Genomic DNA, 72,089 nt, shown 5'->3' on the forward strand with positions numbered 1-72,089 from the left:
TACTTATTGCTCCCACTTTTCCCTTTAGAACATAGCTACTAACATTTGTGTGTTAATGAGAGTCTACCTTTTATATTCAGCTGGACCTGCAAGACATGTCCGCATGATGTCCCACAATGGCTGATATTCTACTTGTAGAATCTGAGTTAGTCAGCATTCCCCAGAAATCTGATCTTTCTCCTTGATTCTACTTTTTTGACCATGACTCCATAATTCAAAAGCTGAGCGGGAAACCTGGAAGCCATCACTGACTTCACCCTCTCCCTCAACCTTGCCAACTTCTAATCAATCACTGGCCCTGCTGATTTTACCTCCTAAATATTTCTGGAATCTGTCACCAACACTCTGTTCTTAAATACAACTCTCCGGGACCAGCTGATATCAACACTTCTGGTAGCCACTGCATCAGCTTCCTGTCTGGTCCTCATGTCTGTACTGTCTTCTCAAGTTCTTCACTCCCCTGCTTTAAATGGTCCAAAGGCACCCATAGCTCAGAATAAATTCCAAGCATGTAGTTTGCAGGCTCTTTCCCATCATGACTTCACATTCTGAGAATTTCATCAGAAGTTCAAACCCACACATGTCCTCACCTCCATTATCTGGCCACTTAGTGTACTTATTTTCATTTCTATCTTCAGATCCGTTTGGCAGCAGATTCCTACTTACCTGTTAGGACTTACCTGTTAAGATCTCACCTTTGCCAGGAAGTGTTACTGACTCATCAGACAACCAGCAGCGTTCTGGCGCCTGCTCTTCTGAGCTCATGAGAAACCACTATTCATCTTTTAGGAATTTTATGAGCCAGCCATTAAACCCAGTCATTCATAAAATTAATAAATGTAAATTTATGATTAAATAAATTTTATTAAAAGCAAAAATAAAATATACTGACCCTCATCACTTCCTAATTAATTCTTGCATTGTATCTTTCTATGTGCTTGAGGTTATTTGTGCCTATTAGATTTTTATGGTCACTGAGAGCATCGCTTACTAATTGCACATTCAACGGCATTCTATTGTAGTGGGAAGTTGGCCACAGGGGAATGGAAGTATTGACACCTCTGAAATCAGCCAAAGCTCAAGATCAGTTTGATTTGTTGTTTTATGGATTGTCTAGGCTTAAAACAGTAGTGGGTAAGATTAAAATAATGCAGATTAAATTTTAAAACTATATCTAAAGGGATCTCATTGTGAATAACACAAAAATTGAGGAAGTACCATTCAAGAATTTTAAAATATATATATTTTCTGAAAAGAAGTCACTGATGCCATTGACCAGAGAAGGAAGAACCAACACACATCTTTCACCTTAGTGAAAATATCAACCACAACTTATGCCAGAAATTTTCTTGTCATCAATTTTACAGAATTTAGACTAAGAAATATTAAATATTTTATGATTTAAAGTATATGAACTGGGGCTGGGGCTGTGGTTCAGTGGTAGAGCACTTGCCTAGCAAGCTTGAGGCACTGGGTTCGATCCCCAACACCACACAAAAAAAATAAATAAAAGTTAAAATATATGAACTGTTCCTCTTTTATTTCACACATATTTATCATAAACTTGTAGATGAACATACACACATTTGTCTCAGAGACCTCACTGGTAAACATTTACCATCACACCATGGTCCAGCATCCAACTGGAGGTGATCCCAGACTGTGTGAGATCTTGGTGTCTACCTCTCGTGTAGACTATGGTCCTTTGGAAATAAGGGTGTGTCTTACTCATCTTTGTCCCCAGTGTTCCATCCAGTGTCTGGCACACAGTTGGTGTTTGGAAATCTGTTCAATGAATACATGACTCATGTAAAAAGTATCCATAGACCAATGTTGGTAGGAAATATATCCTGCATGTAAATACTACTCATTTCTGGATTGAGAGATGATGGCTATTTGCTTCTAAAAATCTCTAGTTTTATAACTTTAAGATTAATAAGAATCCTTACATTGAAACAATCATTAGTTTTATAGTTTAAAACAAAGCAGAAAATATATATTGAAAAGCGCGTCTATTCCTTCAACTTACCTCTTTCCACCTTCTGTCCCTAGAGCCACTTTCTCCCTACAGCCATTTGTTTCATCTGGTATTTAGTCCCATATTTCTGAAAATTAGGCTTACACTGCTATCCTGATGCTATTTCTTAAATTATCTCTATATCTGTGAAGATATGTCTATTTTTAACACTCATCAAACTTCACAATTTTGAAGTAAATCTATAACTGGCATCTGCCATGTTATAACTGAGTAAATATTATCCACTTCTGGGCCACCTAACGTTCTTTGACTTTGTTTCCTTTCCTTTAAAAATTTCTGTTTTCGTTGGATATGCTATTTGTTTCATGTATTTCCACTTGGTCCTGGAGTCAACCCGAGGACAAAAGCCACATACTGAAGAAGATAAATAAAACAATTGACTGGGGTCTTTGATGACCGTGGACTCCCCTGCTGCTATGGTTCTTCTGTGTGGGAGAATGACTTCCTTCACTCTCAAGCCCCTGTCGTTCAGGATTTCTGCTACATAGAATTGAATCTCACTCTAAGGTCCTAATTTGTAATTTTTCCTTAATTATTCTTTGTCTCCCTTTGTTTCTTGCATCTCTCTAGCTTAGCTCTCTGTTCTGATTTACTCTTTGTTTCTAAGAATGTCAGGGCCCGAGGTCAATGAAACCTCAGGTTATTTGTGTGCAAATAGCCATGTTATCATATTTTCTTGAAAAATCAGTTTACTTCTCAAAGCCTGTACTTTTCCATAAATTAAGTAAGGATGCTAATATCTACCTCAAAGTTTTATTCAGAGGTTGAAATGGCAATATACATTAAAATACACTTGCATAGTCATTTATTTATGGTATTAGAGATTGAACACAGGAGTGCTCTTCCACTGAGCTGCATCTCTACTCTTTTCATTTTTATTGTTATTTTTAAAATTTGGACACAGGGTCTTTCTATGTGACCAGAGCTGACCTTGAACTTGCAATCCTCCTGTCTCAGCCTCCTGAGTCACTGGGATTACAGATTTTCCCCACCACACCCAGCAGCAGAGTAAATCTCTTACTGAGCAGAAAGGTAAAGATGGTAGCCGGGTTTAGTTGAACTAGCAGTCACAGTAGTAATGGTCATACAAACAATAATAACACAAGGAAGCCTTCCTTTTCTCTAGGATCATCATCACCCACTGCCCTATGGTTCAACAACCTTGCAGATCTCTTTACCTTGTCATATCCATAAATAATATCTGCCATATACATACTTTTGCATCATTTAATTTTCTCTATTCTCTGTTTCTTCCCCTGATTTTTCAATTTTGAAAGTTTCCAATACCATCCCATGTGTCCAACTACATAATCCTTTATTAAATCCTTTTCTTTAATTTCCTGGGTCCTGAAGATATCTTTTGGCTTCTGAAAATCACATCAAATCAGAATATTCTTATGTGCAAAATGGATTGGAGACTTGAAAATATGACCTTTCTCTGTTCAACTCTGATCATGCATGTCAGAAGAGGAGCCAAGAGAGTTGATATATTTTATTAGTTGACATTAAGGTTTATTTGCAGACAGCCACCTTGTGACTGTAAGTAATGAGCTCAAACACTTTTAAGCAACCTGATCATAATCTAGCAGACAGCTGGTAAGGAAGAATGAAATAAATGTTAAAATATATGAAATTATATTAATATAATAATTGAGGAGATGGTTTTGGACAAGTAAAGAACTGAGTTATTCTAGTCATCATGGGACATTTAAAATTTAATTCCACTTCTACCTTAAAATCAAGCATAGTACACAGGGAGCCAAAAAAAAAAAAAAAAGTGGACTTGTTTTGTTTGGTGGTGTTTGTTTTTTGTTTGTTTCTGGACTAAAAGCCTCTAGAGAGGATGTATTCACTCCTGATGTCAATTTTGTGGGTAGATTCAATTGTAGATCCCCAATTTATATTTCATTTCATGTTGGAGTTCTAGGATTTATCAGCCTGATTTATACAGCCAAAGCCCATCCTAAGTTATTGTAGAGGATACCCAGAGTTAAACCAAAGTAGGAAATAGGGAAATCCATATGGTTTCCTTGTAAGAGAAAATATCCTGGAATAGGTACAGAAGAGTTCGGAGCAAAACTAACATAAGCAACCAGATCTCACTACTTATTAAGCACCTTCTGCTTACCAGTCAACTGAACTAGCTGATACGTGAGTAATATTTTACACAATGCCTCCCCAAAATAAGATGCAGAAATGCTGTTCCCATTTTATTGGTGTGAAAATTGAGTTTCAAAATGGTTAAATAGCCTCCAAGTCACCAAAATGTAGTAGAGCTTTATCTAGAATCTGGATTGGCTAGAAACCATACTAATTATGTCTAAAACATTTCCAAAAGCAACTGAAGTATTATTCAAATCAAACATTGCTACCTGTTATCTCAACAACAATAGAAAAGTGGAAATGTTGAATGAAAAAAGTAATGTTTCCATAGGTAACCATCTAGCACTTTCAGAGAAAACTGGACTTGGGCCTGGGACTAATTACTATCTTCCTTTCCAAAGAAAACAAACAGGACATTCAAAGGCTAGAGGAAAATCACATCTAGGACTTGATTTAAAATAATTGAAGATATTTGTACTCCCATTCCAATCTGTGTCCTTAAGGTTTAGGTGTTCTCTAAACAACATAATTTCCAATTACACTCATTTCCTTAATATCATCAATGGTATTTAACAAAGGGAAAAACATCAGAAACAAAACAACTGTTCAAAGGAGAGAAGCCCTAAAATATTAAGCGTTTATTTGCATGTAACTCAAATTGGAAATATTTTAAGATTTGCCTTTATTTTAAGTGCTGATATTTGCTGTTTGATTTTTCTATAATGTAGAAAAATTCAAAGGCATGTCAGTTTTATTTTATTTCTTACTTCTGGGAAAACTTCGGAGAAAATCTTTGTTACTTATAAAAGCACTTGAGCATCTGATAAAGAGTCTACAACAATTCCAATTCAATCCAGAGCTCAAAAATTTTCTTAAGTAATAGAAAAGATGGAAGTATCTTGGGATTTGAGTTGAAAACTGTGTATTTTAATTTTTGGATCATCGATCCATTGTGATTGAAAACAGAAATCCCATTTTCTCTAGTTCAACAAAAATGGTTTCCCACAAAGATTCTGGGATAATATTAACATCTTCTATCTTATGTAAATCAGAAGTTAATGAACATAAAAACCATTAGTCTTCACTTATGTTCTATAATTGAATCGATGCAATTGATTTTAGAGTTCAGAGACACTCTGTGTTTCGGTAAAGCATAGAGAAGCTTTTAAGATACTGACTTAGCATCATAAACAAGCCCATCAGTTTGATAAGAATTCCCAGAAGAAATGGAAAGACAGATTGTACTGAGGTCAGAATTCTGTATGACCTGGAATCCAGCTTTTCTCTTAACCTCATTCATGACCTACAATGGAAAGTGGTGAATTATGCCAAAGTGAATATAATGAGATTCACATGTTCAAATTACAAAAAGTCTCCATCCTTCCATAAAACCACACACAGAAGCAATCATGCACATGCTAACGCATGCTCAATAACTTGTGTGAAGCAAGTTGGATTTTCATTCAAGTCTGAGGAGAAATAATATGGAGTCATGTTCAGTGGGACTCAGTAACTAAATAATAGCTCTTCCTGCTCCCCCGCTGGGGCTTTTGGGAGCTCTGCACTTCCCTCACAGTGGTAAGAGCCATGTGGTCACATCCTATAAAGTCATCACTTTCCAGGGTCATCAGATATATGGAGGAAAGGCCAAGAAGTCTTCTCACAGCAGTCTTTAACCAGAAAGTCAACAGCAGTGCACCATCAATTTTGTTAGGTAAAGAAGAATGACTCAGTGTCCTTTTCCTGGTCAAAGTTGTCCTATGAATGAAGTTCCACTTTAATTAAAAAAAAAAAAAAACTGCCTAACTTTATTTCTTGTTTCCCTATTTAATGGATACAATTTATTTTCTCACACAGATACCATTTCTCTGAAGTTTAATGATCAAAAAATATTAATTCGCAATTTTAACCATCGCATGATCTCTGGTTCAGATTTCTGGCTCACTCCTTCTCCTAGTTCCTCATTCACATGACTCCTGAAGCACAAAGGGAACACTGAGTTACACTTACAGAGCTTGACCCTCTGACCATCTCAAAACAACTACGAATTCAAAAGGTTTTAATTTCTGTATAGTCTATAATATTGGCAACAAAACTTGATGGAGAAGAAGAATAAAAAATTAAAATATTTCTCTAGAGGGAAAACCTAGACTATCCCATCAATAAAAATGATGTGTGTATATATCTATATTATATTATCTATACAATATCGATTATGTATTTGACATGTATTTATTTTTTTTCCTCCTGTAACTGTTGTACTCAGAGTGAAGTTTCACCAATGCCAATATTGGTTACTTATTTTTCCTTTTTTACTAATTAAAGTCTTATCCTTTAAGCCACAAGCTACAAGGGCACCCTAATGGAAGGTCTCCCTAGAAGAACGGGAAAAATAAAGGAATCAATTATGTCAAATACATATGCTTTGCCAAAAGGTTAACATTTCACCATTTGCCTTCCCATTCATGCACACCAAACTCCCAAGTCAACACTCTGAGCTTGCCTCAGCCGTCCCAAACCATCAGCCTTTGGTGTCTGTAACAGCCAGGCACTCCTCTGCTACTTGGATTCAAACTGTATTCCTTTCATTTCTGGCCAGCACCCCAAACTAAGCAGCAGGTGCTGTCTCTGGCATGTCACCCTCTAATAAAAGTATTGTAACATAACAGAGACAACGGAGTACTCTTTGGATGTACTTTGCTTTTCTTGACAGATTGTATTCCAAATAAGACAGTGTCTCAAAGCTCAAGGCAGAATGTTTCATCATTTAAAAAACCCCGCTCATGTTAGTTTTGCTTGGGCAATGAACCCCAGTGCTGGTAACAGGAGTTAAGACAGCAACTGCCAACAGCTGCACATCCTCAGTGTGTGCAGCCCAGAGGAGGATGGTGCAGGCACGGTTCCCCAAACCCAAACCAGTCGTTTGCGTTCCTTGGCAGTCATAGAATGGCACCTTAATTACCTTCTTAAGTGGGCTATGTGGGAACAATATAAAGCAAACACGGTTCCAAGGCAGTGTGAGAAATTGAACTGATTCAAGTGATTGAAGAGAGTATAAGAGTAGAAAAGTGAAATTATGTGACTAAAGGAATCAGAACCAGGGCAATAACAACTTGGATCTTAGATGCCAATACATCAGGATCTAAAGGATCTGGGTTGAAGGACTAGATGGTGGGTTATCAAAGACATACTTCCCTCAAAACACTAAGAAGTATATGTTGTTTTTATGCTCTCAGGCTTTGACTTGAAAACAAAAAGTGAATGTTGCAAGGGAAGAAAATTAGTTGGATCATTTGTCTTAGATTTCATATTCTAGCAAACTATATGATAGTGTACATATCAGGCGTGAAAAATTCTGAAACCCAAAGACAGGAATGTTATTCTCAATTAAAACATTGGCCCGAATTGTTTTGACTTTTCTTAGTTGCATTTGGAAGAAGATCCTCTTTGGGTCTGGGCCAAGGATGTAACAAGGAATTCAGTAATGCTCGAAAGAGAGATGTATTTTACATAGATTCAGAAATCTCTCAGATCAGATTGTGAATCTCTGAAGGCATTACAATTTCATAATATAAAAGATCTTAAAGCATGAACTGATGGAGTTGAAAAAGTAATATTCCTAATGAAGAGTGCCATCATTACCCCCCAAACTTATGTGAATGATATCCCCAGAGTTATTTATTTTGCTTTAAATGGATAAAAAAGAAATTAAGCAAGAATTGCAATACATGTTTGTAATAGTTAATCTTTTCAGCATCTGCCCTTCAGCTATTATTTTATCATTCTCTTATACAGCTAGCATTGATGAGGAGACTGAGCACCTGCTATACTCCAAGAATTTAGACCCAATAGCTCACTGATTCTTCAACTCAGTAAAATAATTGGCTTGACATTTTTAAATAAAAAAAAACGTTAGGATTAGAACAGATAGTACATAGCCCCAGGTCACAAAAGTGACAGGTATAGAACCAGAATTTATATTTCTGTCTGTCTAACACAAAAGCTTATAACTTTTTGCATTATAGGACACTCATTTTTGCAGAAATATGCATGTTAAGTTTTCCTCACAAATACACTGTCATACAATTCTACTCATTGCTTAAACTCATTCCTTAGAGTTTTTTTTTTTTTTTTAATTGAACTAAATTAAGCTGAATAAAACTTAGAATTGAATCTGAGCTAGTTTGGGGATTGAATGAAAATGAAAAACTTGCCAAATTTAACAGCCTACTCTAAACCTGGGCAGTAAGTTTATAGAACAGATTGAGTCTTTGAAGATTCAAGATGTCTTATATTTGACAAGATGTGATGTCCTGTATAGAAGTAGGAAGATATGTAAAAGAATTCCATGGCCATCAGCAGGATGATAAACAGAACAATGTCAGGCATTTTTGCACATATGTGAAATCCATCCAGACTTTTGAAATTGATGTCACTCATTAAATAGGCTTTCATAATCCCTCTTTCCCTTAATCATTTCCTATCAAAAATTTCATACATTTATTTATTCATAAATAGAATATTATCTTAAAAAATCAGTGCACAGACAGAATATAATAAACAAATCAAGGTATGGAAAGAGAACTTCAGTTTATAAGGAATAGGATACATGAAAGAAGAAGTAGTAAAGAATGTGTGTGTGTGTGTGTGTGTGTGTGTGTGTGTGTGTGTGAGACGTACGCACACATGCATACATGTAAGACTTCTGGTAAGATCCCAACCCATATCATTCTCTTTGTTCGGTATTTAAATTTGGACATTGCTTGATTTTAGCTACATTTCTTAAATTCTTTGGTTTGACAAATTAGGCTTTGTGTCCTATGACAACAGCTTTTCTCAAGAGATTTCTGGTACTTTCTGATTCTGGTTGGACTGGAAATACCACAAAAACAACTTTCCTTATGGTATTTTGGCACTTCGACCATCAGGACCAGATGGTACACAGAAGTGCAGAGGAAGCATTGGATATGAATAATGATACATTTTTTAAAATCATTCAGTCTTCTCTAACTTTATTGCATTTCAGATGAAGGTTCTTGCCAATTTACACTCTGATCTGAACATATTCACCCATTTCCAATGGAAGAAACCTGGATGTCAGAGTAAGATTGGTTTGTATTTTTAAAAAATGTGTCCTGTAAGACTTAATCCCCAGAAATTTTATTTTAATGACAGAGAGGCAGAGCCCTAAAATATGGTCTTCAGAAGAAAGTGTAGAAAAGGTTACAGATGAAGTACAAAATTTGACAATCACGATTGAAATAAAGGAAGGGGCACTATCTTTACCAAAGAGAGCAAAGAGTGAGACTATGGGTGAGCATTCAATTCAATTACAGATGTGATCCCCAAATGCTCCCTGTAGATGATGCAATATATGCTGAAAGAGACAGAGAGAGAGAGATAGAGAGAGAGAGAGCGAGAGAGAGAGAGAGAAAGAGAAATACAGCCTGGGTCTTAAGTATGGTGTGTTATTCTTACACAAAAGAGGTTGATCATTGCATTGTATGTTGCTGTTTATGTTTGTCTGTCAGTACATTTTCCTCATCATGCTATCTCAGGAAATGGGGCAGGAGTAATATGAAAATTTCACCAGTGACTATCCTCACCATTCATAAAAAACCAACAATGAAGAAATAGCTAATTTCTTATTCAATTGGTGCCTGTGATGGAAATGTTGAAAAGATCTTTAAAAAGACAGCCATCAGGAAACAAGATTTAAGATGCAATCAAACCAAACAAAAATAATAAAATAAAAGCATGATTGTAGCTAAATTACTTTTTCCTAAAATTTTTCTTTGGAACTTTAATTAGGAAACATTCTGAGATTAACAAAATCAAGCAAATTCTCTTCATTTTTATTACAGAAGAAGTGTATATTAAGACTATCCAAGAGAATGATAAATTTAGTAGATTTCTCAAATACTACTTGTTCAGGAAACCATTTTTCCAGAAAGTACCTGGCATGAAGTAATTAGGTAAGTTTAAGGATTAGAAGGTTGACTTTTAAGAATTCAAAATCACACGCCTGCTTCATACAACTATATATTACAAAGGCAGCCAGATTTGTAAACTCTTAAATAAGCATTAAGCCAAATTCTTTACTTATGAATTGTGCATGTTGCTTCAGTATGGTTTGTTATAAAAATCACAAGTCAGGATTAAATCTGAAAGATACAACTATTTTGTATTCTCTGACCGAAGTCTGAGTGTAAGAATACACAGGAGATGTCAAAAATTCACCTATTTCTATTTATCAGCAGTAAAACTAAATGGGATAGTCCTGTATGCCATCATTACATTATTTTAGCACAAATGGTCTTTGCCAATTAACTTTAATGTTTGACTTTAAACCTTCTCAGTATTTCAGTTACTTAACACTGTTCCATATGAATGAAAAATGTAGATTCTTGTCTCTCTTTTTTGTAAAATTTTTGGTATGATAAAAAAATATAATTTGCTAATAGAGAATGACTAGGTTTTTCTCTGTCATGATCTTTGTTATGACAAAAGAGATGTTCTATAAACACAGATTATCCAAAGTGAATGAATACCTAAAGCAAAAAACATTGCACTCTAAAATTTTCCTTTTAACTTTGCATTATATAAAAAAATTAACAATGTAAGTATTTCTCATAGTCCAAACTAAAATACAGAAACACATCTGATTACTTAAATATTAACTATTTGCATAATCTTAGTCTCATATAATGAAAATCTAGTTCTATCTCCATTTATGATAAAAGTTTTTAATATAGATATCTATAAATATATTCAGTTGTTTCATATAACCTCTGCTAATTTACCTCAAACATACTTGTTGGAATTATGTTGAAAACAACAATTTTATTTCAAACATAATTTAGTTTAATAAAGCAATTTCACTGAAAATTTTCACTGAAAACTTTCCAAAGATATAAACCTAAAAATAGTCACTAGGACTTTGTATAATCCTTTTGGAGGAAGAAAGCATCATTAGAGGAGAAAGCTGTGTATTTGATGATCTTAACAACAGCTTCAAGGCCTTCCCCCTCATATGTCAATGTCTGTGGTTGGACAAGACAAAACTTTGGGGTCTCATTGTCTTGAGACTGGGACCTAGCATTGAATATTTGAAAAGTCTCTAACAAGGTTCTGCACCTCAGAACTATTGACATCTAAGTCTGGACAATTGTGGGGGCCACCTTGTGTTTGACAGCTTCCGTGGTCTCTACCCTCTAGGTGCCAACAATATTCCCTCAAACTAGTTGTAACCATAAGAATGACCCCCAAACATTGCCAGTGTCACCTGGAGAGAAAAATAGCCCCCAAATTTGGGAACCACTGGTTTAATAAGTTGTCTCCTCTGGACATAAATTTAGAGATAACTCACTTACGGAGCTCCGGAAAGAATTCTTGTGTGCTTCCTGCTTTCTTGGAATTTACAGAAAAGGAAGTTCCTAAGGAGGCCGTAGTAACAATACAGTCTTTGTCTCTCACCAATCTTGTGTTCAAGATTTGGTTGTCTCTGACTTACAAGTTCATCAACAGACAATAAGAATTTTCCACAACAATGCTCCTGCACGTTGTAAAGATCCCTAAGAAAACAGAAATTGTTTTCTTTCTGAATAACAGTGTCTCTCTAATGGGCAATTTCCTTGCCCTTTAGGTCTTTGGACAGATTTATGGATTTTTAAAATGTATTATTTGTACCTATTTTAAAGTTATAAATAGATTAAAGTCAACAGTCAGTAGTCAACTTTGATCACATGTGGGTCAAAGCGCATGTTTTTCATGAGACCTTTAAGATCTTCTGTGTCAAGACCTTGCTAACGCACAGCTTCATCTCTTTCAACGCCTTGTCTTACAAATCACACTTTAAAAAATACTGGAAGGCAGCTCAGGTCATGCCCCACTCTGTCTTACACCTTGGCACCTTTGTTCTATCCATTCCCTTCTCTTTAGGAAATATTCTTTAATCACTTTCCATTGCTTAGCTAAATTCTGAACAAATTCTCAATTAAATAAAATTAAGGGTTTTTTTTGCCCCCCCCCGACAGACTTTTTAGATATATGGTCTCATACATACATGTCTTATGAACAGTGTAGAAAAGAACTCTTGATCAAGAATGCCTATAAACTTCCAAGTGTGATTTTAAGTGCAGGACAATGAACTCAAGCAGAATGTGTGAACGGAAAGTATTTGCTTTAATTGCATAGACTTCAAGCTAAGTACTTTCTCTAGCAGTTCTTTTGGAAGGGGAGTGGGATTATTTGATGGTTTAGTTTGGAAATAGGTAGGTCAAGTTTTCAAAAATTGTTTAGAGTTTTCAGGAAAAAATAGTGGCAGATAATTTCATAGTTGAGTTTAAAAAGCAACAACAAAGGAAGAGACCCACTAAACCACTGGCGTCACTTGACATCACCAAAATGTTCCACAAGAAATGGAGAACGGGTAGATGAGATGTAATTTATAATTTCTTCTGTGTTTACTTAATCTAATTCTGGAATTTAATGGTAAACTGCACATATATAACATCTGTGGTCATTTAAACCATTTGTTGCTTTTGTTTTCTTTGTCTAATTCTAGAATTTGGATGTTTTGTAAACAGTATGATTACCCTGCAGCAATTGGGTGACCAAACCAAGAAGGTTGTTTTCTGCAACAGGGAGGGTAGTGTGGAGGTTTATGAGCTGCTTCTAAGAGGTGAAAGGGGGTATGTAACTATTTTTCCATCTGCTCTTTTGTGATTTACAGATTCCATGCAGATAAAGAGGAGCTATTGATTCTGACAGAATTCCCCAAGCAGCACTATAAACAGCCGGGAAGGCCACCTGCTACTCTCCAACTTGTGTTACATCAAAGAAGCCTTGATCGCTCGCACTATTGGCTGACTTCAGGTCTCCAATGGCAAATGCCTGCGCCCTTCTACAAAAGAAATTAGCAGACCACAAACCACTGAAGAATTGCAAAATGGATTGTGAATTTGGGGTGGAAGGGAAAGATAGTTATCTTGGTCTCGTTCACTTATATTCCATTTTGTTGACTAATATTTCAGAATTTTTATCAAGAATTTCGGCTAAATCTATTCTGTTTTCTTTTGAGAATCTGCATCCTCTCTGCCTTTTACATCTAGGGTCTCATGGAGTACCAAAGGTTATTTGTTGAATGATAATAAGGAATAAAGGAAGAAACAGATGTTATAACTATACCGTGGTAGCAATATATTTCCCTTTCCTCTACCCTTAAAGATATCTGGGTTTTGTTTTGTGTGATATTTTCTTCGTTTTGTTTTTCCATTCTTATTTTAAATTTGGGAGCAGTGATCCTATTTACGAAGAATTACAACAGACAGCTTGGAAGCTGCAGTTATAGGCAACTTCAGGACCTGATAGTCCTTCAAGAAGGGTGCTCAACTCTGCAAAGGTACTGTCTGCACAATTCCTTCAGCCAGGTCCCCATCTACTCAGGCCTGGTCACCAGGGTAGAATCCTCTTAAGAGATTCTTCCTCTCAACAATTCTAAGTCATTTCTTCCTTGACAAATTGGTCAACTATGGCAACTACTACAGAGATTTGAGGTGATTTGCATATTTCATGATGCAGAGCCAATCTGGAACAGTTTTAAAACATAAAAGCTCTGTTAATGCATGCATGACACACGTCTTCCCAGTTATAAGTTTTACAAGGCCCCTTTAAGACAATGGTGGCATATGCCACATGTAATTTAATATTTATAATCATCTTCACTGTGATTGTCCTGTTTGTAAAGTTAATAAACAAATTTCATGCCAATGAAATGCAAGCAGCAGATATACTTTCCAGTGGTAGGTGAGACTCACTAAGTGATAAAGAGCTGCCCCTCTTTATCATGAGTGCCTGATACCCAGCTTGCAGAATATAGGAAATATTTGTGGAAGGAGGGAGTTAATGGATAAATGAATGTATCTACATTGTAATCATCCATAAGGGCATGCTTTGGTGTCTTAATAGCCTATCTGCAATATTCCATGTAAATCTAAACCTTTGCAATTCTCCATGTACTGAGAATTGGAATCCTAACAGAGACATGTCAGCCTGCACATGCTTCTGCCAAGTTCAAATCATCCAGACCCCTAGAAAGAAATACAGCTTTGTCTATGTCACAGACATTCTTCTGAATTCCTGAGCTGCCTCAGAACTGGCAGGGCTTGCCTGAGGCTGTATATCAGCCTGAAGACACTTTGACAGAATTGCGGAGGTAGCTGAAGAGGCAGGAGTGTTGGAGGTTTCCTGGCAGCATGATGTGGGTAAAACTTGCACAGCACCTGCCCGGCAGCCCAGCAAACATGGATCTTTGCAGAGGTGCCTGCATGAGTAGCTGGGAAATAAAATGAGCCTGCATTTAAAGGAAGGGAAGCAGCAACAGCAACAAGAAACTCGAACCCAATAAAGGCAATTAAGGAAACTTCATTTTAAGAGAACTATTAAACACACTAAGTGGACAGTTCATTATTGAACTTGAAAGTGGACTGTGTGTCTGGCAGCCTCTGGGATGATTGTGAAATAGCCCAAGATACACATAGCTAGTAATGGAAAAAGAGGAGGTCAAGGGAGGCTTTTGTAATTCTTGAAAGAAGTCTTCACTTTGCAGTTTTGAAGTTTACAAAGGTGGTCCCAGGAGAGGAAGGAGTGGTCAACTCCTGGAAATTGTTTCACGTGCAGTCAGTGACCAAGGAGCAGAATGAAAAGAGATGAACTGGCAAAGAAATTGGGATCCGATAACCAATAGGGCACTAAATATCAGAAGGAGAGAGAGAAAGAAGAGAGACACAGAGAGAGAGAGGGAATGAGAATAAACTGATTTTGCCAAATGCACTAATTTTTTCCAAGTGCACTAATTCTTGCCCTGTGCATAAAACCAGTCATAAAACTGTATTGTTTCTCAGTATCAAACTCCTCGGATATATTTATTTGTTCTAAGTGATCCACTCTGAACATTCCAAGAAGCCAAGAAATAAATCACATCTTGCCAACGAGTTTTCTTGTCTTTTAGTGTCTTTAATTAAAGGATGTCTAGGGAGAACAAATTCTTCCAGCCTGCTTACAGATCCCCTCTCTCAACACAGTCAGATATTTGAATGTTTAACCCCACACTAAGCTGTGGATTTAAGGTCATGTGTTTCTCTAGCAAGAAAGTGTCCAGTTCCTGAACTAATCTGGGCATTGGCGGCGGTCCCTGCACCCCATGGGGAAGTTCTGGTGTTTGGAATGTCTGCTGACATGAAGGCCTCCTGCACCTGGGACAGCACAGGGGGCACTTGCAAAGGAACAATGAGCACAGGATGACAGGAACTGAGTGGGACTGGGGAGTGATCATCCCCAGCAGCAGCAGTGCTTATCTGCAAACACTCCAAAAACCGTTGTCACCTGAAAATGCCCTCTGTCCTCTTTGAAGAAGGAAATGCTGTCACAACCTATTAGTCACAGAAGCAGTCCCTTGGAATTAGTATGTTTAATACATCAACTGGTAATTAATAGGAAAAAAAAAAAAGTGGAATTACCCTTTGATCCTCCAATGCCACTTATCAAGAAATGATCCTACTGATATGGAAAAAAAAAATGCTCAAAAGTATAGGTCAAGGGTGTTTACTGCAGCTTTGTCCGTGATAGCAAAAGGCTCGAATGCAAAACTGACCATCAGCAGAAGTCTGTCTAATTAAATTATAGCACCTTTGTAGAGGGAAATACTATGAAGTCATTAAAAAAGGCAGACAGCTACTGATAAAGACTGATGTCAGAGATTGTTAGTTTAAAAAATGTGTCAGACAATGTGTATACGTATAGAAAGAGCCAACTTAATTAATTGCTTTGTCCTCTGAGGAAAAAGTGAGTTGGGAGTGAGGATTTCCATTTTAGACCCTTCTGTGTTTGCACTTTGAATATTTTTGTCATGTATATATAAGTTTAAAAAATACAGACTTAGTAATGAGATTGGTCTTCTGAGTATAGAAAAGTAGAGAATGGTTTGGAGCACAGCAGCATGGCACAGTTGGAAGATTCTGGCCTTGAACTCAAGTCTCCCCTTGCAGGATTCTTGGTAATTTACTAAGACTCTCTGGGCTTCAGTTTCCTCATTGACAATGTGCATAGGATGAAAAATACCTATTTTCTCTGTAATTATTGAGGGTGAATTCTCTCACATTATTTGACACTGAGCTAAATTTTTTTCTGGGAGAATTACGAAGACTTAAATTCTCTAAGCTTTAACCTCCTCCTTTCTGAAACAGTCTTTTAATATAACCTAGCTAAAAGAGTTGTTGTCAGGATTAGATGGAATAATATAAAGAGAGCACTCCAGTTTCTGACCCAGGTCAACTTACTACATAAATATTAATGATCATTATCATTTTCAGGGATGGGGACCTACTATAAAGGATTAGAGCTTAGTCAAAATGCACATTTATAGACACTGCTACAAAGGTTTACCTCAGGTAATCATAATTGGTAGCTACAGGGTTACTCCCAACACGGAATCCCTCACTTCTACTTTAGTTTACTAACCTGCATGAAAATTGTATCAGCTGAATTCTCTCTTTTCATTCAAGTCATCTATCATCCTTTTTCTGTGTCTAATTTCTGTTTTTCTACTATTTTCCTTATCTCACTCCCACATATATAAGTATTATATATATATGTGTATAGAATTTTTACATTTATTAAATATTACAACTGACTACATAGTAAATATATTACATTGTCTTAGACTGAAAGCAAGGGATTTACAAAAGCCAAGTTAGTATGAGTGAAGGACATGAGGAGAGAGAGTAGGAAGATGATTGATCAAATTACTTACCGCTGCATAGGACTTTTTTTCCTACTCTCTGAGGTCATCCACCAAGAATAGGCAATCCTTGTACCTTAGTGCCATCTAACAGGGGAGAAAGGAATACGGGGATTGGGGCCTCCATGTCGCACGATGGAAGGTTTCTATATCATGGCTGCTGTGTCCTTCCCATTAGCTTCACATGCAGCCCAGAGTGAAGTCCCACAGTGTCCACATCCAGCATCTACAGGAAAATTCAGGGAAGGGAGGTGAGAAGTTCCTGTGTAGACATGAAGCAAGGAGCCTTCAGGTTACAATTGCGTAGAGGAAGGTTGACTGCTGTGTTGATCTGGCCACCATGACAACAGTTAGACCAAGTCATGCATAAGCCTGAGAGGATCTGAAACAGCTCTACGATATTCTGTAAGAATCTTCACTTTTCTCTCTAGTCACTCATGCCGTTCATAATATAGTCCTCCTATAATAAAGCATGGCCTCCATTTTTTGAGAACACAGGTATCCTGACTTCTCTAAGAGGTGACCTACAAATTCAATCTGTTACTGAGTTTGCTCTTCCTGGGACATTCTCTGGGACAGTCTTTCTGGTATTCATCTCCTAACCCTTTCAGGAAGAACTGAAGTAATAGTCACTATGTATATTTTTGGAGGCATTGCAAAGCCCTCTCCTTCCCAAATGTCTCACTCTTATCTTAAATCTGTAGGTTTTGAGTCTCCAAACACACTTGGATCTGTAAACTGGGTGGGAGGTGGAGAATTTTTACCCTGACAACTGATTGGGAACTTCTACTCCACAACTCTCAATTTCTTTCAATTAGACATGGAAAGTAGCCTTCTAATTGACTATCTGTCTTTTGTACATGGAAAGACTCTGACTTACTGAATATCATCATAATTCCTTGAGAGTCACAGTACCCTTATGCCATAGGGACATGTTGTCCAAGACAGTAATTGTGTATCTGATTGTTAAGTGTTGCCACCTGTCCCCTGTTATTCAGGAATCCCATCATCCCCTTTAAAAGCAGCAAGTCCAATGCCATGGTAGCATTTCTATTATTTTGGTCTGGAGAGAAAAGCCAACATGGTGTTTCTCAAGGATGTACCATAGCAACACGTTACTTGTTACTTTAGTGAAGGAAGTATCTTCTGGAATCTTCTGCATGGTAGAGTTGGGTGGAAAATTTTATGTCTTAGGTAGCCCATCAATTCTGACATTACTACCTTCCTTTGACTCCTTTCCCAACTCTACATCAAGAAAGAGCTGATCTCTTTACCTCCTTTATGTAGGGTGACCATCAACTCCAAGTTCTGAGTAGCTGCTCCAACAGACTGTTCGATGTTTTTGACACAAGACTGAATCTATACCACAGCTGAGTTTATCTATGACAAGACACTCTCCTCCATCCAGCCTTATTTTTCATCCAATCTAGACCAGTGCCCTCAAGATCTATTCCTTAGCTTGATTTGGTACTGGTGGCCCATATTAGATGTGACCTATCATTTCTTTCATGTGTAAGGTATTTCCTTCTAGAGCAGGAAATTTAGTCCCCTGTCTGTGCCTTAATAAGACCCAATACTCTCTATCAGACTGATGACAAGGAGACAAGGCAAGGGCAGAAACTATGGTGGAAAAATTCAAAACAGTGAGCTGTATACTTCAAAACAAATCTTAAAACATGGGGAGGTCACTCTCTCCCAGCAAAGGGAAGGAGCTGAGTATATCACATCAGATGATTTGGGGAAATCCAGGTTTCAAGACTCTCAGTTTCAACCACTCAGAGGTCTTCATCCCAGGTCAGAGACCTGCCCTATTCAAATGAGTCCGATCTATGGCTTGTGGGTACTTTGCTTCTTTAACAATTCTCCCACTTTTAACTCCAGATTTCATTAGAAAAAAATTTACCCCATAATACCTAATTCCCCAACTTCCCACACCAATACATAGACTTACACTTGCAGGTTGCAGGTGCATGGTCCTTGAACTGGGTCCAGAGTGGCTCATGCCTCAGGGTACTCAGTAAGGCCATCCACTATTCCAGTGTGTTTGGAACTGAGGAGTTTCCAAAGATGAGAGATTTCCTGTGCCCAAAGCTGGAAATTTCTGTGCAAATCAGGATAAGTTGATTATCCTATTACAAGGACAGCCAGCTGGGAGAAGAGCAGTTCTGAATTGAGACACCATTGAGTTGTGACTTCATAAAGTTGACCAGAGATCACACAGATCTGACCAGCTCACCAGCAGCTACAAAGACTGATGAAGCTGAAGCTGTGAAGTGACACATAAAAGATGCCTGATGTGGTATTTTAATTTTTCCTAGAAAATTGATTCAGTCATTGAATACTATAGTCTTATGTTTAATACATTATCTTCTTTTATTAAAGTCTGCTTTATTCCATCCAGGAAAATCAGATTCTTAATCCATAGTATATTAATAATTTCTCTGTGCCTTTCTTCAATTGATGTGAACTCTTTTGTTCTTTGCTTAATTTATGGTAGATTAAACTATGATAGAAATATTTAAAGCTATTTTTCATGGCGATTGTAAGATAATATTAGAGTGTGTTGTGTCATCCTGATTAAATATTGTAAATGGCTTTTTTTCCGACTAAATGGGAAAAAAAATCATTTCAAATGTAACCAGAGAGAAATCTGAGATGGCCAAGTCAGGGCAACACTGCATAGCAGAGTACACACTGATCCCTTTCTTGCAGGATGATGGCTGAAATTACAGGGTGTTTTATGTGCTTGTAAATGAAATCCTTTGAAGGTCTCATGGCACAAATCATATATGATTTGCAACATTTGGCACAACATTCATTCTGTTCTAGAAATATCTTACAAATGAGCGAGGCTTTCAAGAGTGAGTTCTATCTTCCAGAGCAGGAAGTAAGCCGACCTGGAATTTGGCGAGGTGAGGAGGCCGTGGGAGACTGGTATCCAAAACTAGTTTCTCTTGGGGTTCTAAAGCACTCTAATATTAACTAGCATTTCTAATTCTCTTTCTTTCCTTTTTTTGGTGTATATTTTATTTCATTGAGAAATTATGCTGGATTGGGTTTGGATATATGAGGAAAATGTAGTCTGGTAGAAATAGACCATAATTTTAAATGCCTACTTTCCAAATACAGCACATCAATTCCTCAAAATCTTAATCAGTTGTATATATGTTTTAAAAAGTGATATAGGTGATTTTAAAAATCCTTATTGTTTCTTTTGACTCCAAATGTTCTTTGCAATATAAACAACAAAAAAATTTATAGTAACAGTTAACACTTCTTCATGGCTAGAGGCAACCTGGTGTTACACAAAGAGCACAAGATCAAGTGCATGTTTAGGGTTGGACTGAATTTCCTAATAGGATATGATGAAGTTCTGGCACCTGTGAATAAAACCTTCTAGGAAATAGGGTGTTCTCAGATGGCATCCAGTTAAGGTAAGGTCAGACTAGATGAAGGGAGAGTCTAAATCCAATGCCAGGTGTTCTCATCAAAAGGCCATGTCAAGACACAGGAACAGGGAGACATGCACGGAGAAGGCATGGGACAGAAGTCGAGACTAGGGTGATGCTGCTGCAGTCAAGGGGCACCAATGACAGCCACAATCACAGATGCTAGGAAAGAGGCATGGGATAGAGTCTCCCAGGAGTCCCATATGAAACCAACCCTGCTGATTCCTTGATTTTTGAGTTCTAGTTTCCAGAACAAGAAGAGCCAGCTATGATACTTTAAGCCACTCTTTTATCGTCTTTCATTAAGGCAGACCTATGAAACCAATCTAAGCCTTAGAGCCCTGGACACAAATAACATACCTGTTATTGAATAGCAGGGACCTTGGGTAAGTCCCTCCAGAAGCTCCTGATCCACCTACACAAGACTGAGCTACTTTTTCAGTTCTATATTTTTGTTTTGTTTTGTTTTGTTTGCATCTGTAATTTCGTCACACACACACACACACACACAAATGTTTCAATGTGTAGTTTATCTTCTCTGTTGGAAAATCTGAAACATTAAAATACCAATAGACATGTACATAGACAGTTCTTGAATATAACTGTTAGAATACAAACTCTAATGGTGACGGAAATTTGACTATTTTATTCATTGTTTCCCTAGCATCTTGAAAATTTGTTTAGTTTTAAGTGAATAAATGTACCAATGAATGATTGAATCTGTGCTCAAACAATTTTCTTTTTTGGGACTATTGACTCTGTGACTATCCCAGTCTGTTACAGTAGTTGATAAAGTTCTTAAACATCAGATTAAAGAGACATTTCATTAAAGACAAAAGTAAAAAGTAATACCCAGGACTTTATTCACTTAGGTCATAACATTTCTTAAAACATTTTCATCGTTTCTGAAGTAAAATATACTTAATTTATTCTGAACCAGAAAGATAAATGCTCACTAAACACTGATAATGAAGGAAAAAATTTGAAAATACTTCCTCCTCTTAAAAAAGCTCACTAATTTCTAAGCAGATAGGTCCAGTTTTATAATATTTGCTCACTCCATGTTTGAAACATGCCTAAGCAAAGTACATTGACGCTCACCTGGCGTGTAAGCACAGATTCAGTTGGAAACTGTGTGTTCATTCCGCTTTGAAAACAAAAACTCTCCAAGTAAGGACTGCAGGACTGCAGTCCACAAAGAGTTTAGGAGAAAAATCTATCAGTCAATGTGTTCATCTTGTAAAAGAGACAGACAGGAATCCCTGTCAGTGGCTACTCACTGCTAAAGGCTGGTGTAGCCACATCCAGTTCTGTGGTCATAAACAGAAGGAAGGCATGCACTCTAAGCTCTCTCTAAGACCTCTTAGTAAATTCTGTTTATCTAACTCCAACCCAAAGCCTCTGTTCCAGAAATTGAACTGGATTTTAGTCTAGTTTATGCAGGCATAACACTTTCCCTCTATTTTCATATTTGTAGAAATGACTTTCTTTCCAAATCCCATGCTTTGGGCACATGGGCTGTATCCCCCTCATAAGCAAATGCTTTTTATGCTGTTTCCCCTGTAAGGATGGTCTGGGCAGAGCAGGGCCTTCCCCTGTCATCTCTGCACATTTTCCCGACCATTTTCTTCTCTGTGAATAAAAGTGCTATCATGAGTTCTGAATATTTCTCCCAGTGCAGACTAACAGGCTGGCATAAAGTTTTCAGTGCAACAATGCTCATGTACTGCCTTGATTTCCCAAGTCTAACATTATAAGAAAGCCATTTCTGCTCTTGAGCATTCAAAGAATTGAGTGATCTCTATTCTGAAGAGGCACATCTGCTTAGCTAAAATATTCCATAATTGTGCATGGTCTCGCTGCTCTAACTGAGGTATGAAGCTATTATAATAGGACTCCTGTTAACAACAAAATCTGGTCCCATCCTTCACTCTGAAGGTGACATCTGTGACTCTCTATCCCTCACTCAGAGTCCAGAGGGAAACACCCGGCACCAGCGACCTGTGAAAAGTAGCACAATGCCAGATCTCAATCTGCGTTCCAACTGCCCATCGGAGAGTTCACTGTATAAAAAGGTACCAGACAAGTTGGAGGAAAAGCCAATAACATCTCCCAAAGAAACACAGATTACAGTCTTGCCCTGCCAAGAAATCCATAATGTTCCTCTCCAAGTTAACTTTCATATTTGAATATTACCACTTCTTAAAAATAACCACCATTCTACTAACCCAGGGCTTCTGACAACCCTTGGGAAACCAGACACTTGTGCAGAAACTAGAAGGAATTAAGGTGCTCTTTTGCTTTTATTCTCACCTCGGTCATTGTCAAATTGCTTTCAGCCTGGACAGTGGAGAAAGGAACACAGCACATAACATGCCTTACAGGGATCAGATGAAGTTGTGTTTCTAAGTGTTTGTGTGTATAAGTAGGGTCAGGATGGGGCCCATGAATCCTTTATTTTAATTAAATAGTTGTATATTAATATATTTTTAAATCATCAAAATAACCCCTGAGAAACAGTTCAATAGTTCTACTTTATAGATTAGTAAACTGAGGAACAAGTCAATACAACAGAGGTCAAAGAAAGGTCATGATTTAAAGGTATGGTGGTCTGAGTCCACTTGATCTCACTATTCTCCACATCTCCAAAGCAACGGAATGGGCAATATCATTGATGATTAGAAAAGAAAAATATAGTCCAACTGTAACTCAGTTCATGTCTATATTTCTCCTTCCTGATAAAATTCTTATGCTTTGAATGAGGAGCTGTCTTTGAGTTATAACCAGTGAGACAAACCAACATCCCTTTCTTAGACAGTTTAAGCAATGTTTACATTAAGTACTTTAAACTTAGCTTATGTTTTCAAGGTCATCCTTGAGATGAAAATTATGTAATGATACATAAATCACTGTTTAGCAATCTGATTGAAAGACGAAACACTTGAGGGATTTTTATAAAATAATTTCAAGCACTGAGATGTTCCTATTAGTGAAACACTTATTTCAGTGTCTGTGGGTACAAAAGAGGAGAAGATAAATTCCCAGACTTCATGTAGCTTCAATTCTAATTAGGAAAAGAAAAAAAAAATCGGTATAAGTAAATAAATCAGGACCAAAAATAAGAGTGGTAAAGGGTGCTTCTTGGAGTTGATAAAAGCTTCTTTGAGTGCTGTTTGACAGACAGCTGAAGGCAGAGAAGGAACAAGCCACATGTGCTTCTTAGAAAAAACAATCCAGAGCAAGAGGAGCTGTGCAGTGAACTTGGAGTGTCATGGATGGTGCTAGGCAGAGGTCCTTTGTTATCAGAATCCTGACAGTGAAGAGAGATTAGTAGGAAATGAGATTGGAAAGATGATGAAGTCATCTTGGATCCTCTGTGTTGGGTTGTGGAAATGAGGAAATTGACTAGTGAAGACTTGGTCCTTTCAGGAGCAGGAAAATGGCAGCTTTGATGAGGGCAGTGGAAGCAGACATGGGGTTAAGTGGTCTTGCTTAGGGATGTTTTGAAGGAGGAGGTGACACATTTGGATGATGCATTAGATGTGAGGCTGGAGGAAAAGAAAGGAGGTCAGTTATTGGAATGAGCAGCCAGGTGAATGCTTGTGACTTTTTTAAACCTGTGATGAGTATCCCAAGTCAGAGACAGGTTACTGGAGTGTATTTAATGGTAGTGCTTTGAGAAGGTATGAAAATTTCTTGCTAAGGCTGTATTGTTCATTAGATTTGCAAAAACAGCATTCTAGTGAAAGGAAATTGGAGTTCAGGATTGAGTACAACATTGGATATGAACTAGAAATCTAGATTTTTAAAAAACTACCAAGGTTGCAGAACAATAACTAAAACAAATTTCTAAATGTGATAATTTCCAATACACCGTTAAAATATATTCTTTTTTCCCTTCATAAATTTGCCCAAAGAAAATCTATTTTTTATAAATTTGCCTGGGCATAATATACTTTTTAAAAAGCTTTAATTCCAAGGTTTGATCAAATCTAACTGAACATTAGCTTCCCATGCTATTAACTTTTATTTATTTATCTATTGCATTTGGCAGTCCCTATGTCTAGGTTAGACTGCTTAAGATCAGAGTGCTTTAGTTTATTTATGCAATACTGTTCTTCTGTCAATATTAACAGAATAAATCCAAGTCCAATTTGTGGAGTGTGTGGGTGTGTGTTTCTTAGAAGCATAGATTGAGTGATCCTTTTTAATAGAAAGAACTAAAAAAGCATATGCTGGCAGCTTGTGAGTTTTCTGAAATTATCTACCAGTTCAGAAATCCAAAATTTGAAGCCTATGGATATGACATTGAAAATAGTTTTCCAATGTCATTTGACTGATGAATATTTCATCTGGCCTGAGAAATCTGCTTTGGCTCTGTTCATATTTACCTATGTCACTCAACCTCTTTATGTGGCCGTAAAACACATGCAAATCTGTGACCGTAGTTATGCACCAAATAATTTCCCAGGGAAAATGGAAATGAATGTGGTCCTGAGATGGCATACACATCTCTTTGATGGAATATACTGAATCAAATGCATGCTCACATGAAAGTTAGGAGATTTTCTTGCATCTTGAAGTCATGTCTTCATCACTCCTATCTGACTGGCTTGCTTTCTTTCTTTCTCTTTTTGTTCAACTGAGTGTGTGTTTCTTAAATAACTTTTAAAAGAAGTCATTTCTACTGCTTTTCTACTCGATTTTACTTTCTTTAGGGCTTTTGTGATTATTTATTTATTTTTGCCACAGTTAAAAAAAGTATTGTTACATTACATCTAGACTTTAGGTTTTTAGCTTAAGCTGATAATCAAAAAGTCGTTTGTTCAGCAATTGTTCATTACCTTTACAAATGATTATCTCCATTAAGCAATATTAAAGATAAGATGGAGCAGTAAGATTCTATTCATTCCAGCATTAAAGAAAATACACATGAATCAAAATGCATCTGCAAAAATAAAAAATATTTTATTAAAAAAAAGAAAATACACATGATTGATTGTAACTTACGATAACACAGGGAAAAGAAAACTGAAGTGGCATGGCACTCAGAGGTCAGTAGAAGTAGAATATTGATGTTTATATTTCCCCTCCTCTGCATCCATGGGACATCCTCTCATTTTATTGTCAATAACCCAAGTTCCAACCTTACAAACAGAGGGAAATCCAGTTCTTGTCCATATTCCCCAAGGACAGCCCTACCATCATTATGGCACCTGGAGAATAATCAGTGGTAATCACAACTTAAGGGCCAAGTTATGGCTTCATTACAACAAAACAACCTCAACCCCAGACTGCTGACTCAATGGTTCTACTAAGAACCTTGGATTTGTAACAAAACAAAAGACTTACACAATACCACTGAGGCAGAAATTCCTGTGTATAACAATGTTTTAGTCTTAAAAGAGTTGGGAAATATGGAAAAGAGAAGATTGCAAATTTTATTCTTAAGTGAAAATGGTGTAACTTTAAAACATGAAAATTATGACCGTCCAACAATAAGAAGGCATTAGCAGACACTGAAGGTTGAGGGAATTTTCCTATTAAAAGAGGTCAGTCAAGGGCAAAATTCAATATTACACTCCATCTGTCTATTTATATTTACTTAGTTCTAAGTTTCTATTCAACTGCTAGTTTATTAGTTTTAAATTTGTCTGTTCTCGTAACTGTGCCTGCATTACAGAGGCAGTGAGATATTTATACATCATGTTTCTTCTTATTTTAAAATATATCTCTAGCAATATTTAAGTGAAATTCAGTGAAGGATAATGAAGTATTCCTTTCAAACTTTTGTTTTGCCCAAAACTCCCATCCAGAATATTTATGAAATGTCATATGTAGAGCCAAACAGATCTTAAATTTAGAAGTTTTTATCCTTATCAAGTGGGGCTGATGTTAATGCTAAGAAAAATATTTCAGTTATTCAAATATTCAATGGACACAGACTATACTTCTTATCACACTTTTTGTGAGTTTAAATTTTGACCTGTACATCTCTTTGTACCTAGGTTACAAGTGACTGTATTCATAGACCCCAAATGGCACAACTTTTGATCTTTCACTGTTTTGACAGTGCCACCTGCCACTTCCTCAATTCATCATGGTATCTAAGGGTGGTATTGCCTGGTCTAAGGGCACAGCTCAGAAATGCAATGAGGTGGAGTGAAGGAAAGACACAGAAGACATGAACTTCAGGTCTCCAGCCCCAGACCTGTGACTGAGTCATTGAAAATATGTGGACAAGTCATTTCCCTAAATAGATATTACATATATACCCTCCCACATTGCAGAAAGAGGGTAAAATGTGAAATATTCCTTTTTTGCTATTCTTTTAGCAAGTACTTCTTTTGAGTTTGTAAAGTTCACTGCATTATGCTAAGTATAAAGAACATAAGACAGATGGCACATAGGCATGGGCCCTCTGAGTTTAGAAACTATTAGCAAGAAACAGGGAATGTACATATACAATGATAAAATAGGGTAGAATGTGGAAATTGTTCTCTGGCAGGAACTAAGGATGCATTATGATGAGGTACAATCAAAGTTCTACAGAAGAAGGGACCATGTAGATTTGGCAGTTCTGAGAAATTCATTGGAGAAGGATTTGTTTGAACTGCATTAGGTCAATACATACCACCAAGTTTTATAGAAAAAGAGGAAAAACAACAGGAAGTAATTCAGAGGTTGGAAAATACAAAGTATAACTCAGGATCAGCAAATAATAATCACAGTAATGTTTATAAGCCTTGAATATATATGCTAGAAACAAATCTGAACTCTTTGTGGATATTTGTTCCTTATAATGATACTATGAGTTGGAGTCTTTTATCTCTATTTTATAGTTTAAGAACATAATGCACAAAGGATTTAAGTAGCTTATCAAGGTCACTCAGCTAATATGTTGGAAAACAAGAGTTTAGAACTAAGCAATATGATGCTTAATTAAACCATAGTCTTCACAACATCTCTGTAGGGTCATATTAGACTCATACTTGGTAATAACCAAAGGGGACTCCTGAAGGGAAGGGAAGGTAATAATTTCACAATGGAGTGGGGGCTAAGGTTAAAAATAATTTAAAATAGATAACAAGAAAATTACTTAACATCTTCAATGAGAAGAGCACAATTCTGACTATGCCTATATTACTTAGAATAAAAAAGTCTACTATCCTTTGTGTTGAGGATAATAGAAACTGACCCTATTTACCTTAAGAGGGAAAAACCAAGTAATTAAAAACTGAACCTAAGAAAGGGCAGAAGCTAGACATGTTTAGTCATTTCTGCTGAAGACCTTTTTTGATCTTTCTATTTTTCTATCCTGAAGACAGTCATTAAAAATGACAACCACCAATAGTTCACAAATGTGAACTCTCTGCCCAATTTTAAGTACTTGGAAGAGATTACATGGTGACTCTAGTTGGATGAGGAGCCCACATTTGACCACAAGACATCTCGTGAATATTTATCATATATTATATACAGGCTTATGTGTTTTTGAGCATATTTATTTTATGAAAAACAAATCAATGATAAGCAAATAATGCAGACAACCTCAAGCTGTTTTATGGGATCTTCCTTAACTAACTAAACCTGAGTTCCATTTTACCATCAGGCTATCTTAGTAAAAGTTAATCATGTGTTCATTATGTCACCATATACAGCAGCAACAGCAGCACTGAGAATGACCTAAGCCAATAAAACCCAGCATTGCAGAGACTGTTATATCTGAATGGAACAATTCATGTAAAGCAGATGAATTCCAGGTTTTCAATCAGAAACAGAACAATAATAGTCAGGAAAAGGGCCAAACCCCAAACTCATAAACACTGGGTCAAAACAATAATAAAAATATTGCCTCGCTGTATTCATAAAAAGAAAAGCTTTCTGTAGAAAATTCCTTATGTGAAAGCTTTGTGGCTATCTGGGGTTTCACTTTCCTTTTAAACACTCCAGGTCTCATTTAATGATCTTGCCTTAAGTCAGAAGTTTGGTCAGGGATAGCAAAACTAGACATAAATGCTAGTCCTACTATTTATTCAACATTTCTCCACCAAATAATTAAGACTGCAAATACTATAAGTAAGTTACTGGGGCCATATTTCTCTTTTACCACATGTGACTGATAAATTGTAAAAACCAAAATGATATCACTTTTATTATTGCAAAACATAACTTTAGAATATGGTTGGCATACAGGCAACTGCCAGTACATCAGACGAAAGCACACCCAGTAGGAGTTTGCCAAAAAAGTTCAATTGACTTCTTTACCCATAAAAAAAATGTTTTAGTGTTTTTATATCTGTGATTACAGTCCTAGAACAAACGTGAACATAAAATAATAACAACAATAGTAATAGTGGCTAAAATTTATCAACACTTACTGTAAGCCAGGCATACCCCTATATTCTTTACATTTTAAAATTTCATTTAATCTTCCTTAGTTAGAATTAAGTAGATTGGAAAAGTAATATACAACCTGATTAAAAACCTGGATCATACATTGAGGATTTGAATTGAGACAGACTGGCTCCAGAAGGTGCGTTTTTAAGCAGAACACAATTATCTGACTCAAATACCTTTGGGTGAAAGAGAAGACAAGACTACATCAAATATTCAAATTGCAGTTTGGAAGTACATATTACTCCCCTGATGGAGGGCCCTATATCATTATACTCTCACTCATAAGATTGTTCTCACAAATATATACAAGGAAAACATAAAGAAGCAGGGTTTTATGAATATCGATGGTCCTTCCTCATTGTCATTTATTTATCAAACAATTATTGCACTTCTACTCTATACCAGTATCAGTGTATTGTATTAGTTTCCTGTTGATGGTGTAACAAAGCACCACAAAATTAGGAACTTAAAAAGGAACATTAAAAATAATAAACTTATACTGTTACAGCCCTGGCGGTCAGAAGCCTGAAGCCATAGTGCAAGCAAGGCTACGTTCCTCCTGTAGCTGAAGGAAGATTTTATTTTCTTGCCATCTCCAGCTTCTAGAGTTTGCCTGCCTTCCTTGGTTTGTGGACCCTTCCTTCATCCTCAAAGTGCATCACCTCAAAACCTGGTTCTGTAGTTCTTTTTCTCCTCTTGACCTTACTGCTTTTCCTCTTGTAAGTACTCCTTGATTACATTGAACCCACCTGGCTCATTTAAGAGAACGTTCTCAACTCATGATTTGATCTTAATGACATCTATGAAGTCTCTTTGGCCTGCAAGGTAACATTTTTAAACACTCTGGAGATCAGGACACAGGGAAATTATTTAAAAGTAATTACTTGTCTTTTTATCTGCAAGAGATAGATGCTTTTTGTGTAAAAGGGTTTTAAGATTTTAATAAAATGTGTCTTCATATCTTTTATTTGGGAGAATGTAAAAGACATCACATGGGACAGCTTTGGGGCAAAATTCCAATAATGTATTCATTCCATATAGAATGACATACACATCTCTTCAATGGAAGGAAAGTTAACTATTCCCAACTATTCATAAACACTGTCCAATATAAGTTGTCAAAATCATCTGGTAATATTAGATCAAAAATCCAAATAGAAGTTATTAATTGGTTTCTGGTCTTTTTCATCTGAAATGATATACTCCCAGATGATCTATGGCCAGTAGAGTGGCAATTAGCTCCATTTACTATTCTAACACCTGCCTGATTCAGTTTTTCCTGAATGGAAATATTAATATCGTCTATCAATGCTCATTCCTACTCAGTAAAATTGCCTCTTTCTATCACATGGTGGTATTTTTAAGCTTGTACATAACAGGTGCAGTACACCACACTCATATGGTTGCCCCATTCAGTAAGACACCATTCAAAGTCATGCCAGACCATTCATAGAAATTCATTCCAAAGAGTCAATTCCAGAGTTTTTGCAAAGGAAGGGGAATTTTGAATTAGAAAAGAAGAACTTGCGAGAGTTTATCAGCTGGCTGGTGGTTAGAATTTGTTTTAAGCATTTTGGACCACATCTCATCCTGAGTAAATGTAAAACAAACACTTTTATCCTTTAATCTTATTTGTGTTATTTATTTTTCAGAGAAAAAAGAAGTAATCTATATGCTTATGTGAACCCATGTGATTCATTTACACTTAAAAATCTTTGAAAGGTTATTTTAGAAAGAGAGGATTGATATTAAAAATAACAGCTCAGCTTGGATAAGCCTGAAAACTTTCACAGGAGGATGGCAGAAGGGAGGGGGGAAAATGTTTCCAATATTCCTGTTGCCATATTTTGCAAGCTTAGATGCAGAAAAGATTTCAATGCAACAGGGAAGTCTAAGCATCAGTGTTCCAGTAGATTTTAAAATTTTGAAATCCTTATTTTGGGGTAGCAATAAATGTAACAAGGAATAAACAAGCTGCCAATAAGAGAGTCTATTTTGCTACAGAACTATTTTGGGGACATCTTCTGTTCCCAGTTTCCTCCAGCCTGCAAACTCTGGGATATACAGTGCTCAATGTACCAGCCTTGAGCCACAACTTTTGCAACTTGCAAAGTAGCCAATGTTCTGTTTTTGCTTCAGAAGATATTCCTCTCTGATGAAATAAGAGTGGGGGGCATATAGTGTTCTAGTTTCTGTCATTTAATTTCCTACGTCAGGTGAAAACAAAAAAAAAAAGAAAAACTAAGAATGTTGCATTTAAATAGCAACAGTTTTGCTCTCCACCAACTCAAGTCTGACATTATAAAATTATATTCTAAGTTTATATAAAATCTTGCAAGCAAGGTCTTGTGAGTTTTCAGATTAGTGATCATTTCCATTTAGGTCTCGATATTCCACAGCCACAGAAGTAGTTTGAGATTCCTTAGTAATTTTAAAATGCTTAAGTATTGCATTACTTTCCTTTCCTATGCTTTGGATATGCATTATAAAACCATTTTATCTGGAAAGATCACCTTCTTTGCTCCAGAGTGATAATGGGTTTTGGATATTAAAAGCTCCATTTGGATATATCAATTTTATTGGTGCTTAATGCTCTTCCAAATGTCTGAATATATACAAAGTTCTTGCTAGACTTTGGACTTAGCTATTTTTAAAATGCAAATGAAATTTAATTTTACCTCTTAAGCAGCCTTTTTGATGCAGGCAACAATAGTTGTTTCTTTCAATGTAATAATTTCTTCTCTCATTTTTTATATTCTTTTTTTTTAAGAAAGATGACAAAGTTATTAAAACATCTATACTCCTAAGTGGAGTAATAAGTAGTATAGACCAGCTACATTTTTATTGTTTCTGTCTGAAATTTTTAAAAAAATTCTTGGTTGATCTCTTTAGATACCATTATATAAAAATACTATGTGAAAAACTTAGAAAAAGGCTGAAAACTTTATTGGGAAACACAACTTGCCTTGGTGCAAAGAACGCTGATCACCTTGCCACCAGCCCAACCTCTAGGTCTTTACAAAGTCACTTACTGGATAGTTGATCAGCTTCTCCAGCCAGGAGAAACGAGATCAGAACATCTGCATGCCTAATATCAGCATGGAAAATAGCTTCTGTCAAGGGCATTTGATTTTTGTAATGGTATTTCATTCAGTAAAATCATCAGGCATGATCTAGAGGACATACAATGATCCATCAGCCCTGGCCCTCAGGGAGATCACCTTATAAACACACACACACTCACTCACACACACATGTATAAGATCATCATAATGAAAGTCTAATGAATCAAGATCAAGCATTTCAAGGTGCATCATTTGTACATTCAAGAGAAACTTGTTGACTGGGTCACAGGTCTGATTATTAAAATAAGCTAATTGGAGCATATATTTCACATCTAAATTTTATATTTTACCCCTGAATAGAAAGAAAAAAAAATATGAGGAGATGCTTAAAAGATCTTTCAATGACAGTTTTAGTCAAATTGATGGTTTGTCTCTTTATTCAGGTGATATGAGACCATCGCAAAGGCCATGATTTTCTAATTGCTCCAGTTAAACTTACATTCATGTTCTTTGTGGGCAAATTGTTAGGAAACTGTGGTACAACAATGTCAAGGGAAAATACACAGCAATAAAGAGTGGTAAACCACTGGTGTGTGCAACCAGTGGAATGGGAATGCCTCTTTGCCCATCTCAGCATTGCATTTTGGAAGTACATGACTTGTTTCATTTCACAAGCTCATAGCTGTAGGGAAATTTGCATCAGGATAAATTATACCTCGAGGATCACTCATAACCTTCTGATTTAGATGAGATTTAAATGAGGCTGTTGACTTTAGACTTTGATGCTAGAGCAAGTTCAGATTTGGGGCCTGTTGGAATGAAATGCATGTATTTACATGTGAGAAAAATAAATTTGGTCACAGTCAGAGATAGAATACAATGGAATAAATATTATCCCCCTTGTAAATTCTTATGTTGAAATCCCCAACTCTGAGGTGACAGTTTTAAGAGATGGTCTTTGGGAAGGTGATTAGGACATGAACATGATGTTTTCATGAAAGGAATTAGGGACCTTATAACACAGACCAGAGAAAGATCTCTCCATTTTTCCACTATGTAAAGTTACAGTGAAAGGAGGGCTATTGTAAGGAAGTAAGCTGCCATGGTTTGGATCTGGATTGTCCCCCAAAAGACCCATGTGTTAAAGGCTTGGACTCCATCTTGGTGCTGTTAAGAAGTGATGGAATCTTTAAGAGGAAGGCTTAATGGAAGACTTTTAGGTCAATGGGGCCATGCCTTGGAAGAAGATTGTGGGAACCCAGCTCCCTTCTCTTTTTCTCTTTTGCTTTCTGGTCATGAGGTGAATGGCTTTGCTTTATTTACCATGTGCTTCCATACTATAGGTCCAAAGCAATAGGGTCAATCAATGATGGACTAGAACTTCCGAAACCATGAGCTACATAAACTTTTCTCTTTGTAAGTTGTTTATCTCAGGTATTTGTTACAGAAATGGAAAATAAACTAAATGAAAGCCATCAACACACACAAAATTGATCTTGCTCTTTCCAGCCTTCAGAATTATACCACATACTCTATGGTATTTTATTATGGTAGCCTAAGTGGACTAAGACAGCATGTCATAAATAAGATGTATATGTCTGCTGAAGAGACAATAAACCTGCTGAATGTGAATGCCATTTAGACCCCTTCTCCATCCCATGGCTACTGCCTCCTTCATCTGAGGGAGTGAATTTGTGTCTTGCGTGGCTGCCATTTCCTGTGCTCTTTTGACATACCTCAGTCAAACCAATCTCAACCTCAATAGTTTCCAAACCTTTTTTAAACACTCACCCCATTAATTGAAAAAGCACAAAGATATACACACTCAAGCAGGCATGTTAACTTACAGTTAAATGTGTACCATATAATTAAGTAGTTATTATAAAACATTTACCAACAGGCATTTGAAAATAAATAAAAATGAACAAATATAAATTGAAGCTCTAATGTCTTCTTCTCATATCCCAGTGCACATGTCCCATTTTGCAGACTCTTGCTCCATATTCTTCCAAAGCATCTTTTGGTTCTGTTGAAAATCCTCCTCTACTTGTATCTCATTGTCTTCAGAACAACACGCAGTCTTTAATAGCCCAGTGGGTCCCCTTGTGATCTTGCACTTAACATCTCCCAGGTCTCATCTTGAGTAATCCTCTCCCATATGAAGAATCACCTTTCTTACACTCAAGAATTCCAATTCCAACTACCTCCTCCAACCCTTCCTCCCTCTAAAATTCTATCATTGCGTTTGGTTAAAGTACAACACATTATTTGCAACACCATGGTTAAACATGTACTTCTATTGCTACTTCAATAATAAATCACAATTATATTTTGGTTGATCATTCTAGAAAAAATAAAAATTGTGGTCAGGATTTGAAAATTCACAAAAATTTCAGTTTGTGCTTAGCTTAATGAAGTAGCAAATCATCAGGACAAAGGATACTTTCATGATTATGGTGAGACTGAGTGGACACAGATTCTCTTGTCTCCATGGTGGAATGATATCCAAGGTTAAGAGTTTGCTACCTGACTATAGGGAGGAGTGGCATGGATTGGAGGAGTCAAGCCATGGCTGACCACAGTTCTGCTCTATTTTAGATTTCCAGGTGTTATTGATTGCCATCTTTCTCCTTTGATTTCTCATTTTTATTTTTTACATGTTCCACTAATTGCAAGAATTCTATGTAATATTTCCCAACAATCAGTTACTTCAGATACTCTATCAAGTGCTTTTCTCTGGAGTCTCTGTTCTTTTAGTTCAAATTGTACTGAAGTTCTTTTGGCTAAGCACAACTTGCTTCCTGGCACTTGATTTACTGCTTTCTCCAATCTCTCTCTTCTGTCATCCCTGTATCTTTACTTATTCACTTAGTTTTATTTTGCTGGAACTCCTTCTCTCAATACTTCTTAAGAGAAGATGCACTGAAAGTTTATTATTTTTATTCTTTCCAGGTCTGAAAATGCCATGAATTTTAATTAGTCACATTTGTTTAGTCATTTGGCTATATCAGGAATTCTACATTGAAAGTCATATTCCTTCAGACTTTTCAAGTCATTATTCATTGTCTTCTCCCTCCCAAAGTTGCTGCTGTTCAAAGTTGTTAAGATTTTGACACTGAATGGAACATCTGTATGTTTCATCAACACTTAAACTTTAAAACATTGAATGTATAAATTTTGTGGACATTCTTTCAGAGAAAACATTTGAAACCATAAGAGTACAAAGTGATTCAATTTTGAAGCTGAGAACTAATTCTGGTAGGATTCTCAGAGATGCCATAAGTGGTATTTGATGAAGGAAGAAGACAAGAACCGAAGAACCAGGATGTTGGATGTCAAAAAGATAAAAAATTTCACAAAGAAAGGTGTGATCAGCAGTTTTCTTAAATGACATTTTATGTATTTTATCAGTAAGATATTAATATTAAGAATGAAGGATTGATAAAAATAATCTGAAAAATGGGCTGGAGTTATGACCCAATGTCAAAGCACTTGCCTAGCATGTGAGATGCATTGGGTTCAATCCTCAGCACTAAATAAAAAATTAAAAAAATAAAATAAAGTTATGTCCACCTGCATCTAAATAAAAAAATAATTTGAAACATATCTGGACAAGGTCTCGGAAGAGCCAAATCCTAGCCACTAAATTTCAAGTTGCCTGGGGCAAATCATAAATCTCTGGTGCTCACCTATAACCTGAGATGTTTGGACTTCATGACTTTAAATGTCTCTTCAACTTTGAATGTTTCTCTTTCCTACACTCTGTTGCAAGCATTTTCCACACTTAGATGTCCTTCCTCACACAGGATCACATTTTAGACTTAAAACTGTGGTGGAAAAAGCAGGCAGGAATTTTCTTTCTTTCTTGAACTCTTTCATTTTAAATCATTTCATAGATGAAAGGGAGAAAAGAAAACAAGCTCGATTGTTTGGAAACAGAACCAGATTTAGAACCTGGGTTCTCATTCAGTTTGGTCACATTTCACACAAATCATCTAATACCCAGTGATTCAGTTCTTGTGAGCTAATGCATCAATGTGTTTGCTCAAGTCTGCATCTGTATACATTGATTCTCCAAGAATTTATCATGATTTCCCAAGATCAAGAAGATGTTCCTAATGGATCATAAAGTGATGTGAGCTTTTAAACCCCATCTTCTGGTTTTACAGTCAAAGAGTGGATATGATTGACAGTGTGCTTAACTGAAAAGTACTTCCTGTTTGTCTTGAGCTGCTTCATGTACCATTTTTATTGTGCCTTCTGTTTTCATTATGAAGAGCAAGGTTAGTCTTATCTTTATCAATTTAGTTTTCTGTGGTTTTGGTTATCTTTAGAGAACACAATGAGTGATAATATTGTATGTAAGATAGTTTGCTTATAATTTTCCAATAACTAAATGTTAAAGTATATACGGGTTGTGATTCAAATGCGAATCATATGTGAGGTCATTGCCAAGCAGATTACATAGAAAGCATGTTGCCACAATTATTATTTCTTTAGGTGAAGGAATAGTCATTTTCATTTCTGAGTTCCAATCCATCACACAATCTCTTGAACCTTTTATAGGTGAAACCAAATACAAAGGAAATTGTTATGTTCTTTATGGTCCATAGGACTTCTGGGAATCCCAGTTGTTCTTAGCATTTGGTTGTATTTCAGTGTAAATAGGTGTTGGGAAATCATACAAAACTATGTTGTTATGGTACTTTAGGTGGAAGATGTTCTTTAATGTAGATTAAACCAGTCATACTGAAGACAATACAAATCTAACAAATGACCATTGGCTTTTTTTTATATGCAATTCACTTAAATATTATGTATCTTTGTTTAGAGAATTGATCTAGTAGTTTCTAATGTTAGTTTATAAGAGAAGCAGCACATGTTAGTAGCAGACAGTGGAGTGGAATCAATTGCTCTAGGCAATTTTCTTGATTATTATAGTCTAGTGCTCATTATACACAAATGTAAAATGTCAGCAACCCATCTCTGCATCTGCCCTTACAGTCAAATCTTCCTCTGGCCCAAAGCAGATAAGTCCATTTGCTTAAAGGCTCAACTAACCAATTGTAATGTGTTGGATTCTTTCCAGGAATGACTTATTGGAAAAAAGCAAATATTGAGACCTTCAACTTGGGCAATGTTCAGAATAATGGGAAAATAAATTTAAAACTAGCAATTTTTTTTTTTTTTTTTTTTTTTTTGGTCAGCCCCTGAAACATATAGGCATGCCTTGATCTTCTACTCAGACTTTTTTTAATATTAAAACTTATTGTTTATCCCATTTCTTCTTCCAAAACTTAAAAAAAAAAGAAGAGCGAAGTGACTGTGTAATTTTAATATCCTTCTTTGCAGACTGACATGTTGTATTGTAAGAGTTTATGGAACAATCAGAGTTTATCATTTTTCTGTAACAAGACATTTGGTTTATACTATTCCAGTAATCAGATTGTGCATTAGATGTTTCTGTCCTTTCCAGTGAATCCATTAGGTCTAGGAGATGGAGGGGTTACATAGTCTTGACACATATATAGATAGGTAGAGATACACAGATACAGATGATATAGATTGAAATACATAGAGGTATGTGTGTGTTCATTGACCATTCCCCTTGACATTGATTACTAAATCAGAGAGAAGCTCATTATGCAGTGAGGTTCCAAATCTTAACTGCATCATTATACATACTAAGTAAGTAAAGAATTCAATCCTCTTCTCAGAAATCAATGACTACCAAATATTTTCCTATTTCTTTTATCAGGTTCATCTGAAGTAAAGATTTGTTTCACTTTATTTCTCTTTGGTGCTCAGGTTGAACCCACCATGCCCCTAGTCCTAAGAATATTTAGTTTAGCTTTTTTTTAATTTAGCAGGATCTTTGTTTGGAAGTCAAGGATCATGAAATCTTATTTTCTGATTTAGCTCAGAGAAAGGTGATGGGTGGATTTCCTTCTAAGTTTTTTGACCTCCTAAGAAATTTCAAATTATACACATACTGAAAATAGCCAATGTATAAACTTTTTGCCAATTCATAAATTAGGGCAAATCTCTTCTGATCATTCCTTAGGCTCCATTTAGGCATAGTTCCTAATGTTATTTAAAATTAGTAGTATAATTTCATTATATATCTGTGATAATAAATTAGTATTAGTGTTGATGTTTTAAAGCACAAAAGTTTCTACTAAAGATATTAATTATAAACTTTCATTCAGTTTGAAGACTCAAAAATAATTCACATGCTTTTTTATTGATTAAATTATGAATATAAAACATTTTAACATCAATAATGCTTTCTATAAAGCATTTTATTGAATTAACTAATCAAATCGATATTGTCATATGTCACATATTTGGTAGATATTGAACTTCTTTTAACAGGGAAGTTGAAAATAGCCTATGAAGTTGAATTCAGATACTAAGAAAGAAAAAGCTAGCAGGAGAATTTGTAGAATAAATGCAGAGTCAGCTAAGGATAAAGACACAGGCAAAAGAAAAAGAATCAAGTCTAAGTAGGAACCAGAAATTAAGGCGTGATCTGAGGGCAAACAAAAAATGACCAGAGGCAAGCCTGACTCTCCTGGTCATTAGCCAACAATCCTGCAGGATGCTGCTTAAACGGTCAGAAGCTTCAGTTTCCTCATCTGCAAAATGTCAGTGATAACCGTAATGCTCATTGCAAAGACTTCCTCTCAGTATGAGTGGAGGAAGCATAATTTCTTTTAAAAAATATTTTAAGCACTGGTTTCAAAGTTTCTCTCTTGGAGAGGTCTATGTTTAGAGAAAGTTCTTAATAGACTGCTTTCATGGGAGCTGATGGAGTCCCCAGGGGATGATCTGGAATCAGGTGGTCAAATAAGAGAGAGTTATGTGGCTTTGAAAATTACTTTAACAGGCCTTGGGAATGAAGATCAGAGATAAGAAAGAGGAGCAGAGGTTAGAGAAGAAAGAGAGCTGAAGACCACAAAGAAGGCTAAGCCTGAAGAAAAAGGCAGCCCCTGAGATACTCCTAGTGGTAATAAGGATAAAAGATTACTCAAAAAATGTGGAAAATGTTATGTTTTGAACTGTTTATAGTTCAACGATTTAAACCCCTCATGTTATTCTGATCTTGGGAGACTGGTACACACATTTAAGTTTATAGAGGTCTTCTATTTGGGGTATAAAAAAGGAGTAAAAAGGTTTTTCCCTTTTTTTTTTTTCTTTTCTTTCTCCCCCCCACCCTTTTTATTTTTTATGTTTTGTACTGGGAATGGAACCTGAGGCCTCACATGCATGGCAAGTGCTCTACTGCTGAGCTACATCCAGTCACAGAAAGTTTTAAATGTGGACTTAAGAGTGAAAATACTAGATACCATATTAAGAAAGTAATTTCTTAACTAGATAAGTTGAAGGGAAACAAACAAACAAACTTTAAGTGTTTCATAGTTATTCTCAAGGATAAGGATACCGTTTCTGTCCTACTGGAAGTAAGACAAGTTGTTCAATAATTTCTATCAGAGTTGGTATCAGAGTGTCCTCCCCTAGCATTTGAGATACAGGTAAAACGCTATAGTGTTTTTCACCCTCTCTGACTTATAATTAGCATATGATAAATTGTAGCCACCATAGAGATAATAGTAACTTTATTATTAAGTGGTTTTTTAATGTCCAAAATAATTTTATTTTACAGAAAGTTGGGTTTCTAACAATTCTGAAAAATCAAGTCTTCAATATCAACACAATACTCAAGTCACCTTTGCTCTATAGGTAGTATTACATATATCTTAGAAAGCACTTGGAACTAGAGATGAAGTTTTCTGTTACTTGGTTCTTCTTCGGAATATTTTATGTCTTTAAAAAATAATAGAATGAGTAGGTATTTGCATCCATCTCTAAAAACCGAAAATCCCTATTAGAGGAATTCAGCTATTTAAGTGATATAAAAGCAAGTATTCTGTAGGTTTGTTGTCCTCAAACAAAAATATAAAATAGAACCAATATTTAACCATCAGGAAGCAGTTTTTATAGTATTAGTTAACTATTGCTCATTCAAATTGATGGAGGGACTCTGGGGGTAGCCATGATCCAGACCATTAAAGATGTCCTTGTTGGTGTTAAGGTCTGGAAAATATTTCTGTGCACCTCCATATTTCAGAAAACCAAGGGTTCTCCTTAGTTTTCACTGAACTATTTCTTCATGAAGTATTAAATTTCCTCAAATTGTTTTTTCACCAGAATAGTAGAATTTAAATGAATCTTTATCAACACAATACCAAAGAAAATGTTGAATGGTTTTTCAGTTACTATTTTGTGGAAAATGAAAGCATTAAAAAATGGAAATTTTATTTTCAAAGAAATTAACTCTAAAAATATCATTATATTGTTTGAGAAAAAGCAGCATGAAATGCTATCTAAGTGGCTTTCATTGATGTAGTTTTAAAATTGCCACATAAAATTGCCTTTCTCGTCAACCATCATCGTGTTTGTCTAAGTTTATTTTGTTTTGCTTGCAGAATTCATGAATTTGATCTTTCTCCCAACTGTGAGTTAGGGCATATCTGTTAAACTCATTGTCTCGGTTTCCTCAGTACAAACATAAAATGATATTCTTGTGTTATTTTGCATTTAATGGTGTTTTAGAAGTTAAAGTTCATTAAAAAGTGCATAGCAGCATAAAAGGAAGAAGTGATAACGATGCTGATAATGGTGCACGCTCATAACATATTAACGATGTATGCATGTAGCACTGGTAAGCAACATTCCAGATGCCCGAAAGCAGCGTGGCCAACCTTGTAGGAACTAGGAAGTCAGAGAACAATACTCTTCACAAGCTCTCCAGCTCTGGATCCTTGAAAAGGAGGGCCATTCGCATGGTGTCAACAAGCAATTATTATGGTGATTGTTTCTTTGGAAAGGACAAAGGGTTGTGTTTAGTTTGTCCACATTGCCGTAAAATTAAGAAAGAAACCTGCGTCTCAGAATTCGACACAAACAAATACAAACAATCTCACACTCTTTCCGAAAGACCCAGAGTCACTTATTCATAGAGGAAAAAATATATAGGTTTTTAAAAATTAATATATATGATTAAATTGAAAGACTCATTATTTTGACAAAGAATAGGTCAGATGTTTAATTTTGATACTTTGTGTGATAAGATACATTGATGTTTTAATTGGTGTTTCCACATTCTTTTAAGAACTAGATTCCTGTGTGTTTAAATGAGGTTTATATAGACTAATTTCCCCACAGGGGTTTGTGGTTGTGGGAATTCCCAATGGGACATACTTTAACTGATTGCACTTATTTCTCTTGCATTTAAGGAAAACATGGAATTGTTCACTTCCTGCTTCATTTTTCTGTAATACCCTGAACAGCAATAACACGTCTTTTTAGAGATGGCTGATGTCAATGCATGAGTATTAATATCCAAAGTCATTATCATAGGTGGTCTGAGACATTTTATCATAAGACACAATTGATATTGGGTTTTAAATAAAAATTATGAAAAACATTTTAACACACTACATGATTTCTTAGTATTGATAATAGTTCATAAGTTCCAAAGCCTAATGGAAAAAAGAAATCAGAAGAATATACTTTTCTAAAATATTATCCTAAAATAATGTTAATGATAATTGTAAAACCTCAAGCTCTATGGAATTATTGGATGCAAAATTGGAGCATCCAAATTTCCTGTAAAGTTAGAGTTTACCTACTCGTGGACAAGAAAAAGAAATATATATATGTATGCATACATATATGCACAAATATAATATGTGTATATATATACATATATACACATTTTCAGATTTTCTAATATTATAGGCTCTTCTTTTAAATTGGAATGTTCTGAATATAATTTAAAATTCTACAATTTATATCTATTAACATTTTACTCTGCTATAATATAATCTTACCCTGATTACCAACAAGACTTGTATGCTCTTTTCCTCCATGTGCTCAGCACTTCAAAAAAACAATTTATTAGTTCCAACCCTCATGATCACACAAGGTAGGAGGGGATGAGATACTAATCACATTTATTAAAAAATAAGTATATTTAATATAAAGACAAAGAAATAGAAAGGTACAGGTGGGTCAGTTTTTGAAATAGTCTGTCCTTCATTTATATTTTTGGTTTCAACTTCTTATAACTTTTTTTTCTGACTTTTAAGGTCTTGTTCTCCCATGCTTAAATATTGAAATGCACATGAAGGTATTATGTGGATTTGGGCATGCAATAAGAGCAAAAAGCACAAACCTGATTTCATCTCCCAGCTTTTTAATGCTACTCAGTGCTTTCCCTTCATCTTCAGTATCAAAGTTGAAATTCTTGTTACTTACAGGGCCCTTCATGATGCAGGCCCAGTTTCTTTTGCCAGATTTAGTTCTCCACTTCACCCATTCTGTGCTTCCGTTTCACTGAAGTTCTTTCCCCTCTAGTGTGCTTGGATGTGCTGTTACTCCCTGATTTTGAACATGGCCTTCCCTTGCTGGATGTTCCATGACTCACTTCACCCTCTCCAAACTTTATGTCTCCTTCTCTTTCCTATCTTCCTCCTTCCTCCATCCTTAAGATCACAATCTCAGTGTCACCTTTTTCATAAACGTTTGGAATCACCTCCCACTGTTCATGTCTAATGAGCTGGTCCTCCCACGCGTGCCCTTGAAACTTACTCCTGAGCTCACATACTCTGCATTGCTGCAACTGCTAGGTTGCACCTTACACGTGATCACGTACCAAGTCCTGTTCAAAAATCAGTCCCCACCCTTGACTGTGTGATTCGCATATGATGGGGCTTGATAATTATTTGTGAAATAATAGAAGCACCAGAAAATCTAGGATAACACTGTCTTCTCATTGAATTTCCCATCCCCAAGCAGAGAGTGGGTGTTGGGAAATTGTTGAATGTATGGATATATAAGTAGATTAGGAGTAAAGTTTTCCAGGATCTCTTTGAATAACTTCTATGAAGTTTTTATTTTTTTTAATATTCATTTTTGGATGATCAGGGACTTGGGGAACATTTCTCATCTGTTTCTGAATTAGAGGGGATGGCAAGTGCTATAAGGAAGAAACTTAATTTTTGTTCATATCTGCTAATGCCATTTATTTGGTGAACTTTTCAGAATTTTAGCTCTTCTACTCTTCAGAATAGCCCTGTGAGGTAGAAACTTCTAAACAATTTTAACAGATGAAGAAATTATGCATAGCAGGGATTGTCACCCATGTCCTCTGACCAGAAGTGCAAAGCTTCCTTCTATTGAACCAACAATATACTGCTGATTTACTGCTAACTCAAATTAAATATATTTTAGAAGCATGTGGTCATTTGACAAGTTACAATGAAGAGAACTACATAGTGTGGGGTTATCAGAGGTCAATTATCACAACCTGTGCCTTTATAAAAATAGTATTAATTTTAGAGGTGGAAGGTCTAAGAACCAGTCTCACCTGTACAGGTTCTGTTAACTTTCATAAGATTTTTTTTCCCCAAAATTTCTTTGACAATAGGATTTGTCTGTTTATATTTTCCCAGTGTACCTCACAGGTTTATGAATCAGAATTGATTTTTTTTAAAATTTGTAAGTATGTGCAAACGTTTTAATTAGCATCATCAGTTTTGGAAGCACAAAAAAAGATTACAATAGTTTGGGTCCTGCCAGCCCTCTCCTGTATGCATATTATAAGTCTTAAGGTGCAAAATGCAGATGGTCATTGATATATGTACACGTGTCAGCATTCCTGACAATGCATGGTGAGTGAAGAACAGCACATTGGTTACAAAGAAGGAACAGGTACACTTTTTGTAAATTTTGATTTTAAAATAAAAATATATTTATAGCAAATTGCAAAAAAAAAATTGCACATGGAAGTCTTATGTACCCTTATTCCAGTCTCCACATAATGTGCCTAGATACAGTTGCTACAGTTTGGATGCAGTGTGTTCCCAAGGATTCATGTGTTAGAGTATTGGTCCCAGTGTAGCCCTGTTAAGAAGTAGTGAGAAAATTAAGAGGTGGAGCCTAAGAGGAGATTTGGAGATTACTGAGTACCTTACCCTAGAAAGGGACCAACTCAGTTCTCACAACAACCAGTTTTTGAAAGAGTAAGACCTACCTTTGAATGGTGCTCTGGCTTCCTGTTTTGATTGTGATCTCTTCCTCCTACTTGTGTTCCTGCTGTTGTGACACCATCCACCACAGAAGTTTGCCAAAGACCAAACCAATGATACTGTCCAATCTTGCACTTTCAGCCTCCAAAATTACAAACTAAATAAATCTTTTTTCTTTATAAAGTCAGCTTGCCTCAGATATTTTGTTATGGTAATAGACAACTTACCACTACAGTAATGCAATATAAAAACCAAGAAATTAGCCTTGGGATAGACCAAAGTATGTTCTAATTTTATCAGTTATGCATGTCCTCATTTTTAATGTGTGTGTACCTATATTCAATTTGATGACATGTACAGATTTGTGCAGCCACTACACAATCAAGACATACCACCCAATATACCATCACACAAAATTCTTTCTGCTACCCCTCTATAGTCACACCCACTGCTTTCCCACCATCCCTAACACCTGGTGACCACTATACTTTCTGTTCTCTCTATTTAGAGGAGAATGAAAATGGGTGAGGGTGGTAAACTCAGTGTGGGAATGAGGAGAAGAGAAAAGCTATCTTATAAAAGAGAATTCCTCTTCCAAAGTCAAAGTCTATATGAAATGTCCTTTTCCTCATTTTTCTCTCAGTTTATCATTTATTCTTCCTGGATCAAGTCTAGGAGAGCGTTTTGAGCTAGACCGACCTGCTCTTTTCAGAGTAGGTAGATTTCGGAAGGATTCATTACCTTTTCATGACACATGTCCAAAAGAAAACCGTAAGAGAAATTAGACATCCACGCCTGTCTTCAAAATTGTATGTAGGACTCTAATTATTATCTTATCTGTTTATCTATTCATCATCTATCTATTTCTATCCAGGTATGAATGTACAAATTTATGTTCATATGCAGTCCACCTTTTGTCTAGCTTCATAGGTACTACAGTTTTTTAACAAATAGAAAGTTCATGGGAACCCTGCCTTGAGAAAATCTATCATCTCCATTTTCCGATTCAAAGGGCCCAATTCATGTCTTTGTATAGCATTTTCGTAATTCTCACAGTATTTCAGATATTTTAATTATTATGCTATCTGTTGAGGTGATCTCTGATCACTGATCTGTGACCTTTGCATTTTAACTCTTTTGGGATTACATGAACTGTTACCACATCAGAAGGCAAACTTCATCAATAAATGTGTGTCCTAACTGCTCCGCTGTCCAAGCATCACCCCGGTCATTTCCTTCCCCTCAGCTTTTCTGTTCAATGAAACACAGCAATATTGAAATTAGGCAAATCAAATCACCTCACAGTGGCTTCCGAATGTCCAATTAAGGGGGGATAATCGCATACCTCTCACTTTAAATCAAATGGTAGAAATTATTAAATTAGTGAAGAACACATGTTTGGCAGCAGAGATAGGCAGAAGACCAGTCCTCTAACACTGAACAGTTAACCAAGTTGTGATTGCAAGAGAGAGGTTCTTGAAGGAAATTGGAAGCATCACTCCAATGAACATGTGATTGATGAGAAAGCAACCTTATTCCTGATATGGAGAAAATTTTAATCATTTTGATAAAAGATCAAACTAGCCACAATATTCCCTATAGCCAAAGCCTAATCCAGAATAAAGTTGCTGTGGTTTGGATATGAAGTATGCCCTGAAAACTCATGTGCAAGACAATGTAGGAATGTTCAGAGGTTAAATAATTAGATTATGAGATTTGTAATCCAGTAAGTGGATTAATCTGTTTGATGGATCAACAATTAAAAGAACTATCATGCTGGGTCATAACTGGAGGTAGGTAGGGTATGAATGGAAGAAGCAGGTCACTGGGGGATTGTCTTTGGGGTTTATGTTTCATCCCTGGTACCTCAATTGCTCTTTCTACTTCCTGGCAGCCACTACCTAAACAGCCTCCCCTGCCATGCCCTTCCACCATGAAGTTTTGCCTCACTCAGGCCCAGAGAAGTGGAGTCAGCCAACCATAGACCAAACTGCTGAAACCATGAGCCAAAATAAACTTCTGCAGGGAGCAGTGACACACATCTATAATCCCAGCAGATCAGGAGGCTGAGGCAGGAGGATCTCAAGTTCAAAGCCAGCCTCAGCAAAAGGAAGGTACTAAGCACTTCAGTGAGACCTTGTCTCTAAATAAAATACAAAATAGGACTGGGGATGTGGCTCAGTGGACGAGTGCCCCTGAACTCAATCCCTGGTACCAAAAAGTAAAAATAAAAATAAAAATAAACTTCTCCTCCTCTAAGTTGTACTTATTGGATGTTTTGATCACAGTGACAAAAAAAAAAAAAAAAAAAAAAAAACTGACTAACACAAAGGCTCTAACTCTCTTTAATTCTGTGAAGCCTGAGAGAGGTGAAGGAGCTTCAGAAGAAAAGTCTGAAGTTGGCAGAGGTTTGGTTATGAGATTTAAGGAAAAGAAGTCATCTCCATAACTTGAAGGTACTGGATGAAGTAGCAGAAGCTGGCATGGAAGTTTCAATAAGTTAACCAGAAGAACAAGCTAAGATCATTGATAAAGGTAACCACACTATGCAACAGATTTTCAAGGTCAAAGAAACAGTCTTATATTGGAAGATTATGCCATAGCTAGAGAGGAGAAGTCAATACCTACTTCAAAGCTTCAAATCTCTTGGTAGAATCTAATGAAACTAGTGTGCCAGAGTCCAGTCCTAGCAGGGGTCGTAGAGGTCACAGTTGATGGAATAGGTGTGGCGAGGTGGAGAACAAAGCAACACCAACTCAAGAAATGGATGCTAAGTTCTAAATTATATTTTTCCCAGCCAGCTTTTCATACATTAAAAGGTAGGCAGTTACACATGTTTTTTCAGAATAGGAAAAAGTCACAAGGAGAAAAACAAAAATATTTTATATGATCATTACTAGACCAGACAACGAAGTATTCTAATTATTCTAGTAATTGTTTACTTGTGACAACCTATAACTAAACAATAAGACATATTAATATTTAACTGATCATAAAGGTTAAAGCAAGTTCAGTAGGGTTGAATAAACATCAGTCGTGTGACTACTGCTGTAGTTAATAAATGCTAGACATTTTAAGCTAACAAATATATGATATCATCTTATACTGTGTGAACTTAACATTGAGGAACACTTTATTTCTTCTGTTCCTGTTATTCCTTCCTGATGGGGTTGGAATTATTTGCCTATGTGTTTCAGGTCATCTGAGAGTAGTCAACAGGGGATGGGCAGCTAGAATCTGTTTTTGTATTTTCTCATAGCAATCTTGGTTACTCAGAGTTTCATAGCAAAAGAGTAAATCTGAAATCACTGTTCCATAAGAAGTCTGATTTTTATGTTCTAACCCTGGTTCTGTTAAGACCCCTGTGTTCAGGGAAAACACATAAAATATTAATAGTAAACCTACACATACTAAGCAAGCAAGGAAGGAAAGTCCGCAACCAAATTCCCAATACGATGAGACTTTGCAAACACTTTTATTACTCATCGGAATCCTTGTCAAGCACCGAGGGGAATTGCAGGTGGAGGCATAACACTAGTGACTGTAGGTTGAAACTCATTCTCACTTACCACTCCAAAAACTCTAAGGTGCCTAATGGTTATACTAAATCTACTCTTTCTGTGCCTAAATCACAGAATATGTATTTGCAACAGGGTTTCCTAAAATTCTTAAGTGGTTAAGACCAATTGTTCATAAAAAAAAAAGATCCCTTTCAAAATATGACTGTTAATTGGCAATGTGCCTGACCTCCAAACAGCTCTGAGGGAGCTATACAATGAGATTCATGTAGTTTTCTTGCTTTATAGCAAAACACGCATTTGACAGCTTCTGGATAAAGGGGTGACTTCGACTTGTAAGTCTTGTTAGCCTATCACATTGTTAAGCCAATCACTGTTAGAGATAATGATTCTTATGTTATTATAGATAATGATTCCTATCGATGTTATTGATAACTATTCCAAAGTGAATTGAAAAATGTCTTGAAGGGATTCACTATTCCAGGTGCCATTAAAACACTTGGGATTTATGGCAGAAGTTCAACATATCAACATTAATAGGAGTTTGGAACAAGTAGATACCAACTCCCATGGATGGCTTTGATGGATTCAACACTCCAATGAAAGAAATAAATGTAGATATGATGTAAATAGAAGAGAAATAAAATTAGATCTGGAAGATGTCACTGCATTACTGTAATAAAAGTTATGCATGGCCAGGTGTGGTGGTGTATGTCCCTAATTTCAGAGGCTCTGGAGGTTGAGGCAGGAAGAACTCAAATTCAAGGCCAGCCTTAGCAAGGGCAAGGTACTAAGCAACTCAGTGAGACCCTGTCTCTAAATAAAGTACAAATAGGGCTTGGGATGTGACTCTGTGATTGAGTGCCCCTGAGTTCAATCTCTGGTACCTTCCAAAAAAAAACTAATGCATGAAGAGTGGCTTCTTATGGATACACAAGGAAAGTGTTTTCTTTAGGAGAATCTACTCCTGGTGAAGATGCAGTGAAAGTTGTTGAAATGACTATAAAGCATTTGGGAGATTACATGAACTTAGTTGATGAAGCAGTGGCTGAGTTTAAAAAGAACTGAGTCTAATATTGAAGGAAATTCTTTCTACTCCAAGTAAATGCTATCAAACATCACTACATGCTAATGAGGAATCTTTCATGAAGGAAGAGTCAATTGATGTACAAACTTCATTATTGTCACAGTCACCCCACCTTCAGCCACTACCATGATCAGTCAGCAGTCATTGGTATTGAAGAAAGACCCTCCACCAGCAAAAATACTGCATCTCAACAAAGGGTCAAGTGATCATTCTAATTTCTGAAGAATACAGTATTTTTAACTCAAGCTACATCACACATTGATTTTTAGAGATAATGTTATTAGACACTTAATATACTACATTTTTGTGCAAGTATAACTTTTAGTGCACCTAGAAACCAAAAATTCATGTGACTCACTTTGTTGCAGCATTAATTGTGTTGGTCTGGATACTAACCTTCACAATATCTCTGGGTGTGTGTAGATATACACAAACACAACACCTACAAAAAGACATTCATATAAGTGCAAAATATATGTATATACAACATATTTTAATATATGTATGCATATCTGTACTAAATATGTGCATGTGTATAACTTGGAATAATAAAATAATTATAGGTTTAAAGTTCAGCAACTCTACATAAGAATTTCAATTTTATCCCTAAAATCTATATTAAAAAAAAAAAACCTGAAAATTTCATTTCTTAGAATCCATTCCCTCACCTCTAAAGTGACCATAACAGCATCCACTTTCCCTTTCATTATGTGGATTAAGGGAGATGATGCCTGTAAACTGCTAGCTAATGTAGAAACCCAGCCAGAGAGCAGCCGTCATCATTTTGTTATGGGAGATACAGTTTGTGTCTCTGATTTCAAACACGTTTTCACAGAAGTGCAGAGTTGAAAGCATTGGTGCTGAAAATTCGATAGAATTTTTGTTCATTGAGATCAAGTTTATATGGCAAATATAAAGACAAAAAAAAAAAAAAGAGTCCGCCCTACTGGGATCACGGACAGCACGCTGGGATACTTACTGAAGTACATGTGCAACATACAAAGAAAGACCAGACAGGATAGAGGAGGGAGGGGGAGAGAGGAAAAGAGAGAGAGAGACATGAGAGAAGAGAGGAGAGAGGAGAGAGAGGAAGAGAAGGAAGCCAATGCAAGAGATGAGAATTGAGCTGAACTATAAAACACTCTTCCAGAAGTAACATTTGGTAAAATTTATCTAGGAAGTAAAGGAAGGGGAGTTATGCAAAGCAATGCAGAGCCTCCAGGCACTTGTAGCAAAGGAGGAATCACCCCTTTTGCTTTCACTGGGTATCTAGGTACCCCAGCTCCAACATATATTGCAGTGCATCTCTTTATCAAGTTTCCCAGTAAATGGAAGATTAGAGGTAGAATTTTCATGCAGGATCACTTTTATTGCTAGTGGCCAATGTTTTGAGAGCAAAAGAAAATGACAGCTAATGATCTGATAGAGAAAGAAGAAAGAGAACCCATTAAAATCAAGTGTTAGAATCACCAGATGAAATAAGCTGGGGTGTTTTGTGTAAGAGCTGCTACACATCACATACCCCTCTCCTCTTCGGTCATCAGCAGATTAGAAACAACCTCGTAACTTCTTGAAATGGTGGGTTGAGTCATCAAAAAACAAGTTACCTTATGCGTACTATCTCTTTAACAAAATTGAAATGTAAAATGCATTGTTGAATGATACCATTAAAATAATTAACATTTCTTGCAAAGACATAGAGTTGAATCATTGCATAATTGTGGGTTACTTAGACTTTCTTAGTTAAATTTCCTTATTTATTACACCCACATGATAATATGTACCTAGTGAACTGGTGGTAGGTTCTAAATTACATAATAATTATAGACATTCCTGGTACCTGTTCTGGCACATATGATTGTAATTGGTAAAATTCTGTTTTTAATTGGTTAATTTCTGCTTTAAAAGAATTTGTCTGAGCTCTTTGGAAAATTCACTTCTCATGAATTTACCACGGTGAAAGTGAAATTAGCAATTGTTTCTTTTTTTCTTTAAAAGGCAAATAGTTTAGTGTAAAGACATTAACATATGTTTTATCTATTATACTATAGTCTGTTTCTCTGACACAAGGGTTCTTTCAAAATTCAAAATTCCTTTAAGAGTTGAAGAACAACACATGGAGAAAAGCACCATTTATTTTTCATGAATACAAGATGTGTGCTGGATTTATCACAGAACTGTGGAACTCTGATTCTCTCGTTGTTAATTCATCAAGCCTTAGTAGAGAGAGTCTTATCCCACAAAACAAATAAACAAATAATGTGCATGTGGTTGCACATTATTGTCTCATTTTGTGTGATGCACTTTGGGAACGAACATTTATTAGGAAAGAATAGGGTTACTAAAGAGTAGTTGCACATGATGTTTTTAGGAAGCATATATTTTATTTTAGATCTGGAGACCTCTAACATGTATAAAACTTCATTCATGAATGCTATTGACTCTCTCACTGAAAGCAATCTTTCCATCTTGAAAATGAAAAATAATTTCCACTTCCATTATATCCTTTCAATTCCACTCCAATACAGTGTTGCTGAAGCACTTCTTTATTTTACCCATTGCCCTAACAACATCGAGTTTCTGCAATATCTTTCACACCAAAGGAATGCAGAGTATTTGATTGAACTTATCAATGACTTAAGTTCCTCCTTCTGTTCTGGTGAAGATTAGGCAAGAGGACTCGCTACTGGTAGTTAAAGAAAGTTCAAGTTTCACAGCTTGTTGCAAAGAATCAATCTCTCGGCTCAGTCAATGAATGAGCCAGGTCATTGGGCCTGAGTCTCCCAGCTCTCAGACTGATCAGAAGATCTTTGGCAGTCCATGTCCTTTCTGTTTAATCCACATCCTCCCACCTCTACTTACGCAGCACACACACATGCAGGAATGCACACACACAGTTTTTGCTCTTCCTGAGCATCACATACAGTTTTGAAACATGCATTTCAGTAGTACCTACTCAAGAAACCCTATCTGACTGTCTCATTAATACTGTTAAGATGCTATCAAGTGACTGTAGAATTTTCTTCCATCTTAAGGATTACAAAAAAAAAAAAAAATCAGGGTTATTTTCAAATATACAACAAAAGAGTACCTTAGGAGATCTAGTCAATGGGCTAGAGTCAAGCTAGAGCTGAGATAATCTTTACAGAGGACATGCAATGTTCAAAAGCAAAGAGAGAAGTAAAGAGCCCAACATATTGTAGACTCAATAGCATGCCAGGGATTAAAACTACTAAGACAAAATTTTATTTAAAATAAGAAACAAGCATAAATCCTGGAAATTTTTTAAATAAGCCCAGAAGTTAAGAATTGAAGGTGAAAGGCTAAAGAAGAAGTAGCATAAATATTCATAGGACCTTTGACAGCCAGAGCTAAGAGTCTCTGTGTTGCGTGAAATGACTTTTATGACACCATGACATTTAAGAAACCACTGAGGCAGGAAGTTCTCTGTAATAGGTACTTTTTGTTCCTGTAGTAAAAGGAGAAAATTAACTTATTAAAGAAATGATTTATTTTGGCTCTCAGTTTTGGAGCTTTTAGTCCACAGTCAATTGGTCCCAATGCTTCTGGGCCTGTGGTGAGGTAGCACATCATGGTGGGGAGTGTGGAGAGCAAACCTTACAACTCATGACCAGGACGCAGAAAAGAAAGCCAGCACTGGGGGAGACCAGTTTCCCATAATTCCCTTTGAATGCACACCCCCAGTAACATAAAGCCTCTCACTGGGCCCCACCCCTTAAGGTTCTACCACCTCCCTAGAGTGCTATGGGACCAAGCATTTAACACATGAGACTTTAGGGGACATTCTTTTAAAAAAAACAAATTTAATTTTACAGACTGAATTTGATTCATTGTACATATTTTCGTATCTATGGTTGTGCATTATGTAGATTCATAACATTCATGTAATCATATATGTACATAGGTTAACGATGTCTGTCTCATTCCACCATTTTTCATACACCATCCTCATTTCCCTTGATGTAATCTAAAGTTCCTCCATTATTCTCTCACCCCCCACCCCCCAATCCCATCCCCATTATACATCATCATCCATTTATCAGGGAAAACATTCAGTATTTGATTTGGGGGGATTGGCTTATTTCACTTAGCATGATATTCTCCAATTCCATCCATTTATCTGCAAATGCCATAATATTATTATTCTTTATGGCTGAATAATATTCCACTGTGCATATATACCACAGTTTCTTTATCCATTCGTTTGTTGAAGGGCATCTAGGTTGGTTCCACTATCTAGCTATTGTGAATTGAACTGCTATAACTCTAACTATAGCTGGCTCAGACTGAGCCAGCTTCTCCTCACTCTCTTTCCCTGAAGCACGTCATAAGATCCCCATTATAGAGGGACTCTCCATATATCTGGGCAAAAGATCTCAACTTTATCTCTGGAGACATAGGAACCCAGAGACACTTCTGAACAAGCAGACCTTGGTGAGTTCCCTTCAGTGTCTTATCATTAGACTTTACCTTTTTTTGTCTAATCGTTCTCCCTAACAGTTGCCTACTCTTCATTAATCCTACGTGTGTAAATACACAGCTTTTCCTGTTTCTTTGGTTCTCTATTTCTGAAGCACCCCCAATCATGTAAAGCATACAAACTTATTTGTGTACTCCTCTATCTTTTGATATGGAAGCCTCAGACATTAAACGCTTATTCCCTGGTTTTCCTGTAGACAAAACACACAAGCACAGCACACATCCTAAGAGCCCAGAGCTCAAAGCTGGCACAACACATTAAGCTCCTTGCCTTACATTATTCCTTTGAACTTTGAATATACCAACACCCAGGGACCATCTCAGTATCTGTCTTTTCTTTTGCATTGTTGGAAACCTTGGAAATGGGAGGCTCGTGCTCCACCACTGAGCTCCACACTCAGAAGAGCTGCATTTTTTTTTTTCTCATTCATCTGATATTCCAGTCAAAATGTGAGTTCCCAGGGGAAAATATTCTAGACTGCCTGTAAAGTCCAGTTGAGGACACAGCAGGTTGCTGAAGTGGCTTTCAGGGTAGCAAGATGATCATCTGGAACAGATTTACAAACCCTGAGCCAACAGCAGAGCTAAGTGACCTGAAAGGGTAAGACCAAGTCAGGGAACTGAAATCACAAGAGGAGAAGGGCCCTAGTGAACCACTTCATAAAATCCAGCTGCACTCATTCAGCTAGTATTTACTGTACAATCAGTTGTTTACAAGTAGATGAGGAAGTAGAATTTGTTGTGTTGTCATGCTGGTGGTTGGTACAGTTTCCCTGTCATACTGTGGGTTCCTGAAGACAGAGACCCAATTGGCATCATTTATGTTAAATATCATACCATACATTCCAACTTTTAAGATGGTGGTATCAGGCAGAAACTTTCTTTCAGCCAAGTACATAAAAAAACTTTAAAGTGAATCTTTACTATCATTTTAAAATTATCCTTGGGGACTTAAAAAGAACAGATTTTAGAAGAACTTAAAAATGCTTGGCATTAAATATCTGAACTACAGTAAAACATATGTTTGAAATCATTAAGTTTAGCAATAATTAAGTATATAATGACAAATATATCTTAGATTTTACTAATCCACATTTTTCAAAATAACTTGGGATGGGTGCATGACTATTGTAAGACAGTGCAGGTTTGAGAGTCTGGGTGAGTCTGTGCCAAATCTAGACTCGTCTTTATTCATAATCGTTCCCCAGCTACCAACTGCCTCTTAGCTCCTGTTCAAAGGAAAGATCCTCAAGAGCTGTGTCTTCTTCCTGTCCCACTAACACTGAAACCTCTCCCTGAAGAGATGAAGGACTCAGGCTTTCCTGCTTCCTACTCTTTCCTCAAACCTCTTTGCCATCACTCCACTGAGAAGGCCCCCAAAAGGTCAATGACTGCTTATGTTTTGCTGAACACCTGTTACATTCACAGCAGAGAACCATGATCTCAAAACAGATTCTGGCCACAACTGTGCATATCCAAAGATGTACCTAAAGCAGGTTGCTGTGAAGGGGGACTCCGACTCCATTTCAGATACCGTAACTTTATAAATAGCATGTAGATGCACTGACAATTACATATCTGTGATCAAATCCTAGAGCAAGACCAGTCTCTACTCCCTATATACTAAACGGAATCTGAGAATGAATTCCGGAGACCAGGTGATGTTTCTTAACATCAGAATGAAAAATATTGATGATTCAAAACCATAAAAAAGAAAAACTTAGGCAAACAATAAATTAGATACATATTTTCTATAGGAGGCAAAGTGTTAATATTTATATAAAGAAGACTTGGGAAAAAAAAATCACCAAAAATCTCAATAGGAAGATCGAAAAAACACAGCAACAATGAATACACAAAAGCAATACAAAAAATTTCTCATTCAGACTTACTAGTAAAAAATGAAAAATAAAAGAACAGTAGGAGGCCTTATTACATTGACAGTGATCTTAAACTTTTTAAAACTTCAGGTAGTAAGGAGAGTGGGGAAAGAGCTGTCTTACTAAAAGTAGGAAGTAGTAGGAGCCTCATAATTAAAAATTTGAAATACATACACAATACCCTAAAAATCACCCATTTTCTTTAATATCATATTTTTTTCTGGGAATATATCCTAAGGAAATTAATTATAAATGTACACAAAGAGAGAAGTGGAAGGATATTTATGGCAGCACAGTTTTTAAATAGCTGACAGCCACCCAGGCTGATGGGAACACTGACAAGACATGGATTAATACCTCCAGGGAGATCCTGGCCTACAACTTGGGTCCTTTAGTTGCTGGCTCTGAAGCTTTGCCCCACAGGTGACCTGAGCTTGTCCACTTCCTGCTACCCTCCAACACTGTGAGCACCACACATGCTATAATACACCTGCTAAGTTCTCATTCAGAGCAAGAGAAAAAGAAATGCTCAGCCTCACCACACAGTGATCAAGTTTCCATCTTCTCCAGGTTACATCTGATTTCTGTGTAGCTAACCAATATTCCTAGAGACTGGACTCTTGCTCACAGTTCCTGCCCAAACTCTAAGCTCACTCCATCACTCATGATGCACCGAGCATTCCTACTCTCTGACGCACTCTCTAGTACCTTATTTTTTCATCCAGATGGCTTCGTAAGGACATTGGAATATCCACTCCTAATCAGAAGACTCCATATCTCCAAGTTTAATCCAGGTTCAATTAAATCTAATGTTTAATCCAGTTTCCCTTCTGCAGGCTATTCTTGAACTATAGCAGAGAGGCAGAGAAAACCTCACCTAGGACATTTTGATACTTCCATTAAACCAGAGTCTCAAACTCAGACAGGCCTCCAGATCGCTTAGCAATTCCCATGTCTTCCCTCTGCTATCTCTACTTTCCACAATGACCTCAAACTTTTTTGAGACTCTTTAAACATTATCTCACCCGTCCTCCACCTTTAAGCAGATGATCTTGTAAAGTGTAGACCATATAGCCTGTTGAAACAGTGACTACTTTGAATTCTGGACTAAAATGTCCAAATCTGTTTAGATCTGCTCTTATCTTCCTTTCTTTTGCTTTTCAGTGAAGGTTCCCCTCCTCTTCTCCATGGTCAGCCCTTCCTGTGGGCAGCAGTATCACTCCTCCTCACCTTGCAGGAAACTTATCTAACTAATGATCATACCTGTTGTAAAGTCACAATTACTTCCTCTGCATGCCCAATAAATATGCGCAAATTCTTCCCTTTGTAGACATTGAACATCTTAACCCAATTCCTTCAATCTTCAACCTTCAACCTTGCCTTCTACTTCTGTGCCCTCACCTTCATAATGCAGCCAAGACAGGGTTGTGTTCTAAAAACTGAGCTCTGGAATCAATGGATTCAAATTTTGATTACACCATTTAGTATATTAGTCATCTTGAGCCCTCTCAGTTTTCTCATCTGCAAAAGAATACACATACAGGTACTACTTCACAGGGATATTTTAGGGATTCAATGAAGCAGTGCACATGAAGCACTAAGCACACTCTGAGCTCTCACAAATGCTCAATAAATATTATTTATAATTGTCATTTGTAGTCAAACTTCTGGAAATAGTTGTGCACACTTGATATCTCTCTGCTCTTACATCTCCTTTGCTCTTCAGTGATCTACAGTACGCACGCTGCTCCAACATTCCACCAAAACTCCCCTTAAGATTATCAGTGACCTTTAATTCCCTTAATTCAGTGAGTATTCTCAGTTTTCATCTAATGTGATCTCTAAGTAGTCTTGAAAATACTCCTTCTTTTTCTTTTTAAAATATTCCCTTCCCTTGTCTCATATGCTCCTTAACTCTCACTGTTGCTCAGTGTCTCTTTCCAGACATGAAGATGTTATTTAAATACGATTTTTATCTCACTACCCTACTAAGAACTTATAGTTTTAGAAAATAATTAATAACAAATTTAAAAGGAAAAATACGAGAGCCAGAGCTACCCAACTGACGATCCCTTCAGACTCTGATGAAATAAGCACAAAGCCAGAGGGCCATGCAAATAGGCTTTGTTGAGATCACATGTTCTTCATTTTCAGGACCATGGGCACAGCGGGCTGCGAGATAGAGCCTAGACAGTTTTAGTTGTGCAGTGATGTCTGATAAAGCACCCCGAATGTAGTGACCCAAAACATCAGGCCTTTATTTGCTCAAGATGGTGTGGATTGGCAATCTGGGCTTAGCTCAGTTGGCAGGCCTTCTGTGGTCTCACGTGGGGTTCATCATGTTCTGGTGTCGTCAAGAAGCTGGATGGCATGAGATGACAGAGATAGCCTTGCTCAGATTTCTGGTGTTGGTCTTGGTCTTCCTCAGGGCTCCTTACTCCACTTGGTTTTCCATCCTCAAGAGATGGGCCCTGACTTCTACACCTGATAGGACTCAGGCGGCAAGAGCATGAGAGATGAAGATGTGGGGATTCAGAGGTCACATCATATCGGTAGGATTCTCTTTATCAAAACATGATCCAAGGCCAGACCAGATCCAAGGAGGATTACACACCATTCCTGGATGGGAGAAGTGACAAGGTAAAACATAAAGGAATGTATCCACAAGGACTGGAAGATTGTGTTCTGGCTATTGTTGCATACAATCTATGTCAATACCAGTTGTTGGAGCAAATTTTTTTAAAAACATAAATAAATGGCAGAGAATTAGAAAGAAAACCAATTATAAAAGTAACTCAGTTATCAAGAGCTAAATATTTTATAGTAATACCAGTTCATTATTGTAACCATTATGGAAATGATACATAGGAGTGACTCTAATAACTACCATAATTTCAAGTTAGTAAAGAGCACTATAGTATGTTGAAATATTGACAACAACTGTAATGTAGTTTTTGCTTTGTGATTTTTATTGATTACAAAGGCACAGTACTAATACTATGATGGCTTGTTTCCTGCATTCATAATGGCAGAAAATATAAATTTTCATTCAGAGGTTAAGGAAAATGAAGAAATAAGTGTTCTTTCTCTATATACATGTCCCTCTGATATTGAAGGACCTGGGTTTGTTGACCTGCTTTAGGTATTTACCTCATTCATGTGTACATGTGATACTCTGTGTTACTATACTAGTAAATAACCAGTGAGAATACATAAATTTTCCTTGTGTAAGATCGACACTCGCCCATTCACTCCTGCTTCTAACAAATACTGCTTGGATGTTCATCATGTAATGGTCCCTATTTGTCTTATATCTGAGCATGTGAGGAAGGAATGATGGACTAGGCAAAGCCCTGGCTCTTCAGAGCACACCTTCTAGCAAGTGTGATCATATGGTGAATGAACAAATTGCTCCTGTTTTTAGAGCTACTACTTAAGGATTGGTTATGGAAGAGTTATTTTTTCATACTAAAAGAGATGAGTTGCACATTACCTAGCACAAAACCTTCTACCTAGAAGATGCTTTTTTCATTTTTTACATGAATGAAGAGCTTTTCTTTATATCATAGTAGTCATAATATTAGCATTTCCTAAAGTGCTGTTGTGGTTCTTTTTCCTTCTCTACATAAAATAATTCAAATTATTTTTCTATGTGCTGTCTTGATCAGCAATAAAATAAACAGATAAAATGTATTAAGTGGTTAAAGTTCGTCTAGACAGAGATACTTTCAATGAACACTCTGTAATTAAACATAAAGTAAGCATACTCTTTAATGATGTTTATCTGTAAAAATATATCCAAGGAGATTATTTATATGACTGATATGAGCACAATACTAGTCATGAAGCCAATTTCTAAATCACTGTTGAATGTAAGACTGCACCTGTTAAAATAGTAATTTTCTGTAAGGCAGTTTCTGTGTTTACCATAAAATAGCAGTAGCTTGATCTTTGAGAGAAGATGAAATTGGATTTTCATCCAAAGAGACAATAAATAGTAGCATGCTCATTTTCAGCAGGTCCCTCTAGTTGACCTCATTCCTACACACTATTTCTGTAGAGTAATAATAGGAAGACTTTTTATCATTAATCTTGCTTTTTTTCTCAGAAGAGAATAAAGCCCATTTTCTTGTATACAGTCTCACCCACAGTACTGCACTGTGGTTAAAAGCTTCACAACCTGACATGGTTAGTGGACAGAGCATATATGAGGTTAAAGTATTTAGCCTTGGTTAACTCTCAATTACATAGTCAATCTCATCATTTAATTCAGGCTTGATGGTCCTCTCTATTGACTTCTTCCTTTTCTTTCAATCTACTCATCTTCTCCTAGATTTATTGTCTTTTCCATCCCTTCAAGATTCTGTGGTGCATAATCCTTCTTAAACCCTTAATAGCACAATGCACTGGGCTTTACTGATATCTTCCCGACATTCACATCTTAGAAATATCTTTATTCCCGCTAATTTCTAACTGGTGAATTTATTGACGTAGAATAGATAGAATGTGCAGATATTGAACAATCTAGAGTACAACTTCTTTATGTACAGTAGACGATTTCTAGCTTCTGCTGATCCTTCAATGTCTCTTGTCAACGTTTCTCTTTCCCAGTCTCCCTAACCTATCTTGAACTTTCGTCATTCTCACCCAACCTTCTGTGCTACACTTCTCTGTGTGGTACTGAGCTTCTAAACATGTCCCTTAAGTCATAGAGACAACAGATTCATTAGTTAAGAACTGCCATCAGATCCCTTCCAAAGACCTCTTGCAAAGTTCTTTCCTATGCTTCTACCCATTCAACAACTGAGGGTCAGAATGAGGTTGCTCCTCTCCTAGATTAATCCCTTCACTTTGGGTCTAGATTTACAGGATCTTCCAGGGCATGTCTGGCACTTCATTCCATTCCCTGCATGGCTAGGTAGAAGCACTGGAACAAATGTAAACTAACATTTCCCTTATTAAAGGGTGTGATAGTGGTCTGAGTATCTACAAGCCTTTGTATTAACAAATGTTTATTTTCAGATGATAAATAAGTAATGAGTGTGAGAACTTATTAATTTGTTTCTTCATTGTGATAACATTTCAATAAACTAATCTCTATAAGGTAAAGGTGTTGTACTTTAAACAAGAAGGGGATGTCCTCCACCAATGAGTCTCTCTTTCCTGTACCTTCAACCTTTCTCTCCCCACCAGACATTCTCCCTTCACCAGGAGCAGAATAAGGGTATATTTTATTCAAAAACAAAAGCAAAAACAAAAACAAAAAAAAATCAAGCAAAAAAATAAACAACAACAACAAAAAAGGTAAAGACCAAATAAACCAAACCCTTGCTTGCCTCACAACCCAGGAGGGTTCTATAAACTCACTCTTGTCCCATGTCCACCACTATTCCACTTAACCACTTTTATTAATGTCACCAACAAACTGACTTCTCAACTTCTAGTCTTTTCAATCCTCTTCTTCCTTAACCTACAATGCCACATGAAATACTGTTATGCACCCTGACTTATCCAAAGACTCTCCCCTCACCTTGCTTTCTGACATGCTTCTCAGATCTTGGCTCTTACACCTAAAGTTAAACCCCAGCATTTCCTTGTCTTTCTCTTGACTGACTCCTCTTTCTCTGCACACCTAAAATGTTGTTATGCCTTATTTGCTCCTTTTTCATTTATCCCTGAATTTGTGATCCCATAAAAGACCACAGCTTCAGTGAAGAGGTTCCAAATACTTTTTTGTTGCCCACATTCCTCTCCTGGGCTTCTCCTGACTGACCTTAACTGATATGTTACAGAAAAGTCAGTATCAACCCATCCAGAAAGAATGCAACATCTTCCCTCTCATTCCAGTCCACATACCATGACCCCAAGGTGTTTCTCTTCCACTCTGTCCCTATATTACCACAAGCAAGTTCTACCACACCAGAAGTCCAGCATCTCTTTCAACATTTTGCCTCTGTTCAATTCACAGTCATGTCCATTTCTTCTCTTTTGTGGAATTCATATCTTCTTCTCAACTGCCACTGGGTTGCCTTAGTTCAAGTCCCATTATCCCTCCCTTAAATTACACAGAATTTAGAGCCTCAAGTCTGATAGTATAATTTCTTATCCCTTTACTTCTCTGCTCACACAGACTCTAACCCTGCAGTCCTTCCAAACCTTTTGAATTTGGTATTCTCAGGTAATTTTCCCCCAGACATTAACCCACAACTCTATCTGCCTGGAATCACCATCCTTTTATCCTTACTATTTGGTTTTCTAAGAATTGTTTATTTTTATTTCTAGGCTCATTTAATAAGGAAGGAAAGAAAAAAAAAGTAAGCTAAAGAAGGAAGAAATATTACCTCCTATTGAGGCCCTCCTTTGCTTCATTAAGCAGAATAAGAAACTTTTTGTATAAAAAAACTAATGTTTTAAAACGGTTATTTAAAACCTCTTATTGATTTCAAATTTTTCACATCCATATAACTCTGAGCAAAAGGAGAAAAATTATGTCTGATTAATCTTATTTTCCACAATGCTTATCACAGTGCCTGAATGATATTAAATACTCATTTTGTTATGAATGACGGGAAGAAGGAAAAAAGAAATTTGGAAGAAGTATTGTGGCAGATATGAACCCATTCATATGTTCCAAAATCAAAGGCAGCAATTAATATGCTCTCTAACACAAAAAGCAAATAAAAGAGAAAATAGAATTTTATAACATGGTTTCCTATTGAACAGACCTTTATGTGTTACCACAATCTCCAAAGTCTACTTTAATCTGGGTGAGTGGCAATCAACAATTTTGGAAAAAGATGGTTGAAAGAGTTATAAATAAATGATTTCAACTTATTTCCTATTATTGGACAGCAGTACAGTCAATATTCCTATGATGAAGAGCTTGGTTTCTAATTAGAGAGGGTATGGGGGTTACTTTTCCCTTTCAGAGATGAAGAAAGTGAGCAATAAAACAAGTCATGAGTACATTTAGATTTATAAGAGATTTTGAGCTCATAGTTGTAACACTTTTTCTCTCACAACAAAAATTTCAAAATATAAGTGAGAGTAGAGTTAATATTAGGATAATCTTTCATTTAGTCAAATTTATGAATAAATTAGACACTTGCAACCTTCAATACATCTGCCTACACTGCCCCTACACTGATTGAATCATGCCCCTGTGTCTTGACAGGAAAGCTGGAAACCATTCCACTGCACTCTTCTTCCATTCACCTACTATATTGCTCTCCTGTTCACCTTCAAAAACATAAGTAACCAAAGTACTCTCTGCAATTAGGTGTTCTCCTCATTACTTGGGAGACTGAGGCAGGAGAATCGTGAGTTCAAAGCCAGCCTCAGACGTTTAGCAAGGCCTTAAGTAACTCAGCAAGATCCTGTCTCTAAAAAATATTTTAAAAAGACTACGGATGTGGCAAAATGGTTAAGTGTCCCTTGGTTCAATCCCCAGTGTCAAAAAAAAAAAAAAATACACACACACACACACACACACACACACACACACACACATATATATATTCTTAAGGCAACAGGTATCTCAGATCTGATTCTGGAACAACAGAAGATATTAATGGAAATGCTATGAAAACTTTAAAGAAATCTGTAGGTTAGATAGGAGTATTACATCCATGGTAATTTTTGAGTTCTGAGAAGCGTACCATGGTTATGTAAAATGTTAGCACTAGGGGAAGCTTGCCAAGGTGGATGTGGGAATTCTGTACCATCTACAACTCTTCTGAAAATCAAAAAATATTTTCACATAAAAATTGTTTAAAGTACAATACCTTTACCTTATAGAGATTAGTTTATTGAAATGTAATCACAATGAAGAAACAAATTAATAAGTTCTCACTCACATTACTTATTTATTATCTGAAAATAAGCATTTGTTAATACAAAGGCTCATAGATACTCAGACCACTATCACACCCTTTAATAAGGGAAATGTTAGTTTACATTTGTTCCAGTGCTTCTACCTAGCCATGCAGGGAATGGGAATGAAGTGCCAGAAGATAAAATTGATTTTTCACTCCTGCTAGATAATAATACCTAACATCTATCTTACTTTTAAGATCAAGGCCAGGAACTAAGACACAGGCTGGAGGGCAAGAAGAAGAAAAAAAAAAACAAAAATGAAATCAAAATCAATATTAAACATTATATCCTAGCCACATAAGATTTATGCTGAAGTTAATACTATAGACATAGAACAAAGCTAGTGATATCAACTTAGAATTATTTTTCAAGATTAGAATTTTTGATTATTTCCATGTGCCAAGGTTGCATTTCTCCTTTACTGGGAGAGTTCTACTACGTTAAATTGTGTGTGTGTGTGTGTGTGTGTGTGTGTGTGTGTGTGTTTTAAAAATGGACAAACTGCCAGAGATTAAGCTAAAAATCAAAACTGCATATAGGAGATGAAAAAAGTGGTTTTGTTTCATGACCACCTTCACTAAATGACAGGACAAAAATGGTGATAATTAGAATCTGAACATCAAATGCAGCATTAGCTATTCATTCATTTAATGATCATGCATTAAATACCTACTGTGTGCTTAGAAAAAGACATTAAAAAGAAAGAAATCTCATATTACAGGATGCAACTGTATGAAACAGTATGCCAAAATAATGATCTTTTTCTTTGCTTTATATAACAAATAATTCGCACTGACAGTAGTAGCATTTAGGAAAGAATAGGGAATGAAAAATAGACATTATTTCCCTTTATGCCAAATCCTCATAGAATCTGCCCAGTTTAAATGCAGTTGCATGCTTCGCAGGCTTAATGCAAGCATTGTGGCATCAGGAAATATGAGGAATGCTCCTGTCAGAGCCTGTCCTAAAATAATGTGAGACTTCTCAGCATGCTTGTAGTTTAGATGGGAAATAATACTCAGAGTGAGCTTTAGAATTTTGAACATTTAATATACTTTTATATTCAAAGAAAAAAATATAAACCCATTCTCAAAATTAGTTTGCAAACTTCCAGAAATATGACTGTAAGTTCTGACTGTGAAGGGATTATAATACAGGCATACAATTCTGGAGAATCACTCTTAGTATCCCCCACAGTTACTACATGTGAGGCATTGTGCTGCTGTCTTGGGTACTTCCTGTCAATAATATTCTGCAAAAGCATGATTAGCATCCCCATTGGTTACCAAGCATTCCCATGGAGAAGCCAAGTCTTAGTGATGTAAAGTAAATGACCAAATGTTAAATAGTCAGTAAGGGAACCTGTGGTTCAAATAAGGTAGTTAGAGTCCAGAGTCCACATTTCTAATCACCCCTGTGAACAATGCTGCCTTCTCAGTTCAATGATTTAATTAGGGTGCCAGAATTTCTTTGCTTCTTAAAAAAATAAACAAATTGTTCTCGCTACTTGAATGGAGTTTATTTATTTTCCTACAAAAGACATAATTTTACATTGCCTTTTTCCTAATTCTTTCACCTGCCTTAGTAAAATTTTTATTTTTATACCATTAAAAATAGAACTAAATGCCTAAGTCATAAAAGGGAAAATGCACAGAAGAAAGGCTGATCATTGCAATTGGAAGCAACAATAAGTTCTGAGACTGACCATGAAAACCTTCCCCTGGATCGACAAGTGCTATACAGTTGTTCCTTGATACCTGAGGAAGACTGGTTTCAGGAACTGTTCTAGGTACTAAAAACACAGATGCTTAAGTCCCTTATGTAAAATGGTGTTATATTTGCAGATCACCTGTTCAATCCTCTCATATTGTTTTTAATTTTTTATTAGTTGTTGATCAACCTTTTTAAATGTACTTCAATGTAGTGCTGAGGATGGAACCCAGTGCCTTACACATGCTAGGCAAGTGCTCTAACACTGAGCTACAACCCAGCCCCTCTCATATTTTTTAGTTATCTCTAGATTACTTCTAATACCTGATACCATGTAAATGCTATGCAAGCAACTGTACTGCTATATTGTTTAGGAAGCAGTCAGAAGGAAAAATAATTCTGTGCATGTTCATACAGTCATGCTTTCTTCCAAATAGTTTTGATCCATGTTTATGGAATCAGCGAAGGTAGAACCTGTGGATTCAGAAGGCTGATGGCACTTGAGAAATTAGGATCATGAAAATGGTCACCACCATATCCAGTAAGAAGCTGCTACAAACTTCGGGGCGCTCACTGGTGGATCACCCTGATGGAGGTGAAGTGTTTTCTACTGCACTGCCCCAGACCATAAAGAGGGGCCAAGATGGAAAAGATTTTAAGCAGAAAATAATCAGAGAAATTTCCAGCAGACATGTGGTTGTTATAATTTGAATGTGGAATGTCCCCCAAAGGTTAATGTGCCAAGGACTAGTTTCCCAGAGTAGCACATCATAGAGCAGTACCCTTCCTCCATCCCACTCTGGCTTAAGGAATAAGAGTGCTTATTATTGAGTAAATGTGAAATAATTATTAGGCCATTCAGGATCACTGAGAAATGGCTCAGAAAGTTGAAGTCTTTGCCACTTAACTTTAAAGGTCTGCCCATTCATCCACAAACCAAGTTTGGTCAGCTGTTTCAATGAACCACTTTTTTATGCACCCCAAATTCCAAGTTCATATACTGAAACCTAAACTCATTTTGATGGTACCAGGTGGGGTTTTGGGGAGGTCATTAGGGTAAAGCCTATAAAATGGGATTAGTGTCCTTATTAAAACAGATAGCAAAAGGCTGGGGTTGTAGCTCAGTTGTAGAGCAATAACCTAGCATGTGTGAGGCACTGGGTTCAATCCTCAGCACCACATAAAAATAAACAAATGAATAAAGTAAAAGCATTGTGTCCATTTACAACTAAAAAATATTTTAAAAAGAAAAGAAAAGATAGCAAAAAACTTGCTTCCTTTCTGTGCTTTCTACAGAGAGAAGATGGCCCATGGCAGACCAGGAGGCAAGTCCTCAGTAGATACCAGATCTGTTAGCACCTCAAACTTGGATTTCCCACTCTCCATAACTATGAGAAATAGATGTTTACTGTTAAGGCATTCCATGACAGCAGCCCAAACTGAGGAAGACAGGTGTCAACCTGAACTGTCTCTGTCATGTCTACCATTTTAAATGCTACTATGAGCACTCTTAAAGAGAAGAAGGGAAATCAGGTCCCTTTCCCTTTAAGATTGGAGCACTTCCTCCAAAAAATGACTTGAGTTCTATTGCATGCTCTGTGACATTTTATATGACAAGTACCCAAAAAAAGAGGCTGAGGAGAGGAGAAAATGTAGATTCCAGTACAACACGGGCCTTCCCTGTCCCAATGCTGTTATTTATAGCAGCATTTGGTTGAAAATCCCTAAGCTGCTTCTCTTTCTGTGAAACTGGTATTTGAGAAGCACTCCAGGGAGAGGCTCCCAGGCACCCCGGAGCTGGCTGGGAGATTTGCACAGACAGCTCCCACTGGTGTCAAAGTCCCCATCTGGGTGCACAGTGTGGATACGTCCCCTGCTCATTCGCCCAGTCCGGATGTGAATGTGCAGAATGTGGAACACACATGTCTGCTTTTCCTCTCTGAGGGGAAGCACAGCCTGCAGGGAGCAATGAGGGTAGTGTGTGTGTGTGTGTGTGTGTGTGTGTGTGTGTGTGTGTGTAAGAGCTAATGAAACAAGATCCTAGTCAATTTTTCTGTTTCAGTTGTGTCCAAACGATCTTGCTCTTCCTGGTTACATTATCTTGATGCTGAATAGCAGTCCCCTCTTTGATACGGTCCTTTGTGTTGTTGCTACTGCGATTTCAACTGATCTTTACCAGACCATATGTCACATTTTCATTCCATTTTCACGAACTCCCCTGCCCTGATTACGGAGAGACCAGGGGCTTCAGAACCTCACACCTAAGGGTTCAGAGACTGATATATCATGGTCCATCTTTCAACCCTGTTTATTGAGTCCCCACTATATATCACCCACTGAAAAGACGAAACCGTGTGATTCTGATTCTTGTGGCATTAAAGTTATCATGGAGTAACAGACAATACCTAAGTAAAGACACTGCAAAGTGCAAGGGAGAGTTCAGGACTCTGAAGGAAAGTAACCTAGGATGGCCAGGGAGGCTGCTGAGAGGATGACACTCGAGCAGGGACCTGAGAAGAAGGTGGGCCACGCCACGCGGGGCTCTGAGCAGAGGGTGTGCCAAAGTCGATCCCTTCTTGTGCCAGGAGTGGGTTATGCAGGTGAGCAGATGGATCAGGAGGCACCACGAGATTAGCTCACTTGAGCAAATCACCTTTGAGTTTTAATTTTCGACTAAACAATAAAAGTACTAATACATAATTGGGAACAATTTACATTAAGAGCTACAGCAAAATTTTCCAAGGAGCTTATTACATGCCTGGTTCGACAGAAGAGAGTTAGTTATCCTCCATGGTCACCCTCCCCCTCCTCCCTCTGTCCTGAGCTCTGCAACACCCTAGGCATCTGATGTGAACTGCACTTGCCAGGCTCCTCTGCAGGTCTGACCAGAGGCCTGGGCGAGAAGTGGCACATGACTCTCCCCCACCCTTCTGGCTTTCCTGCTGCATGTCTGCAATAGCTGCACTTGCCCAAGAACCGGACTCATAGGAAGTCCTTCCTCCACAGTTCCAGTTCTCTTGGGTCTTTCAACACTCTTTCCCCCTGTCCGTCAACTTTATGGATGGTAACTGCTTCCCCACAGTGGATAGTCTCTGAGAAGTGCCATCCTTCATGTGTTTGCTCTTTTTGGCATCTCAAGCTCTAATCTCAACTCCATAGGTAATATTACCATTGCATTTTCTTAAATTGGATAATTTAACACAAATTATAATTAACCTAAATTTTACTTCACATACTTACAATTTTTTTTTGTAGTGAGTGCGTGTAAAATTTACCCTCTCAGTGATTTTCAAATAGAAAATACATTCTTATTAACTAGGCACCATGTTCTACTGTAGATCTGAGTGACTTCCTCATATGAATACAGAGGGATGATTTTAAGGTCAGACAAGATAATCCAGGGTAAGCACTTTCTTTCAAATTCATTAATTTAATTATACCTTTTGCCAAGTAATGTGAGTTCAGATTCCACGGATTAGATATGGACCCATATTTCAAGGGATTCGCCATTCAGCCCTCTATACATCACATATCCTACTTACAGCTGGTTTTACATTGCATAACCCTTCTTTTGTTTTCTAACCCTGACCTTCTTGGCTTTTCTTCCATTTAATACTTTTATCCCATATAAACCCTGATGTTAGAATGCATTGTCCATTTATTCAATTCCTCCAAAGCTGAACAGCCACTCCATAGAATACAAGCAAGATCTCTTTCTACTTCTTTAGCCCCAAAGATTTTTGCCTAGCAAGGTAAAGCATTTTCAAACCAATTCCAGAATTTTCTGGGGGAAAAAAAAGGTGTGTGTGTATATGGGGGGGGGTGCTAGAGAAAATGTCTTGCTCACCTGAGGAGGTAAATACATGGAAGTTCAGGGATTATAGAACATTAGTTTGCATTATTTCCTATGAAAAGCAAACTATGTTCTGCTTATCTTTAACAATATTTAATCCCAATCATAAGCCTAAAACTTATTCGCTTAAAGTTCTGGAGCTAAATCAGAACCCAAATTTCATGATGACATTTCATATATCATCAAAATGAAGTAAGGAGAATTTTCCTAAATGTCTATACTTCTATTATGAAGAACCTATCCAGTAGTCCTCATTTATTTTCAATCATATAATGAAAAATTTATTTGCATGGCAAGGTAAACAGAGAAGGATCTGATTTTTCCACATTTCTTTTTTCTCAAAGGAGGTAAAGGAAGATAAAGGAAGCAGTTCAACTAAGAGTTTTTCTGACCCTCCACTTCCTGTTCTGTTAAACGTAGGGGAGAGGAGATGTTGTCTGTCTTCCTCCCAAATAGAAAGCTTTTATTCTATATTGACCTTGGTTTGAATGCAGTTTCTCAAACTATAAATGATACTTTTCTTGACATAAAAAAAAAAAGTTTTTTATAAAAGTTCAAAATATTAAATTGCACTGAAATTGATTTAAAAAAAAAAAAAAAAAACCCTGAAGAAACAGCACTACTATCTTCAGGCCAGCATTTGTAAATTACTTTACCTCTTCTTTAAGAATTCAAAGGAAACTAGGGTTGTTTGTCTCCTTTCATTTGGCTTCATTTCGATCTCCCACTGTGCACTGTAGGGGTAAAGAGGCACCATAAAAAAGGAAGAGAAAATAAACCAGATGATCAATCAGAGGACTGAGGGAGGGAGTGGTTTATTTATTTATTTTTCCTTTAACCCAAAAATCCAGGTGCTAATTATTCTGCCAACCTTCCTACAGGTGGCACAGGGATAAAGATTGAGCAAAACTTAATACTGTGAGTGTCTGACAGGCTAACTGAATGAAGGAAGAAACAAACAAAATTATTTGTTTAAAAGTCTCTTCCTGATTTCATTCTCAGCTGCACAAAGAATGTCTTAAAATGTTTCTGACGCAACATCATCTTTTACAATTGCTTTTTTGAATATGTCCTCAACTTTCTCATTTCAGTTATGTCTGCTGTCTGTTCCCAGTGCCACCTGTTGTAAAAACTGTTACTTCTTCAGAAACCAGAAACTTGTGTTCCCTGTACAAGTTTTCAAAATAACATCTCAGTGAAGGCTTAGTTTTTGGTCAGACTGCTGGTAGCCTTCTGGGTCTAAGACACTGTCATGGTCATTTCTCTACAGAAAACAGGTTTTAAATTGAAATATCCTGGAGCCTAATCTTGATTTGGTTTTTGCGGCACAAGTAGCAGCCCTAGGGAAGTCATTTCATTCCACATTTAAAAGCACAATTATGATACCTAGCTCCTTTACAACACAAAATCACTGGATAAATCCATTCAGTTATGAATCTGCTCAGATCTAGGAAAATGTAGAAAGTAGTGACATTTATTTTGAGTTGCTATCTACTTGGCCAACTAAGTCTGGCAGGCTGTCTCCTGGGGTAGCCAGAGGAGATATGGGCAGTACTAGTTGATCCCTACACTGCAGTTCAAACCCTCTCAGGAGCCTAACTCCACCCTGGAGTAGCTCAGGTAGTCTTAGCTGGTGTGCTTGCTGGAGATAACCACTGTTACCCTCAGCAACTTGACAGGACCCTGTCTCAAAATAAAATAAAAAAATAACAAGGACTGGGGAAGTTGCTTAGTGGCAGTGCACCCTGGGATCATTCCCAGTAGTAGTAGGAGAAGGAGTTATAATAATAATAACAATAATAATAATAATAATAATAATTGTTCACCTGGACATGACTGACAGTATTTCCAGTTTCAGGAAAGAATATTTGCATTCTCAAGTCGAGGTTGTAGAAAATATAAAAATAGGTATAAGGCGTGACTTTGGGTTATATTTCAAATGTTGGACATGTTCCTTAGAGAATTAGCCACATTCCTATGTAATATTATTTCTCCCATGTGATCTCTTATTGCTTACCAAATCTCCAGGGCCACAGAAGTGTCAGAATATAGTAAACCATAAAAATATAGTTCATTCATAAATCACTCATTTATTGACTATCTACTGTGTAACAAATTCTTTCCTTGGCCTTAGGATATAATAGTATAATAATAAAAAAACAAAGACCAGAAACCCTGCCCTTGTGGGGCTTATATTCCAGCTAGTAAGAACGTAAGGAAAAAGCTGGGTGCAAGGGGGTACACCTGTAATTCCAGTGACATGGGAGGCTGAGGCAAGAGGATGGCAAGTTCAAGGCCCGCCTGGGCAATTCAATTAGAATCTGTCTCAAAATTTAAAAAAAATAAAAAAACACTAGGGATGTAGCTTAGTGGTAGAGAAGCCCAGGTTCAATCCCTCGTACCACAAAAGTAAAAAACAAACCAAACAACCCCACACACAAAAAAAAATAATAATAAGGAAAAAAATGTAAGGGTGAATATTAAATTCTATTTTTCCTTACTTGGGGGCACCCTGCTATACATTGAGACTTCCAACTTTTCTGTGTAAATTTTAGCAAGTTCCTTAACCCTCCTGCATCCCATTGCTTAATTTGTAAAACGGACAGTAAAAACTCTTACCTCAGTGTCTGTGGCAAGGATTATTAAGGAAGGATGACCATGCACCTAATTCATATAAAATAATGATGCTTAGAATATAACCTGGCACATACTGAATGTATGACCATCGTTTATTTTATTTTGAACTCATACCTCCGGTACCCTCATTTGCTGATAAGGTCTACTCTCTGCCTTTCCACTATCTGTGTGTACTCTGCTCCTACAAAGTCTATGTTCTAGTGGAGGAAGACAAATAAGAAACAAACAGGTACATGTAAAGTAATTGGTTTATGAAGAAAAGGAAACGAGGTTGAGTGAGCCAAGATCTTACTTCCAAGGCAAGGTTAAGAAGACCTCTCCGAAAAGATGGCATTTCAGTAGAGACTTGAAGGAAATGAAGGAGCAAGTCTTACAAGCATTTGGGAGCAAAGCAACGGTAAACTCACAACCCCATAAGTACTAAGAACTGGGACTGTCAATCAACAGCAAGAGATACATTCTTCCAAAGAGAACAGGCTCTACTTAGGGAAATTGTAGTACAAAAGTAATTTCTAAAAAGCATTTACAGATTAGGATTTGTTTGTGCTTCACAGTGACAGCATAATAAAAACATTTTAGTTATTGCTAAGGTATGATTTCCTAAAAAGTAAATTCCTGACTCCCCAGAAAGTATCAAATTAAACTTTGTCAGAGACAGTATTCAATTCTTTAATTAATGAGATAATCAAATTAGGATATTAAGATTGATTTAAAGAATATTTGTGGAGCCAGGTTAATTTATTTAATTTAATTAAGAAGAATAAGGATATGATAGCTGGAGTAGATACAAAACTGGTTATTGAAACTTTGAATTTTTTTTCTGCTAGAAAAATTCTTTGCATCTCTTCTGAACAAAAATCTGCATGTTAATATATAAGTTCAATATTTAAAAGAATAAAGACAACATGTGCATAACTGCTTAGTATGTTTTAGTTTCAGTCACCAATAAAATTTGAGGAAACCGAAGGTCTGTATTCATGAAACTTAGTTGAATAAAGTTCTCCTTATCCCCCAATAATTCTATTGATGCAATAATCCCTTTTGTTTTGTTTAAACAGGTTGGAGTTGGAGTTTGTCTCT

The sequence above is a fragment of the Sciurus carolinensis genome, chromosome 2 (assembly GCF_902686445.1).
Source record: "Sciurus carolinensis chromosome 2, mSciCar1.2, whole genome shotgun sequence".
NCBI classification, from domain to species: Eukaryota; Metazoa; Chordata; class Mammalia; order Rodentia; family Sciuridae; genus Sciurus; species Sciurus carolinensis.